Consider the following 56,704-nt stretch of genomic DNA (forward strand, 5'->3'; position numbering starts at 1 on the left):
GTCAGTGTATGGCAAAAAGCCACTATAATATTGTAAAGTAATCAGCCTCCAATTAAAATGAATAAAATTTTTTTTTAAGTGCTTGAACCTCTTAAGCACTAGCTGCCTGGATTCCTTGCTTGGTGCCCACAATAAGTGCTTCACCACAGACTGCTTTCAGTAGACTGGCTGTACTGCACGTGGGAAAGCACACCCAAGTTTGGTTTGGTAACAAAAGAACAGTTAAAAAAAAAACAACAAGAATGAACAACCAAAGCTTATTCATATTTTACTACAGAGGTATTTCCAATGTATTATTAGTTAATATGCAATTTGTAAACTGCTACATCATACCCTACACGTACAAAATGATTTTACAAAAATGCCCTAAAAACTAATAGATAAAATGTGTTCTCTGCTGAACTGGAGCTGGAAGGGGTACCTGGGCAGGGGACACCTGACGCACGGCCACAGCCACAGCTGCTCTCTGCTCTCTGCCTGATGTGGTCCTTCTGCCACCTCTTCAGCCCCAAGTTCATGGTATCTTGATTCTTCACCTTTCTCTCCTCTTCTTCAGCCTTCCTCTCACATGGGACCCACCTCTTCACAGACAACCCCACAGGATAAATGAGTAAGAGAAACTTGTCTTCAACCCTTTCCCCCTGGGACGAGAAGAATTCTGATTCTCTGGGACATTCGGCATCTTATTTCCCATGGCCTTTTTCATTCCAGAAAATATGTATCACTTCAAACAGAAATAAATCTTCTCTAATCAGAGTTCTCAAGTAGTCTTCATGGTATCTTTTGAGTGGTCCTTTCATACTTATTCCTTCAAGTTATCTACAGTACCATAGTTTACCTTCATGATCAAAACAACTAAGAAAGCTGTCTTCTACACTTGTTTTACATTCCACATCACCAGGAACTCTGCTAAGAAAATACCAAAGAGGGAAAATCAGCTCAAAGATCGGCCACAACAAGTTCTTAACGTGTGCTACTAGGGGAAGTCTCTAGATTACTGCAATCAAATATTCAGTCCCTCCAAATGTCACCAGAAGAGCCAGGGTCATGGATCAGACCAGAAATCCACTGTGATGTTGACATATAAAGGATTGTAATTCACAGAGAGTAATTTATAATCACAGCTGCTCAACCCATCTGTTCTCCAGACACGCGACACCTGATGTAAGAGATTCATCCTAAAGACAAAAAGAACAAACATGAATGATAAGAATTTAACATCTATTTTCATTGCTTTTTGCCTTGCCATAAAGTTTGGCAAAGGCATCTTTCTAAATTATTGCACCTGCTGGGCTTCCTACTGTAAAAGAAGTTAAATTTTCTCATTAAGGTAACAGACACCAACAACAGCCATGTGTTCCCATGGAAGACCTTGAGAACCAATGATGAGGACAGTCCTGCAAGTGGTGAGCCCCTGGTCTACAGGACAGAAGGATGTACAATGATACATGTTATCCACTGCTGACAGGCCCTTGGATAAGCTTCAGAGAATCTATGAATCCTCAGTCATAGCACCCAAAAGAACTGGTTTCTCTGTCAGGATTCCTTGGTGAAAGAGTTAATTCCTGGGGCAGAAACACAAGATGAACCTAAAACAGCTCATCACACCAGAGCAAAGGGACAGAAGCTTTCAAAACAACTAGAGCTATGTCAAAGGATTCAGGAACAGCTAGGAAAAGATAACGTTTGCCAAAGACAATCCAAGCATCAAAAAGAATATCAACTACATTCGGAAGGATGTAGGTAGCATACACTCATCATTTTGAAATGATAAACAAATGCCAATTTTTTCCCTTTATCCCACGATGTGAAAATTCCATCAAACAAATGACCTGGCTTGTTCAAATAACTTACAATGGGGAAAAAAGGAAGGGGGAACCTACAAATTAAAAGTAATTTCAGAGAGATCATTCAAATGTAATGTGCCGACTGTATCTAGAATCCTTACCTGAATAAACCAACTGTTTAAAAAAATTTTTAAGCATTTATGAGATAATCAGGGAAATCTGAACATTAATTGGACATCTGATAACAGTAAAGAAGTACTGCTAATTTTATTTTAGGTATGATAAAGGTGGCTTCCTAGGTGGCACAGTGGTAAAGAATCCGCCTACCATAGCAGGAGACATAGGTTCAATCCCTGGGTCAGGAAGATCTCTTGGAGTAGGAAATGGCAACCCAGTCCAGTGTTCTTGCCAGGAAAATCCCAAAGACAAAGGAGCCTGGCAGGCTGCAGTCCATGGGGTCACAAAGCTGCTGCTGCTGCTAAGTCACTGCAGTCATGTCCAACTCTGTGCGACCCCATAGACAGCAGCCCACCAGGCTCCCCCATCCCTGGGATTCTCCAGGCAAGAACACTGGAGTGGGTTGCCATTTCCTTCTCCAATGCATGAAAGTGAAAAGTGAAAGTGAAGTCGCTCAGTTGTGTCTGACTCTTAGCAACCCCATGGACTGCAGCCTACCAGGCTCCTCCATCCGTGGGATTTTCCAGGCAAGAGTACTGGAGTGGGGTGCTATTGCTTTCTCCAGGGGTCGCAAAGAGTCGGACACAACTGAGCATGCATGCACATGATAATGGTACTGCAATTCGTTTTTTTAGTTTTTTATTTTAAGGATACATGTTGAATTATTTACACATGAAATGCTGTGATATCTGATTTGCTTCTAAAGAATCCAGTGGGTGAGGAAAAGAAAGTGAGAGAAAAAAAGAAAGGCTATGAATTGATAACTATTGAAACTGGATATGGGGTACGTCTATGTGAGAATTCAATAGACTATTCCCTTTGCTTTTGGGTCTGTTTGAAAAATTACCTTAAGAAAAAGCTCTGAACAAAATAAACTGGTTTATCTGATCAAATCTGGCATACGACTATGGACTGAAGAGACTAAACAGGTAGCCTGTCAGGCACGTGACTCCAGGACTTACCGTTCTATATTCACTTCATTGCCTTGGTCTCTCTTGTGGAAGATCATAGTATATTTACCCACTTCAGGCAGTGGCCGGGTTATTTTCATTCTATGAAGTTCAACCCTGGAAAAATAACAGAGGTCTTTAAAGAAAAATTCTATTCCACTTATCCGCCACTAGGCACTTAAGAAAAAAATCACTTGCAAAAATTTATATACATGTGCCCATACATATATCTTGATTATTTTGGTATTTTAAAAAAAGAATTTTCTTACGTTGAACTCAGGCAATAAATCCATAAAAGAATCACACTTAACATTTACTAATGAGGTGCAAAGATGTATCAATATACAGTTTGTTGTTTTCCAAAAACAGCTGAGAAAATAGATCTTTAAAAGGCCAAGTCTCTCAGGATCCCTAATTTACTTAGTGTTTTCTTCTTTAAGGAAAGTACAACTGCTGAAGGTCACAAACCTAGATTAAAAACTAGACTTTATTATTTACAACCTTGGGGAAGTCAGTTCACTATTCCAGACCTGGGTTTCCTCAACTGTAAAATAGCAATGGTACACACAGTTGATCTGACAGGCTCAAACAAGACAATCCATGTGGAAGATCGTTTGCAAAATGTAATGTACTCTATAAGTATAAAGAGGGTGGTGCCTGTTGCCAGGTGAGTAAATAAGTAGTAAAGAAATTTCCACAAAATTTTTATGCTCAAATCAGTTGGTTTATTCATAGCATTAATCAAGAGCCACTCTGGAGGCTATGATGTTGAGAGCAAACTTGGGGGCTCCCTTTTACATTGAAGCCAAAGAGCAACAGGAAAAACAGAATGAAGATCCATCACCAATGTAAAATTCTACTAACCATCCCATCTGGGAAGTAAAGAGGAGCTGGGAAATATGATGGATACGTTGGCTGAGCCCTTGCTATTCCTGCCCTGCAATCTAGCAGGCATCTTCTGTCCACTTCATAAGCCACGGCCACAAAGGTTGCTGATGGGCTGGGCCATGAAGTATGCTGCCCATCACTACAGCCATTCCTAGGCAGCCTTTGGTCAGAGAGATCCGTTCCCTCCTGCCAAAAAACACTGCAGGAGTCTCAGCCTAGACTTGGAAACAAGACCAACCTGGAGCCATGGCTTCCTCATGCTGAAGCAATGGAAAAGCAAAGGAAAACTGCTGGAAGCCACACATCTATTAATTCAGAACCCCAGCTGAGAGGCTTTCTTTCTAAGAGGCAACAATAGGAGGATGGGGGCGAATCCTAACAGAAAGACTTTGTTAATAGAAGTCTGAATATACTGGCCCCAGACTCTTGATAAAAATTACTTAATTCTGGGAGTTAGGGATACCCATAACTATCTGGCCACGAAACCCAAGTTCAGGAAAAGGGGCTGAGAAAAGAGACCAGGCATATTCCCTGTGAATCCTCCAGGGTGGGAAAAAGTCCAAGAGAATCTGAGGTCATGCCAGCAGCTGCTCCCACAGAGCATGGGAGAGGGCATCGTGGTTTGCTCCAGGGTGTGCGACTGGCACTCCCTGCTGTGCACAACACTGGGAACTGCCAGTGTCACCTGGGGCCTGAGAGAAGGCAGAGGCTTAGAACAGACCTCTACTCACTTTCCTCAGATTGTAGCTTTACAGACACTCTAGTCTGGGACTTCCCATTCACTGGTGAGACCCTGTCTCAGTAGCTAAGACCTGCTGACAAGTCCACAGACACCTCCATCAACACTCCTGGACCCCAGACATCCATAAGCCACAACTGGACCATCCTCTGTCATTTCTGAACTGCCAGTGGCAAAGAGCAATTTGGGCCACCTTGTTCACCCCCCTCCCCACTCTCTGCCACCCTTCTAGGACAAGTTCAAGCTCATAACCTGCTGGCCTGGCATCCACAGGGACCACACGCAACTACAGCTAGCAGACCCCGTGAAGGGGACATGTCTCTGTTGTTCACCTGAGTCTGAGGTCATCGTCTTCGCCTCCCCATCCCCAGTAGTTGTTAGAGAATCCATTCACCTTGAAAAATTGCTCTCGACTTAGGGCAGTAACACCCCCAAAATATCCACTGTAACGTAACCTGAAAGAGAGGAGAGAGAAGGTGAGAAAGTTAGCACCAAGTTCTTTTGTTCTCAACAGCTGCTCCAGACTCTCAGACTGCAGGGCAGGCGTATTCTGAAGACTGTACTCTCTAACCTGTCCACTCCTGCTCCAGAGCCACCTCCCCACACTCCTGGCCTTCCAACCTCTGTCTAGATAGGCTCTCTAAGCAAGGTGCCACCCACCTTTGGTTGTTCATGGTTGTGTACAGAGGTCTACACAGGTACCTGTACATGTCCATCGTAACATCAGACCTGGATGACAGACTTCATCTCACGTGTAAATCCAGTAAATAGTTTTGTGCCAAACAGTTGTGGGTTAAGAAGAACTCTAAGGCTGGGTCCAGGTTAGGCATTAAATTTTGCGAAGGACAGGGAAGCCTGGTGTGCTATAGTCCATGGGGTTGCAAAGAGTCAAGACATGACCGAGCGACTGAACGAAGACCACGACATGACTGAACAACAACAGAATGGTTTTTCATTTTTACTTTTTTTAGGGAGTGGGGTGGAGGGCAGGAGACAGCTCCTGAACACACTTTGTATGCAAACCTCCACTTTTATGCAAATCTCCACCTCAGAGCCTGCCTCCTGGAGAACCCGACATACCTTAACAACCCTGAGGGCTCCAGCGTGGGCAACTAGGTAGATGACAACGCCTGTCACAGAAACAGGGTATACAAACCAGTAATTAGGTTTTGAGAAGGAGACAAATTATGATTTGGATAAGCTGAATTTGAGGTACTCATGGGATTTCTGCCAGTGGGAAAAAGGATACAGGGTCCAAGTTCAATACAGAAGAGTAGTTACAGAGATAGCTTTGGAAATAAGCTGTCAAGAGGTGGTACCTGAGGGCACAAGAGTAGCAAAAGTTGCCTGAAGACAATGCAATAAGTAAAGAGAGAAGAGTGTAGAGGGCAGAGCTGTGGGGATACCAACAAGGAAAGGGGGAAGAATAGAGGCACTGGCCAGAGAGCATGTCCCACTCATTTAGGACTAATGGACTATTGGCAGACAGACTAGCAAATCTGAGAAATAAAGACATCCCTTAGAACACGGCAACCATTTAGAAACGCAAATGAAGGCAGCTTAACAACTTGGATGTTACCGATTAAGAGAACATGAACATGTGGAGGACTTCTTACTTTAATTAATGTCAGTTCAAAGTATTCCAGGACCAATGAAATATTTCTGCTTTTCCACATAAGAAGGAAAACTAAAAGGAAAGATCAATCATCATGTTGACCAGCAGTTCCCAGTCTTTTTGGCACCAGGGACAAGTTTTGTGGAAGACAATTTTTCCATGGACAATGCAGGAGGTGAGAGGAGGATGGTTTGGGGGTGATTCAAGTGCATTACATTTACTGTGCACTTCATTACTAATTATTATTACATCAGGTGCACCTCAGATCATCAGGCATTAGATCCCAGCGGTTAGGGACCCCTGATGTTGACACTTGCCATCTAACAGATGAAGTCCCAAAAGTTAATTTGTAGCTCAGCTGTTTGTTTCTATGTTCTGAGTACAGATGGGATGGACCCTGCTTAACCCACAATGGAAACAGATTTACTTATATACCCCCAACCTAAAACAAACAAAAAGAACAAAGTGCTCAGAAGACAGGTGTTATTGACCAAGACATCAACTACAGTGACTTGTTGCCATGGTGACTGGGCACTGTTTGGCTGGGAAGGGATTCCTAAACTACCTTAAGACCAGCAGCTTCATCAGGACCCTGAGTAGAATCAGTGCTCAGGCATAACCTGCAGAGCACCAACAAGGGGTCACCAGGAGGGAACAGCACTGATGGCCTGGAGTCACCTATTAAGTAACTATTATCCACTGGGTGCAAAGCAGCTGGCTGGACACTGGAATAAGTGGGCCCAGCCTCACACGCGGTTGGCAGTCCAACAAGAGAGGTGACTCTTCTCGGGGTTCTGAGGAAGGAGACGACAACATCAGGGCAAGTGGGCCTGGAAGGATTCAGAGAGGTAGAAAAATGGGGGAAACTCCTGGTAATCAGGGGCTTCCCTGGTGGTTCAGATGGTAAAGAATCTGCCTGCGATGCGGGAGACCAGGTTCAATCCCTGAGTTGGGAAAAACCCCTGAAGAAGGGAAAGGCTACCCACTCCCATATTCCTGCCTGAAGAATTCCATGTACAGAAGAGCCTGGAGGGCTACAGTTCACAGGATCACAAAGAGCCAGACACGGGTGAGTGACTAACATCTGGTGACCCGAACTCCATCAGGAAAAGCAGAGAGGGAGGAAGGTACAGGCTGTCTGAGGAGAATCTGAGACCTGTTCAGCTGCAGTAGGAGGTGCAGCAGGAGACCAACGGGAAAGAAAGGTTCAAGAATTATCAGTTTCTCAGTTGCCTCTTAGGTGCCAAACATCTACATGTTTATTGTTCATTGCTCCTGGTTTTTCTTCTTACCTGCTACTGCTGCTAAGTCACTTCAGTCATGCCCAACTCTGTGCGACCCCATCCCTGGGATTCTCCAGGCAAGAACACTGGAGTGGGTTGCCATTTCCTTCTCCAATGCATAAAAGTGAAAAGTGAAAGTGAAGTCGCTCAGTCGTGTCCGATTCTCTGCGATCCCATGGACTGCAGCCTACCAGGCTCCTCCGTCCATGGGATTTTCCAGGCCAGAGTACTGGAGTGGGGTACCATTGCCTTCTCCGTTTCTTCTTACCTAGAAAAGCATAAAAGTTTGATTGGTCCAGAGACAGTTTTACTTATTTTTAAAGGCCCAAGGGTGGGGAAAATGCAGTCATAAAATAATAATAGAGTCCTTGTAGAAAGCAGGAAGGTATCAAAGGAATTCTTGGCAACAAAATGTCACACGGTCTAGAAGAGATCTTTATCACTGACATAATCACGGGGAGAAACAAGATTTATTTCTATCTTCACAGACACTGAGATAGTTGAGACAAGTTACTTAAACTTCTTCCCTCTGCATGTGTGTAAAGTGAAAACATTTCTTGCACTTCTCTTTGTACTCAACGGGCAGTTCTGAGAGTATTGTGCTGATTTAAGCTCTATGGTGCAGGGACAGACAGTTACCAGCAGGGGGCAGACACTTAGTTGCCCGCAACTGACTGCAACTGCCAGCAACTAGAGAGATTCTGCCCAAAAGAGGAAAGGCAAGAAGTAAATGAAGACAACTCCTGTATTACCTATGCAAGCCTCCCTGGACCACAGGAGATGAGGCCGTTTACATGATACATACAGCAAAACTGAAAAATATAAAGGACAAACCAGGACCAGAGGAAAACTTAAATCAGAAAATTAGAATAGGAAATACATTAGAACTCTGATCTGCAAATAAGACTCTTTCAGCTTCTACAAGAAGGTCATAGATTTGGCTCCCAGCTTCTTGCATCCAGATCAAAAGAGGAGACACATTCAACCACATGATTTACATTAGGAAAACTGTCAGTTATTCAAGGAAGACAAAGACTGCCAGATATCTAGTTATAAAAGAAACATATGGCCAAAAAACAGCAAGATTCATAAGGGGCTGTTTTTAGACCGTGTGGCATCTGATAAAACCCACAATCATCATACCAAAGTTATACTCCAGATTGGTTCCCAGCAGGAATGCCCAAGAGCTCATTTTCTTATAGTCCAGCTTAAAGCAGAGATAAAATCTAGAATCCCAACAAAAGGGCTGTCCTTGAAATAATCCAGTGTAGCCATACTCCAAAAACAAACAAAAGAACAATCCTGTGTGACTATAATTTCTCACCACAGTGTTTAGAAAGACTGGGCAATGGGAAGTTATCATCCATGTCAAGGGTCTGAAGTATATTGTAGAAAGTGACATCTCATTACCAGTAAGTGAGCAGATAATTGCCATGCTTCTGAAAATACCAAGGTACCTGGATATGATACACTGCTTTCTTCAACACAGAAGATACCCGGATATGATACACTGCTTTCTTCAACACAGAGGTGGCTCAGAGACCAGACACCAAAACCTCCAGAAAATGATCAAGTTTCCCGAAAGAAAAAATCCTGGGATTCTCTTCTGGACCTTCCCCTGCCCTCCTGCCCCACTGTCCCTGGAGCCTGGAGGCAGGAGTGGGCCTCTGCCCTCATCTTCTCCCCTCTTGCCTGGCTCCATCCCTCACCAAAGGCCAGCTGAATTGATCTTTCTCCTGTCATTCTCCGGTTCTAACCGTGTGTCAGCAGCACTCTGATGCCTTCCACAGGAACTCCAAATGCCTTACCAGACTGAATAAGGCCTGCCTAACCCGGCCCCTGCCCAGTCTCATCTCTAGCCTCTCCTCCTTCCACCCATCCCAGACATTCATTCTCCGGCACTAATGAGCTACCTGCCTTTCCTCCAAACCTGTGCCACAGTCTCTCTTGCTTCCATGTCCGGGAACTCTGCTGGGAAGCTCCCATTGATTCCACAAGATAAAGGTGCCATGTTTCCTGAACAACAGCTTTAAACCCTTCCCTAGGTGTTCCTTAAAAGTCAGTGTGCTCTCACCCACTGTAGTTTAGTCTAGGCGTTTATTTACATCCCATACTTTAAACAGGGACTGGATTTACAGTCTATCAGTTCAGTTCAGTCACTCAGTTGTGTCCCACTCTTTGAGACTCCATGGACTGTAGCACACCAGGCTTCCCTGTCCATGACCAACTCCCAGAGCTTACTCAAACTCATGTCCATCAAGTCAGTGATGCCGTCCAACTATCTCATCGTCTGTCTGTACAGTCTTACCTGAGGCAAAAATTCCCTGCAGTCAGTGTTACTCCTGGAAAACTCTTAAATAGTCCAAAGTGAGAAACCTACATACTAAGAACGTGGAAACCAAGACCAAGGGAGGCGTCAAGAGATTGTGCACACTTCCTGGAGTAGACCCTGGTGGAATTTCCCTTATTATTTTATAGCTGTCTCTTCCTCTGCCTCACCACTCCCATACTCTCCCCCTCATTAACAAGTGCTTCTAGTTGAATTTGCACAAGAGAAGTGCAAAGCGAACACAGCTCCACTCCACATGCCCATCTCCCCACACACACCAGGAAGCACTGTGAGGGCAGGCACTCTCCCGTCTTCAGACTGCTCTCCTGGCCCCAGCATAGTAAGCACCCCATATGTGAGCACATGTGACAGGAAGGGCTTGGGGAAGGCTAACAGGTAAGTGTGCACACATATAAGTGAACATGTAGTTTCACTTTTGGGAAAACTTCCTGCTCACTATTTCCTCTCAGTTGTTTTCAAAGAGGAACTTATTAATAAACTAAGACTGAAAAGCACCTATGCCTCTCCTGAGGGAAGGGGTGGGGTGGGGAATGGAAGCAGAAATGACGGTGCCTAGCTCTTCCCACAGTGGTTTTAAGAGAAAGGGACTTGTCCTGGGTGACCCAGCTCCCGGGCAGACCACTCGATGCACATGCCCCTCCCAGGCTCCCCCTGGACTCTAGAAAGACGCCACTGTCTGGAAAGAGACATCACAGTCTCACAAAAGAGGTCTAAAAGCTGACCTGGATGCTCCCTCTCTTTGCCTCCTAGAGACAGAAGTCAGGGACAGATAGATAAGTTACTGTAGTCCTACTCAGTGTGGGAGCGCTTAGCAAAGTTCTACCAGGCGGGCCCTGCAGGCAAGTCTGGCCACCATGTGCAATGTTTCTATTATTTTCCCTCTCCTGTTCTCTCCCCCTTTATCTTTGTGATCTTCTGCCAAAGCGTTTGTAGGACTTTTTCCTAATTAGAAAAAAAAATCTAATTTCTCTAATTCCTGTTTTAAACTTTGAAGGAGCTGTCATGAACCATTCTTCCTATTTCTCATTTTCTGCAGACACCCCCAGACACTATGTCTCCACAGCCTTGATGACAACAGGACAGGCATCCTGACCCCAGCCAGCCATGAGCAAAGCCACCTTACCTGTACCCCGTGCTGTTCCTGCCAACCACCAGATGCCTGGGCTGATCCTCACACCTGTAAAGGTTCAAATCGTTCTCTGGTACCAGGTCCACATCGTGGAATATGAAACAGTCCCAAATTTCATCTTTGAGAGCTTCTATATAGCCCACATTCAGGAGTTTGGCACGATTAAACTTCTTACTTCCAGCCTGTAGATATGGAAATTACAACTTGAAAAGTTTCTAAGACAAGATTTCACACTGTGTCCCTCTTCATTTCACATGCAGGAATAGGCATTATTCGCTAACGCACAAGAATATACACATGACATGAAAATCTGACACAGTAGATTGAATTAACAATAACAGACCCTTTGTGTTTTTCTTTATGCCTCATACATACTTATATTCCGTAACTAAAAGCACCTTAAAATGAAAGACTGTTGTTTAATGGGTTTAGAGTTTCAGTTTCACAGGAAAAATGATGAGCTGAGATCAGTTGCACAATAATATGAAAATACGAAACACTCCTGAACTGTACAATAAAAATGGTTAAGATGGTATATTTTATGTGTGTTTTATAACAATTTTTTTAAAAAAACATATTTTTTAAAAGTTTTTACTAATAAAGAAACTCAAAAAATCTTTAAACATACCTTTATTTATTCCATGTAAAACTGAAAACCTTTCTTATGTACTAGTCATGACAAGTAGTATCACTGCTTTACTGTTCAACTCTCAGCTAATCCCAATCATAGCCCATGTAACAAATCTACACTAAGCTCCCCCAAAATACAGCTGGCCAGAAAGGATAAAAAAATCTTAACCTAGGGACTTCTCTGCTGATCTGATGGTTATAACTCTGAACTTCCACTGCAGGGGGGCTGGGTTCAATCCCTGGTTAGGGAATTAAGATCCCACATGCCGCACGGTGAGGCCCACAAAAAAAAAGGAAAAGAAATCTTGATCTATAAATAGAGAGGTCTGCTGCTAATATTCCTAAGCTACTTAAAAGTCTCATGGAATCATTGTGAAAGAATCCTGTTTTAACAGTTAATGGCAGATGCTAATCCTCACAGTGGCCTGACAGAGGGGATTCATTACCAGGTAAGAAAAGAACATAAATCAACAGTAACATAATCAAAGCTATAGTATTAAAAAAAATTTACACTAGTAATTTTTTCATGGCTACTTGAATCAAATTCCTTAAGAATAGATTCCAGTTCAGTAAACAGTTTATCATAACAAAAATACAGGCAATTCTCAAAACTCACCACAGTACTTCCCTGAAAAGAATAACATAAAGCATACATATTTTTCTACTCATAAAAATATTATATGCTGGGGGCTGCTGATTTGAGTAAGAACTCTGAACAACTAACTGTTAAAAACAAAAATAATGACAAACCAGTATAACAGTTAATTTTTTTCAAATCCTCAGAAAATGGGCAGAGATGTTTTATATATGTACACATATATATATATATGTATATACATACAATTTCTAAGAGTCCCAGTTTATTACAATGTATATACTGCAGAATAACATCTTCTGATCTATCAAAAGTTTTCCTAAGACAAATGTTACCAGTTATAACTGATATTAGGCATGTAGTTAATTATTTTCCCTATATTCAATGGAGGAAGAAATGGTAACCCACTCCAGTATTCTTACCTGGAAAATTCCAGGGACAGAGGAGCCTGGTGGGCTACAGTCCATGGGGTCACAAAGAGTCAGACACAACTGAGCACTTGCCTTCATAGCATTTGTAAGGATTTGAGGGGGAATTATTTGGATGGCCCAGGATAATTTTGAAAAGATAGCCATAAAAGAGATATTTAAGTTGATGTCTTATTTTTCTTTCAATATATGTTAAAACCAAATAGAGGCATCTTAAATCACCTGCTCCATTTAGAGCAAAACTCTTCAAAAGCAGCCTACACTTATACTTACTGTGTTCCTACTAACTCATGCTTCTGGAGGTCACAAAACTGAATCAAAAAGTGAAAACTAAACATAATGTTTTATGTAATAGATAGTGGCAAAGTTAAAGGCAGAGAGGTAGACAGAGTTATAGAATTCCATGGTGATTAGCACAAAGCAGTCAACTCCTCTGTCTAGTTCCCCATCAAAGAGCCAAGCTCAATAATAAAGCATGGTTCCAACATCTCACCATGTAATGCAGAGCAAACGCAGAAGGCAATGTAAGGTCAAGACCAGGGGAATATCTCAGGGCAGTCATTGGCTAACATGGAAGGGCTCACAAAAGAAAACAGGCTTCCCCCAGATGTTCACTAAAGACCAAGTAAAATTTCTCAGCACTTATCCCATTATTCCAAAATCTAGGACAAGAAACTCCTTTACTCCTGTCAAGGATAAGTGAGTTAAGAGACCTCACTTTTAATGATGGTTAGACGCTCTTTTACCCAAGACAGACAAAGAGCCACAGAGAGGGGAGCCTGGAGGGCAGAGGCCTTGTCCAACCCCCCGACTCACCTGGTGGATGACGTAGATGCCATAGTCCAGCTGCTGCCTCTGCAAGAAGGGGTGAAGGTGCTCCAGCAGGTAGAGCAGGTGCTTCTCCCTGTGCCGGTGAGGGATGAGGATGGCAACCCGCTGCAGAGCCCTGCACTCCTCGGGGCGATGCCGGCCTCTGTGCACCGTGGGGTTCTCTGCCTGGACTTCCTCCAGAGTGAGATCTGGCTTGAACACGAGCTTGGTCTGGCCTTCTACAATAAACACAGGACACAGGAACTAACAGGAGCAAGCTTATCACGTGTTGATAGGCTTGCAGGAGCTAGTACATGCCACACACTTTGCACATTGCCTGGCACGCCATAAGCACTATTGTAAAGCCTCCTTTGGTCACGAAATATAAACCACAGAACCACAGAATCTATGACTCAGGTTATTGGCAAAAAAAAAGCAAATGACATACAAAAGCAGTCCCCTGTGGCAGAGTAACCAGTTCTGGTTCTCTGATTCATCTGTACGAGGAAATATACTCTGTCCTGATGACCCTGGTGAAGAGCAGAGATCAGGGGCAGACTAAATAACTTCAAATTTGCTCTAATCTCTTTTCCTTCTCAAAATTCCAAAGGTGGGGGGGGGAATAACAGGAAGCCTCACCCATGGAATGAATGAATACACGAATGAATAAATAAATCCAACTTTTTGGTTGTCTTTAAAAAAAGTTCCAAAGGAGGGTGAAGTCTCCTAAAAATCAAGGCATTCCAGGACTTCCCTGGTGGTCTGGTGGTTAAGAGTCCACTTGCTGATGCAGGGGTTCGATAACCAGATTGGGAAGATTCCACAGAGCCAACTAAGCCCGAAGGCTACAACTACTGAAGCCCATGCACCAAAGCCCATGCTCTGTGACAAGAGAAGCCACCACAATGAGAAGCCCTCACACCGCAACTAGAGAGGAGGTCCCCGCTTGCTGCAACTACAGAAAACCTGCATGCAGCAACAAAGACCCAACACGGCCAAAAATAATTTTTTAAAAATTAAAAGCATCCCATGGCATCAAGCTCATGGACAAGGACCTTTTCTGTAAAGTCCTTCCCTAAGCTCTTGAGAGCCATACTAACTCCTTGAAGGTAAAACAGTGAAAAGAAAGAGAAACTAGCCTCCCTCCCTAACTCAACAATAACAGGTATGTGCAACACCGTTAAGAACCCTCCCACTGTTTCACACAGCAGATATCCCCAATGGGGCATTCGCTCAGCAAGTCTGGGCACAGCCTGGCTGGATGAAACCCAAGACCATCCACGGTAACCAATCTCACACAAGGCTTTAAAGATACAGCTGAAGCCACTGACCCTCCCCTCAGATCTGAATGAACAGGAAATACTGACTGGTAAGGGAGGAGGCAGGGCTCTGGTTAGGGAACAGAGCCACACATTTTAAAACTCCTCATATTCTGGTCAGGCTATAAAATCTCAAGATGCTTGCAACTGCACTCTCCTCTTCTGAGCAAAGCAGTCGCCCGCTTTTCCCATGTATGTCACTGTGCCTTGCTTCATGTGACCATCCTCCACGCTGGCCACGGCCAAAAGACAATAGCACCAAGAGCAGGTAACTGCTTCCAGACACCTAGAGAAAATAACTGACCTCCAAGACCCTTTTCAGAAGGGTCTACACATGAGACAGGGTCAGCAGGCAATAATGCCCTAAAAACAAACAGTAAGAAAAGGAGTTATAAGGAAAAGCAAGCTACCAGAGCTGCTGGGAGATGATGCGATGGATGGCCGCTGCAATGTTTTCCTATGTAGCCTGTTCATAAATCCCATCATCTGGGCTAACTGGACCATGTCTCAGTTCCTGGCCCCTGAGAGAACACCAAGCAACAGGTTTGATGAAAAACAGTGTCCCTGCTCACTCTCTCATGGTCACAACTTTCAACGCACCTAATCTTGAGTACCTGGTTCCACTTGCTCTAGCATTCTCCCTTAGTGCCCCCATGATATTTTCTCAAGTTCTGTCCCTCCCTGGATCAGTAATGGTCTATCCTGATTGATTACTACTGCATCACCCTTTGGATCCATACGCACTATTGTGTCACTGCCCATCTGTTTCCATGAATGTATCTGTTGCTTAAGTATGTTGAGAGGATTTTGAACAAGGGGCATGATGCAGTCAGATCTGTGTTTCAATAACTCATTTTCCCATCTCAACTTGTGCAATTTGTGAGCAGAATGAGTTCCCTCAAACAATCAGGAAAAATTTTTGGCTTTTCTATGACTGAGTAAAGGGAAGCAGCATGCCAATATGAGCACAGTGTGAGTCTGAGAGTCACTCAAGAAAAGGGTCTACTGGTTTTGTGTAACTACGTGCAAGAAGCCTCTGAAGAGCACAAGACTGACCCCAGAGTGCTAAGTGGGTGTATGCAGAGAGCCACCTCTGAAAGACCACAGAGGAGTTCTGAACTTCACAGAGCTAGAAAGGATCACCCTGCTTCATCCTGCCTGCACACTGTCTCCTGGGAAAGAAAGTCAACCATGAGACAATATGCTGACCAACACAACAACAGAAACAAAGGCAGGCACACAGGGAGCCCCAGATTAACTCCGGGACAGTCCCAGAAAACTTTCTGGGAGAGAAGTGATCTAAACCACACCTCTGATGACGAAACATGAATCCGCTAGACCCACATGGGTTGAGGAAAGGCATTCTGGAAAGATACTCTGAGGATTATCTGGAGAACTACAAGGTCTTAGATGTTCTAGCGGGCTCTGATATAACCTTTGTGGGTTAGACAGAATGTTGCTGTGGAGTTTTTCCCAATTAATGTGCTTCCTAAGACCAACTTACTGTTCATTTAAAGTGAAAGGCAAGGCATTAGAGGAGAATCCACACATATAACATATTTAGGTAATAAACTAAGACAACACTGAAAAAGTACTATCCTGTCCCTTGACTCCATACCGAGGGCCAAGGGAGTGCTAACAGATGTAATACGAGTGGAGGCTTGGATGTGCTGGAATTTCTTCACCCTTGTTCTTTGGATGCCAGGAGAGTAAGTCCAGGTTAGCCTGCTGATCCAGGAGGGTGAGAAACACATGAAGCAGAGCCACCAGCCTAAGGCAACTGACCCCCAGCTCATCACACGTGCCTACTAACATGCCTGCTGAGATTTCTGTGGCTGGATGATCAAACTGGGGATATTCATATAATAAATATAATATGTCCACAATATGAATACAGCTCACAAACATAATGCTGAGCAACAGAAGCCAGACATAAAAGAGTACATAGCATATATATTTTATGGAGTACATACTATGTTTCCAATTACATACAGTTTCAAAAATAGGAAAAATCTAATGGCTGGTATTATAAACTTGGAGTAAGGGTAGTGACAAAAAGAAGCATGGGAGCTTCTGGGATTCTGGGAAGAGTCCATTTCTTAATTTATATCCTGGTTCCACGGGTATGCTCATTTTGTGTACACTTCTGTGTACACTTCTGCTTTTTGTACTTTTCTGTACATTTGTTATATTTAAATAAAAAGTGTATGTACTACTTGTAAAAAAGGAAAAACAAATACTTACTGAGATGTGGAGACACAGAAGGGCAGTTGTCAAGTTTTGCTTTTTCCACAAATGCTTCATCCGTCACAGTTCCTTTCTTCCCTAAAACGACACCCTTGCTCAAACTAGTCACGAGATCCTTTGCTTTAGGAATCTCTTGAATAGCACCCACAAAGTAGTTACTGGTGGCCCACCCAACCACTGTCAGGCATAAGGTAAAAAGCAACAGCAATCGGAATCTGTAGGAAAGGTGGAAAGTCACGTTGAAGTTCATGTCTTTGATTATGTGAGCAATAGGTATCTCTCGGCCTCCACTGCAGGCAGGAAGCTTCAAGTTCAGCTATTCCAATCTGCAAACTTGATGACAACTGATTGTGTGATGCCTGCTTTTGTTTGGGCGTTCTGCTCCAACAATCCCTGAAATGCAATCACAAAGACGTGCTGTTTCAGATAGAAATCTTAACCTGAAATAATACTCACCAGCACACACTGAGAACCTGTCCCCAACCGATCTTGATTGTAACAGTAAAGGGAGCTCTCCAGTGAGAGCTTAAAGATCAGAAAACCAGAGATTTTGGAGGTAGAAGGTTCCAGCCATCTATACATCACAGGAGTTCTCTCTCTAGGTTATCACCCCAGCTGTCATTCACTCCAGAAGAAAAGCCACTTCCAGATGTCACACAGGTGGAGAAGGCAAAGGAGAGCCGATCATTGCCTCCTCAGTTCTGAGCTGGCACAGCCCCAAGTTCAGCCCTAATGGTTCTCTCTTCCTTGGTTGTCCCTTCTTGGCACAGCTTTAAGAGAAGGTGAACTCTTGTTCCAGGGCATATTTTGACTCAAAGAGAAAATAAGGGAAAAGACAAAAGCTCTTCTCTGTGAAGAGCTGGAAAAACTTGTTTCTTGAAACAGAGATGAAAAAATCAAGTTTTTCAGTTATAAATGTTACAGCCATGATAAAGTACAAGGCACACCCCAACAGCTGGGGAAGAGGGCGGAGGACACAAAAGGATGCCAACACAGGAGGCAAGAATCTGCAAGAATAACAGACTACAGCACAGCATTTCAGATCTGAGGTTTGACTTTAGACAGAAAGTATGAAACCTCACACCCATCACTTCACTGGGCCTTGGTCTCCTTACCTGTAAAATGGGGATAAACACTGTACCTTCCTAGAGAGTTATTGAGGGACTGGATGACCTAACACATTAATACAAAAAGTGTCAGCCCACGTCCTGATGCACAGTGCATGCATACATGCTCAGTCGCTTCAGTCATGTCCAACTCTTTGCGACTTCATGGACTGCAGTCCGCCAGGCTCCTCTGTTCATTGGATTCTCCAGGCAAGAATACTGGAGTGGGTAGGCATGCCCTCCTCCAGAGTATCTTCCCAACTCAGGGATCATACCTGCATCTCTTACATCTCCTGCACTGGCAGGCGGGTTCTTCACCACTACGACCTGAAGACCCACTAAGTGGCGACTGTCACTGCTGTGTTACATTTACGTTAATGACTCTAGACTAGGGATGACCTGCAGGATGACCACTGGTGGCTGCCAGAATCACCACTCTGCTGTGCTGCATTTCTGTCAATATGAAATTGCCATTCTCATTTCATACTTCAATTGCATGTACTAGGATAGTATGAGAGATGGCTATGCTCTTCGTTACTAACAAAAATTCAGTTTCTGAGGCCACATAGTTGAGGGCCCTCCCTGGACCATGGTAACTACACTAAGGTGATGAAAGCTACTTGGCAAGGCCCCACATCTTCTCTGCATTACCGAAACCATGTCCCTTCTCAAATCCTAAGTGTGTCATCGTAAGAGTGTGGAAAATGCTAAAGCCAGGATGCTGATAATCTCCACAGCAAACATACCCTCAATTAAATGGAGAGGATAGAGACCAAACTATATTCCCTGCCAAAATAACACAAAAACATGTACAGTTAAATCTTAAGTAATAAAAAGAAAAGCAGAAAAAGTCTATCTGTGAATATGATTACCACTAAAATGACAGAAATAAGAAAACTCTAGAAAGAAACAGAACCAAAAGTTAGCAATGATTCTATTAGGAATATGGGATTAGCCAGGGGTGCTTTTTTTCCTTTTTTCTTTCATTGTTGGAAAAGTATAACACACTTTTGTCCTTTTGTAATGAAAAAAATTTTGATTTTTTAAATGAGATGTGGGGATGTGGTAATTTACTGTGAAAAACAAAACAACCCTAGCAACTTTCAAGACAGCCTCATACTTACTAAAGGATAGTATTCCAAAATTTTAGCCTAGATGAGTTTGAGGGAAACCTAGGAAGCATTCCTCTCTAGACACAATGTTATAAATGGTGGTTAGGTTCCTGGATCAAACCGCAAAAGAGATCTGACCCAGGAAGCAATTAAACAGTATGGCCTGTGCTTAGGGTCTTGTGAAGGCATCACAAGTAAATGCTGAAGGCAATAATAACTCATTAGAAGATTAATCATTAAAAAGAGGAGCGATTCACTTGTGCGTTTATTCTGTGCCATGTACTGGGAGTTCAATCACTTATATTAACTTACTTATTTCTCAACGTTGTGAGTTTAGAATTATTAGTCTCCTCATTTTAAAGAGGAGAAAACAAAGGTTTAGAGATTACGGAACTTGCCAGAGACCACACAACTATTAATAGCAAGTGGTGGAGCTGGGGTATGAGCCCACGTGTTCAGTTCCAAAGCCTGGGCTTCTGCCACATCCTTCACATGGATGTTGCTATCTCTCTCCTCCCCTCGGTACCTGGGTGTGCCCAGCACAAACCCTTGAAATATGCAGCCTTCTACCTCTCTCCTCCTGTCCCTTTGTTTGAGACTGTCTTTGAAATGGTTTCCTGGAGGTCTGTTTCCTTCCCTCCAGGTAACAGTAAGTCTGCAGGTTCCTGGAGCCACTCTCTCACAGACTTAACTGCAGAAGGCTTGAATGGCAGTCGTTAATGTTTTTGATAAAATCTCAGTCTTGGAAAACTTAGTCAGGGAACATTGTTTTTCTAAGAGCTGCTATGCCTATAGAGGAACAGTGTTTCAATAGAAATCTGCCCAGCCTGCTTATCAGCTAAGTGATCGAAGGCAAATACTCTTACCACATTTCCATTTCCTCAGCTACAAAACAATTATAAAAAATTAACTTATCTTACAACACTGCTGTAAAAATGAGATGATGCATCAGTCACACCTAGCACATTCTCACAGACATAATAAATAGTTATTGACTCTGATTACCAATGTGATTCACGCTCAAATTTTATCAGAATGCTAACCAAGATAATGTTATCTCTGGAATTACATATTGAAATACATATTGAATAATTTTATTTTCTATTTCTCTGTTATTTCCTATTTTCTTTCAATGAGTATAAACTACTTTTGTAATTTTTTTTAATGTTTTTTTAAAGAAAGTCCTTTTTAGGGCAAGTCATTTCTGGTTTGTGTTTGGGAAAATGTCATTAGATTGGAGTTACCTGTAAAAATATTTAAATAAAGGAGAGTCCCTGAACTCTCCCTAAGTTTTCTCTCTTAATTAAGGCTATCTTAAAGTGACAGGAGGACCATAGTTATAGAGTACAAATTCAGGTAATGTGAAAGAAGTTATTTTAGGGCAAGTCTCACCACCCTTTTCCTTCTTAGGTCTGCCCTAGAGTTAGCTCAAAATGATGATGTTCTCATAATTTTGTTCTTTCTCCTCTCAATTTAGCCAGTCTTTCCTGAGCACCCGCTATTTTCAGGCACAGTGCTAGGCACCAAAAGAATTAAGATATAGTCCTTGTACTCAGAGTTTATTTCCAACCTTTCTTTCAATTTTAATGTCTGCAATTCATTTTCAAATATGCCACCCCAACCCTGAAAACAGGGAAACAGATGAAAAAAGACTGGCAAAATATTGAAAAGTATTGAGTAAGGTGACAGGTGCCTGAGAGTTTCATTTTCTTTTTCACCCTACTTTTTTGAAGGCTTGGAATTTTCCATTAAAAAAAAAATCTAGCACAGAAGACAAGCTATGCTACTGCTGCTAAACCACTTCAGTCATGTCCAACTCTGTGCGGCCCTATCCCTGGGATTCTCCAGGCAAGAACACTGGAGTGGGTTGCCATTTCCTTCTCCAATGCATAAAAGTGAAAAGTGAAAGTGAAGTTGCTCAGTCATGTCTGACTCTTTGCGACCCCATGGGCTGCAGCCTACCAGGCTCCTCCGTCCATGGGAATTTCCAGGCAAGAGTACTAGAGTGGGGTGCCATTGCCTTCTCCAAAGACAAGCTACAACAAAGGTCAAATCAGCATAAATGCTAAGTATCATTATCATTCTTAGAGAATCTCTACATGCACACATTTTTATAGCACCATGGGAGACCAGGGGAAGACACCAAGCGTCACTCCATAAATACTCACTAAGCACTTATGCACCCAGGGAGAAGGGGTGTGGTTTTCATTCAGCAGCCAAGAACACTAAAATCGGCATTCCAGTGTCTCTAAATCCATCCGGTAATCCTGCACACACAGGATGTCTAGAGTGTGCAAAATGTGGCACCAGGCACATGGTCCTACTCCCTTGAGTTTCTCTGGGATAGCACCAATGGAAAGGCTAGTATTTTGCTGCTCCTTTTACTACTGCAGAGTTCCTCAGAGCAGACTACTTGCACACACATTGTCCTACTTTCCTCAGAATTAAAGCTCCTTTACCTGGCTTTTCGGTGATCATTGCCCAGACCCTAAACAAGCAATGGTTCTGTGAAAATTAATGAAGAGAAACCCAACTGAAGTGGAATTGGGAGGCCAGAAGGGGAGATACAGATCACATCAATACAGGCTTCTTGTGTCTCTGGCAGGAAGTGTTGCAACTACTACCACTAGCAGGAGGAGGAAGCTTTTCTCCTAGTCTGGTGACACCTCAGCCAATGAGAGACTGTCACAACTGAGCCATGAAAAGCCACCATACTTCAAACTCCCAGTTTCGTCCAATGGACTCTTTTTTCTTTTTTTTCAATAACAGCCCCTCCCAATTTCCCCCTCTCCTCTATAAAAGAGTTTCCTTTCCTTTGCTTTATCAGACTTGCATGTGGTTTGACACAGCTGTATGTTCCAAATAGCAATTCTTTACTTCTCCTGAATAAACCCATTTTGCTTGTAAAGTAACTGGCTGTTTTACTGGCAAGGGAAGGATAGAAATGATAACAGCCATTTACACGTACAGGTCATTTAAACTCAGACTGTGCTCCTAATGGCCCAAACTGGAAGCATCTGAGCAAGAAAATAATGATAGCACTGTATTTTAATTCACAGAATAAAATGAATATCCATTAGTCCATACTGATATAAACAAATAAATAAATGGGAAAGGGCAGCTCTTTCTTACAATAAACTTTCAATTAATAAAGAAGCAGGAAATGGGTGGGGGGGAATCACCATTAGGCAAACATCACTGTAAATAATTGTGGCAGACAAGATCCCCCAATTGGTGCTAAAATTAGTAGGTAAAAATTTGAGGATAAACAGTTTACATAGCCTCAAAGTATCTCCTCCCAAACAATATAGTCAAAGCTGTGGTTTTTCCAGTAGTCATTGACGGATGGAAGAGTTGGACTATAAACAAGGTTGAACACCAAAGAACTGATGCTTTCAAACTGCGATGCTAGAGAAGACACTTGAAAGTACGTTGGGTTGCAAGGAGACCAAACCAATCAGTCCTAAAGGAAATCAACCCTGAATATTCATTGGCAGGACTGATGCTGAAGTTCCAATACTTTAGCCACCTGATGGGAAGAGCCAACTCATTGGAAAAGACCCTGATGCTGAGAAAGATTAGGGGCAGGAGAAGGGGATGACAGAGGACGAGATGGTTGGGTGGCATCACCAACTCAATAGGCATGTGTTCGAGCAAGTTCCAAGGGATAGTTAAGGACAGGGAAGCCTGGCATGAGGCAGTCCATGGGATCGAAAAGAGTCAGACAAGACTGAGCAACTAAAAAACAAACAACAAAGGGAAAGAGTAACTTTACAGTGAAGAAACCTAGCAGATATCACCTTAACTAGCAATCAAGGTTAACATCATCAGTGATAAGACCTATCAACCTCATGCATCAGTGACGAACTGCACTCTACCAAATAACTAATCAGTACTTTTCTACAAAATATCTTCATTCTACAAAACAACTGGTACTCTTCAAAAGGGTCAAGATAATGAAGAATAAGGCAAAACTGAGGAATTACTTAGACTGAAGGAGACTAAGGGGAAATAACTAAATGCAAGGTAGGATCCTTGACAGCATATGGAAACATAAAAAAATTCATTGGCAGGAAAACTGATGAAATTCAAATAAAGTCTATCGTTAATAGTATTGATAACTGAACAATGGTTCTGTAAAGGATCAATATAAGGGAAGTTGAGTGAATTCTCTGTACAATATTTGCAACTTTTCTCTAAGTCTAAAATTAATTACAACTAAAGCTAAAAAGTTAAAAGCTGTGTATAATCCAAGTCAATCCTCACAGCAGTGAGGTTAACTTAATTCTCAAGGAGAATCACTATTTCTTTGTATTCCTAGTGCCTCACACTGACCTGACACATAATAGGTGCTAAATCTGGTAAAGATTGAATGACTTTCTAGGATACACTAGTTGAAATACATAAGAACATACAATAATCCCCAACTACTACTAAAATAAATGTGACATAGTATAAAAGGAAAAAAATAAAGATTAATAAAGAAGGGGAAAAATTAACTGGGCATAAAACTCCATTTACGGAAGATTTTTAAAACTGAAAAAGGCTCAACCCCATGCTAGCTTTCTTTGGTTTACTAACACCAATGCTTTTCTAAGGGTACAGGCCCTATCTCTAATAAATGACGCTTTCTCTTAGTCATGCCCACCACCTTTTGCTCCTCTACCACTGACTTTTCAAAAGCAGTACTTCTCTTTTCTGACTCTAGGAGGAGATGCTGTTTAGCCTGCCACTACCTCTCTGAACCCACGGGTCACACCAGAGCAGTATCCCTGCCTCCTGGGCAAGAAGGGCCTGATGGTATGGCATCACCTATTTTACAAGGCTTGGCATGAAACAGTCAGGAAACAGGAAATAAATTCAACTGGGAAAGGACTGAAATTGTTTAATTTAGTCTATGTTATGCAGCATGAAAGGATTCATAAGAATTTCCAATGGGGGATTTTAATGGAGGTTCATTGTGTATTTGTGCATCATTCTGAGTTATCCCAGAGAATGCTACAGTGGGGTCAGCTGAAGTTCCCTTTCTGCCATTATTAGAAGCACATCAATGAGAGGCTGGAGAAGGTCTGAGGTAATGGAAAAAACAAGGGTTTTGAAGCCACAAAAGCTAATTCAAATCTGGTTACCAGATGCATGAATGGTGCTGGGCAAGTGACCTAAAACTGAGTCTGTTTTGCCATTTATTTTAAAAACATTTTTCACAGTGTGATTTCAAGAGTGCCTATATCAAATGCAGAGGGAAATGTTAAGATTGCAGATTCCTGGGCCCTGCTCCAGAGCTAATGGATTAGAACACCTGGGCCTGGGACTCAGGAAGATGAATTTTTAACAAGCTCCCCAGGTGACTCTCATACGCATTAAAGTTTGAGAACTGATGAAATAAGAGATTGGACCTGTAATGCAATAGATCTTCAGAAACATTCCATTTTCCTTCTGGTGAGGCAAAGCAGTAAGAAGATATGTGAAAAGAAGATGTTTAAAATGCATTTGAATAGCTTTCGACTCCATCATTTAGAAAATTATTCTAAGAAATAATCAGACATGTAAACCATGATACTCAAACCAACATTACTTAAAACAACCAAAAATTCAAAAGAATCAAAATGCTAACAGTAGGGACAACAGACAGACAGATTTGCTCGGTAGTGTCCGATTCTTTGCAACCGCACAGACTGTCACCCATTAGGCTCTTCTGTCCATGGGATTCTCCAGACAAGAATACTAGAAAGTGAAAGTGAAGTCGCTCAGTTGTGTCTGACTCTGCAACCCCATGGACTATAGCCTACCAGGGTCCTTCGTCCATGGGATTTTCCAGGCAAGAATACTAAAGTGGGTTGTCATTTCCTTTTCCAGGGAATTTTATCAACCCAGGGATCAAACCTGGGTCTCCAGCATTGCAGGCAGATTCTTTACCATCTGAGCCACCAGAGAAGCTGATTGAATTAATTACAATACCTACATATGATGGCACACATGCTTTCCTTAAAATGCACTTAAAAATTTAACTACACAGGAAAATACTCAAGATAGCTAAGAGAAAAAAAAAAACAGAACATAAAAATGTATGTAGAATACAATACACATTATGCTACATATGTGTGGTGTACATGCCTTTTATATATAAAACGCCAGAAAGAATTACTGGTGACTGTCTCTTAATAATAGAGAAATATTATTTCTTCACAATCTATTTTTTAAAAAATAGGGTTATAATCAGAAATGAAGTTTTTTTTCTGATGACTATGTAGTTTTTCTTTAAAATATATTAAAATTTAGAGATGACACAATAGACAGGGATTATAATTTACCTAAGTTTATTAGCAATTTATTGACACAACTGGTAAGGAAACTTGTTTTAAAGAGGCCTCAATGAGCCCAAATCTTAAAAAACTTCAGAAGGGGTCAATAATCTCCCATGCCAGAGAACTCTGTGGTCTCTCTTTGAAATTCCTATTTCTAGGCTCCATCCCCAGGAGATCTTTATTTCCAAGGCCCAAGGTGGAGCCAGGTAATCAATATTTTGGGTTTGAGAAACCATTGTTTATCGATGGCTTTTCTTAAAAAAAAAGAGAGAGAGAAGAAAACCACCACTGACTTGCTTTGAATGTTTCCACTCTGAATTAAAGATCTTCAAAGAAACAGTTCTCAAGTCTTGCACGCATTTCTGGAAAAAACACACATTATTAATAGCTCAGTTTAAACTAGATACCAAAAGCATCTTCTATCAAGTGGCACCTAAAATATACTAAGAGTTTTATTGCCCCCTGCAACACTGTGTAGTCAAACAGTTCAGTACTGCTCTTTAACAGATGTTTTTAATCAGATTAAAAATGCACGCTGAAGGGAAGCAAGATATGACACACCAAAATAGGCCACTTTGACATACTGATTATTTTGAATTAAAGTTACTTAACAGCCTGTGTAAGGACACTTTACCCTTCTTTCTTCCCCTAAAAGCAGAAATAAATCCCATGTGAAAAGTGCCTTTTCTATAACAGGAGGGCACCAGGATCAGGCATCCTTATTATCAGAGATAAGAAGCAAGGTGGAGAGCTCAGTACAACAAACCTTAATACTTTTTCATTAATTTACTACCCCAAACCCAAACTTCTTTGTCTTACCAATTCTTCACATATGTGGTGTTTCTTTGTCTAAAAGATATAAAGTCTGCCTGCTTTGGTTACTTCTTTGAGCCTCATATTTTTAAGGGATCCCACTGGCATGAAATTAAATTTGGTTTTCTCCTGTTAATTTGTTATATATCAATCCAATTTAATTATTAGTCTAGCCAAAGAACCTAGAAGGGGTCAAGAAGAAAAGTTTTTCTCCCCTACAACACAAAGAGGCACGTGAAAATTTTGCACTTTCATAGGGTTTAAAGGCCAACCCAGCTCTAGAAGATAAAACTCCAAAAGGAAAACTATGGTCCTATTAAGCATTATCTCCAGAGTGATATTCCAGCACTCCAGCCCTCTTGTTCAGCCTGGGTGCCTAGGACAGCCCTCCACCCCTCTTTTGAAGCCCACTTTCTCAGCCTAGACCCTGAATCTTAGCCATCTCTATCCGAGATTCCTTGACTTTCTTGCATCCTCAATGTTATTTTTCTTTTTTAACAGAAAATTAGAAGTTAAACAAACAAACAACACCCCCAACCTTCAAAGGACTGTGTTCTTCCTGCTCCCTTTCATCACCCGACGGCTGTGCCCGGGCCGCCTCCGCGTCCTCATCGCTCACCCACTCTTGAACGCCGTGCAACCCGGCACAGGCCCACGCTATTGATAACTGCTCTCCCGAGGCCACCAACCCAAAGGCCCTTCCTCAGCCCCCATCCTCATGGGCTTTGGATCGACAGACAGTGGATGGACGCAGAGCCAGACTAAGAGTAGAGAGCTGATACACTTCACCATTCAGTCGATCCTCACCACTCGCCGGCCCCTCCCTGCAGGCCACAGGCTGGGATCAGCGGGTGGGTTTCCCAGCAGAAACCCCGGGGAAAGAGAGCTCCAAAGAGGAAGGGGCATCTTCACGCTGATGCTCCCCGCACGGACAGAGGTGCTGGTGGCGACCCCAGAACCGTGACGCGGGGCCTCAGGGGATGACCCCTGGATTCCTACCTGGCAGCATCTCGCTCGGCCATCCCTCCGGTAGCAGAGGGAGCGCCGCAGTGGTGCCCTCACCTAAGCGGGTGCCTCCCGCTGGGCTCGGCCTCCGCAGGCCCCCTGCCCGGCCCCGCCGCCCGGGAGGAGGCAGGACAGCCCTCCGAGGCCCGGCCCGCGCGCGCCTAGCCGCACCCCGGGGACCGACCCGCCCCTGCCGCCCGGCGATGCCCACACGGCGCCCGTCGCCCTCCGCGTGAAACCTTCCGTCCCGGGCACCGGCGGAGCGGAGGCCCCACGAACTCACCCCAGACGCCGCGGCGACGAGCACCGCCCGCAGAAAGCGGAGACGCGGAGCTACGGCTGTGGGGACCGCCCTCGCCGCCGGGAGGAGGCTCCACTCGCCTGCTCCGCCCCGGCTCGCGTCGGGAGTCGCTACGGCCAGGCCCCGGGCGGGTCTGAGCGGTCCTCCGCTGGGCGGGCCCGACGGATGCCAGCCCTCCACCCCCTACCCTCCGTCTCCTCCCCGCTCCGCTCCCCGCGGCGACCGAAGGGGAAGCGGGAGGGGAAAGGACCGCTTGTTCTTTGGGTTATCTTAATAAAGCCCTGTGCCAATACTGCGCGAGGGTCTGGGCACTTCCCAAATTACATCCTTGTAAATATTCATAAAGCTTTGGGAAGGAGATAGGAACTTGTCCATTTTCCGGAGTAGAAAACTGAGGTTCTAACAAGTTAATAAATTTACCTTACATCACCCTGTGTTAAGCCGCTGTAGTCGTGCCCGACTCTTTGCCACCCTATGGACTGTAGCCCTCTAGGCTCCTCTGCTCATGGGATTCTCCAGGCAAGAATACTGGAGTGGGTTGCCATTTCCTTCTCCAGGGGATCTTCCTGATCCAGGGATAAAACCCGTGTTTCTTTGCTCTCCTACATTGGCAGGTGTGTACTTTTAACACTAGCACCACCCCAGCTGCACAGTGTACCAAAGTAACTGACTTCCTCATTTCACAAGATTATTGAGAATATTAAAAACTTGTGAGAAATCCAAATTTCTTCGAAGATATCATTACAAAAAGCCAAGCAGAATCATATTTATACTAAAGATTAGAGTGGAAAATCATTAAAGTGGGTTCTGCTTAGGCAGGCAAGATAGCAGACTAGATTATCCAAGTCACCCTTCTACTGATGCGGAAGTAGATGTTTCCAAGAACCACCCCACCCCAAAAGGAACAAACCAGGAAGAAGCGGGCTTTCCAGGTGGCGCTGGTGGTGAAGGACTCAACTGCCAATGCAGCAGACAAAAGAGATGCCTGGGTCAGGAAAATCCCCTGGAATAGGGCATAGCAATCCACTCCAAGAGATGGGGAGACCATGGCAGACCACCTGACCTGCCTCTTGAGAAATCTGTATGAAGGTCAGGAAGCAACAGTTAGAACTGGACACGGAACAACAGACTGGTTCCAAATTGGAAAAGGAGTGTCAAGGCTGTATATTGTCACCCTGCTTATTTAACTTATATGAAGAGTACATCATGATAAACCCTGGGCTGGATGAAGCACAAACTGGAATCAAGATTGCCGGGAGAAATATCAATGACCTCAGATATGCAGATGACACCACCCTTATGGCAGAAAGTGAAGAAGAACTAAAGAGCCTCTTGATGAAAGTGAAAGAGGAGATTCGAAAAAGTTGGCTTAAAGTCAACATTCAGAAAACAAAGATCTTGGCATACGGTCCCATCACTTCATGGCAAATAGATGGAGAAACAGTGGAAACAGTGGCAGACTTTATTTTGGGGGGCTCCAAAATTACTACAGATGGTGACTGCAGCCATGAAATTAAAAGACACTTACTGCTTGGAAGAAAAGTTATGACCAACCTAGACAGCATATTAAAAGCATAGACGTCACTTTGCCAACAAAGGTCCATCTAGTCAAGGCTATGGTTTTTCCAGTAGTCACATATGAATGTGAGAGTTGGATTATAAAGAAAGCTGAGTGCTGAAGAATTGATGCTTTTGAACTGTGGTGTTGGAGAAGACTCTTGAGAGTCCCTTGGACTGCAAAGAGACCCAACCAGTCCATCCTAAAAGAAATCAGTCCTGAATATTCATTGGAAGGACTGATGCTGAAGCTGAAACTCCAATACTTTCGCCACCTGATGGGAAGAACTGACTCATTTGAAAAGACCCTGATGCTGGGAAAGATTGAAGGCGGGAGGAGAAGGGGACGACAGAGGATGAGATGGTTGGATGGCATCACCGACTCAATGGACATGAGTTTGGGTAAACCCTGGGAGTTGGTGATGGACAGGGAGGCCTAGGGTGCTGCAGTCCATGGGGTCACAAAGAGTCGGACACAACTGAGCGACTGAACTGACTGAACTGAACCTTGCCTGGAGAATCCCATGGAAAGAGGAGCCTGGTGGGCTACAATCCAAAGGCTGGCAAAGAGTCAGACACGACTGAAGCAAATAAAAGTCTCTGCTGACACTGATTTGGGATCCAAATGAGACGAGCCAAACCATGCCTTCCTTGTCAAGCCAAGGCTGCAGAAGAGCACTGAGTTCTTTGTGTGCTGAGCAATGGAAGCACACTTTAGAGGATGCATCCTCAATTTAGTCCTATAGGACTCAAATTCAAGTTCATAAATTTAAAAAAATCTTAAGCACTGGAAGCCACATATAAGAACAGTTAGCAGGAATACCCAAAAGATTTAGACCCGCCTGATCCCCCAAGGACATCAGATACTGGAATTGTCTGAAACAGGATACAGGAAAGCTCTTTTTTAAATTTTTAAAGAATAAACAATATCCCTAGAGGTTACTTACCAGTTACAAAGAAAAGATAGTACTCATTGGAGAAATCTGGCAGACACTACCTTAACCTAGTACACCAAATTAATTTCAGCAATAGTTCAAAGTGACATCACACATGAGGTGATGCTCTGAGGACATAAAATTACCATTATTGTATTCCTGCCAAAAATGCATCATTGGAATTTAATCATGAAGAAGCAGTCAGACAAGCCCAAATTAAAGGATGTGCTACAAAACAACTGACCTGTACACTTGAAAAAATGTCAATGTCATGAAAGACAAGGATAGATGAGGAATGTTAGATCTGACATCTAAATTCCTGGATTGGAAAATAATTTTTGTTACAAGGAATATTACTGAGACGGAGAAGGAAATGGCAACCCACTCCAGTGTTCTTGCCTGGAGAATCCCAGGGACGGGGGAGCCTGGTGGGCTGCCGTCTATGGGGTCGCACAGAGTCAGACATGACTGAAGCGACGTAGCAGCAGCAGCAACATATTACTTAGACAATTGGAAATGAGTATATTAAGCATGGTAGATTGAAAAAAAGGAAGTGAAGCTATGTCAATTCTGAGTCCAGCCTTTTAAAGGCAGTTTCTGCTTCCACTTTCACTCTCTCCTATGTGACAAAGCAGTTATAGGCCAGTCCAGATTTAAAGGCATGGTCAATATAGCCCCATTCCTCAGTAAGAGGACTGTCAAAGAATTTGAAGCTGTTTTTAATTTGTTATGCTGTATATACTCATTTCCTGTTGTCTCAATAATATACCTTGAAACAATTTTTTCCAATCTAAGACCACATATAAAGAACTCTCCTTAGCCTCTGTTATGGACAGCACTGAATCTCCTGAAATCAGATGTGGAAGCCCTGGCTCCCAGTATCTCAGAATGTGACTCTGTTTGGAAACTGGGCCTTTAAAGAGGTCATTAAGTTAACATTGGGTTTTTAGGGTAGGTAATAATCCAACATGACCCGTGTCTTTATAAAGAAGAAGAGATGAGGTCAGAGTCAGCATAGGTGGGGGATGACCATGTGAGAACACAAGTAGAAAGTGGCCACCTGCAAATCAAGGAGAGAGACTTCAGAAGAAACCAACCTGTTAACACCTTCATCTTGGACTCAAAACCTCCAGAATTGTGAGAAAACCCATTTCGGTTGTTTAATCCATACAGTCTGTGGTATTAATATTTATATTAGCAACTCAAGCTGACTAATACATTCTCCATTAATCTGAAATAGTTTCTCATCTGTCCTTGTCTTTCATGACCTTGACATTTTTGAAGTTTACAGGCCAGTTGTTTTATAGAATATTCTTTAATTTGGGTTTGTCTGATTGTTTCCTATGACTCAGTGGTAAAGAATTCGCCTGCCAATGCAGGACACACGGGTTCAGTCCCTGGTCTGAGAACTAAGATCCCACAGGCCGTGTAGCAACTAAGCCCATGAGTCACAACTACTTAAGCCCAAGTGCCCTAGAGCCCAAGCTCCACAACAAGAGCCACTATCAGAGAGTAGTCCCCGCTCACAGCAACTAGAGAAAGCCTGCACCCAGCAACAAAGAGGCCAAGCACCACAGTAAAGACCCAGTACAACCAAAAATAAATGAATGAATAATTTTTAAATGGCATTAAAAAATTGTTTCCACTATCAGGAGGAAGGGCACATGGGTATACCTATGGTTGATTCTTGTTGATGTATGATAGAAAACCACAAAATTCTGTAAGGCAATTACCCTTCAATTTAAAATTTTAAAACAAATTGTTTCCACTAAAAAGAAGTATGATTTAAAAAATGATATTATGTCCTCAAGCATCATCTTCTGTATGATACCAATTGTATTATTAGAGATCTCTCAGTCAGATCATTCGCTCAGTCGTGTCTGACTCTGCAACTCCATGGATTGCAGCATGCCAGCCTTCCCTGTCCATCACCAACTACTGGAGTTTACTCAAACTCATGTCCATCGAGTCTGTCCATGCCATCCAACCATCTCATCCTCTGTCGTCCCCTTCTCCTCCTGCCCCCAACCCCCCCCCCCCCAGCATCATGGTCTTTTCTAATGAGTCAGTTCTTCGCATGAGGTGGCCAAAGTATTGGAGTTTCAGCTTCAGCATCAGTCCTTCCAATGAATACTCAGGACTGATTTTCTTTAGGATGGACTGGTTTGATCTCCTTGCAGTCCGAGGGACTCTCAAGAATCTTCTCCAACACCACAATTCAAAAGCATCAATTTTTTGGCACTCAGCTTTCTTTATAGTCCAACTCTCACATCCATACATGACTACTAGAATCACTTTTTATTGGAACCCTGAACCACCATGGAAGTAGCCTGGCTACCCTGATGCTACCACGCTATGAAGAAGCCCACACTAGCCATGTGACTAAGCCACCAACCACTCAGGGTCACCTCCAGCTGAGGCTTAAGCCTTATAAAGCAAAAATGAGCCCTCCTCACTCTGCCATATCTGAATTCCTGACCCACAGAGTCATGAGATATAATAGTTAATACATTGTTATTTTCAGCTTCTAAGTTTTGGGATCATTTGTTACAAAACAATAGATAATCAGAGAAACCATATATTATATGATAATGTTCTATCAATGTTAGATTCCTTGCATTTGATCCTTGTATTGTGGTTACAGGCTTCCCAGGTGGCACATTTGGTAAAGAATCCACCTGCCATGTGGAGATGCGGGTTCGATCTCTGGGTCAGGGAGATTCCCCAGGAAGAGGAAAAGGTTATTGTGATTATATAAGAGAATGAGTTTATTCTTTTTAAAATTTATTTTATTGAAGTATAATTCATTTACAATATGTTAATTTCTGACAATCACTTTGCTGTACAGAAGAAATTAATACATTGTAAGTCAACTATACATATAAATATAATCCTTTTTCATACTCTTTTCTATTGTGGTTCATCACGGGATATTGAATATTATTCTCTGTGCTACACAGTAGGACCATATTATTTATCCATCCTGTATATAATAGTTTGCATCTTCCAATCCCAAACTCCCAAACTCTCCCTCCCCTACCTCCCTTCCCCTTGGCAACCGCAAATCGGTTCTCTATGTCTGTTCTGTTTCTGTTTCATAGATAAGTTCATTTGTGCCACATTTTAGATTCCACATATAAGTGATATCATATTGTGCTTGTCTGTTTCTTTCTGACTTACTTCACTTTAGTATGATAATATCTAGGTCCATCCATATTGCCGCAAGTGTATTATTTCATTCCTTTATATGGCTGAGCATTATTCCATTGTACATACATACCATATCTTCCTTATCTAATCATCTGTCAATGGACAGATGTTTCTATGTCTTAGCTATTATGAATAGTACTGCTCTGAGTATAGAGGTGCATATATCTTTTTTAATTATAGTTTTGACTGGATGTATGACCAGGAATGGGGTTGTTGAATCATATGGTAACTTTATTTTTCGTTTTTTGGGGAACCTCCATACTGTTGTCCATGGTGATTGCACTAACTTATGTTCCCACCAACAATGTAAGAGGAATCTCTTTTCTCCAGTACAGTGACTTTATTCTTAAAAATTATTTAATGATGAAGTATCATGATATCTGCAGTTTCTCTGAAATGACTCAGTTAAAATTTGTGTATGTGAGAGAGTGACAGAGAAAAGGGGGGCGGGCATAAGTGTGGCAAAATGTTAACAATTGATCAATCTAGACAAAGTGTGCACAGATGTTCCTTAAATAATTTTTACAGCTTTTCTAAGCCTTGAAAATTTTTTTAAGTTGAAATAAAATAGAAAAGATTAAATCTCAAAGTGGAAAAAGCAAGGACTAGACTTTCCCTTCTGGTCAACGAGAAGTAACAGGAACCAGATTTCTATACCACCTGAAGCATCCATTTAAAAAAAAATAAAATAAAAAGAGAGACAAAATACATAAGCCACAGTTTTTAAGATACTCTGTAAGAGGCAACAAAGGGCAGTCATCTCTGAGAGACAGGAAATGAACAAAATGAGCCCCACAATTGCCCCAGTTTACTACCTTGAGAGTGTCCAAGCATCACAGAAGGACAGAAAAGCTAAGAGAGAGCCTAGAAGACTCCCTGAGTTGAGGAGATAGACTGTAGAGTCCAGAAAAATCAAAGCAGTTTCATTTCACAGGACAGAAATCCAGAGAGAAACGAAGCACAGAAACAGAATCCTGGAGGTCTGCAAAGAATCCCCAAGTGTTCATGATCAGTGGGCTGATGTAGGAAAACTGTCCTAAGCCAGGGAAAGAACCATCTGTAACAATTAGCAGGAACAATTCTATTCACTCACACAGTGCCTGTGTCCACCAGCCAGGCTGGAAAAACTCATAATTCACAAGCTATTGGGTAGAGTACTCAGGAAAAGTTTTGCTCAGTAATAAAGAAGTAGTTCTATAATGAGCACTGCTCCAGACCTGCCTATTATATAGTAAAAACAAAATCAAAAGGACAAAACTCTATCCAAGTAATGCGTCTCTCCTAGAACAAGTTCAAGATTTATAGAGCTATAAAAATATCCAGTGCTGAATAAGGTAAAATTCACAATGCTTGGCATCCAAACAAAAATAGCCAGGTTTACAAAGACATGAAGATACACAACTGATGGAAGGCAGGATAATTAGTCAAAAGAAACTCAAAACTGACACAGGTGTTAGAATTAACACAGAAGAACATTAAGACAGTTATTATACTGTATTCCATATATTCAAAAAGTTAGAGAGATGGAAGATACAGAGAAAATTCTAAACTGAACTTGTAGAGATTAAAAGTAAAATAAATACATGACAACAATAGCATCTAGACCAGAAGGGGATAAATGAACTATATTTTTGTAAGATTCCTAGATTACACATGAAGTAGGATAATATTACTTTAAGGTAGACTTTAAGAGATCAATATGTATACTATAAACCCTTAGTGAAAGTGAAAGTCACTCAGTCATGTCTGACTCTTCACCACCCCATGGACTCTATGGTCCGTGGAATTCTCCAAGCCAAAGTACTGGAGTGGGTAGCCTTTCCCTTCTCCAGGGGATCTTCCCAACCCAGGGATCAAACCCAGGTCTACCTCATTGCAGGTGGATTCTTTACCAGCTGAGGCACAAGGGAAGCCTAAGAATACTGGAGTGGGTAGCCTTTCCCTTCTCCAACAGATCTTCCAACCCAGGAATTGAACTAGGGTCTCCTGCATTTCAGGCGATTCTCTACCAATTGAGCTATCAGGGAAGCCCATAAATACTTAAGTGACCACTAGAATAACAAAATAATTATAACTAATAAAGCAACAAAGGAGATTAAGTCAAACTTAAAAAGAAACTTAATTAGTCCAAAAGAAGGTAAAAACTATGAAAAGGGAAAATAATAACAGATGGGGTAAATAGCAATCTAGCTGCAATAATCTACATTAACAATCTAACATTAATAATCACATTAAATGTAAGTGGTGTAAACACCGTGATTAAAAAGTAGAAATGGTCAGGTTGGATTAAAAAAAAAAACAAGACTCTACTATAAGCTGTCTACAAACATAGGACAGCCTACAAATATACTTTAAATATAAACTGTAGGCAGTTTTATATATCTTTATATTTAAATATAGGTTTCCTAGGTGGTGCTAGTGGTAAAGAACCTGCCTGCCAATGCAAGAGAGGTAAGAGACCTGGGTTTGATCCCAGTCAGGAAGATCCCCTGAAGAAGGGCATGGCAACCCACTCCAGTATACTTGCTGGGAGAATCCCATGGACAGAGGAGCCTGGCAGGCTACAGTCCGTAGAGTTGCCAAGAGTTGGACACGACTGAAGTGATTTAGTATACATGCACATTTCTAAATATAAACCAATAAATAGGTTAAAATTAAAAGACAGAAAAAGATACACCAAGTTAACACTAGTCAAAAGAAAAGAAGAGTAGCTACTTTTGAATCAGACAAAATAAATTTCAGAGCAAAGAATGGTAACAGGGAAAAGAAGGCTATTTTATCATTATAAGGATAAAAGAGTTGGGACTTCCCTGATGGTCCAGTGGTAAAGATTCCAGGCTTCCAATGCAGGGGGCACAGGTTTGATTCCTGGCCAGGAAACTAAGATCCCACATGCTGTGCTGTGATGTGGTCAAAAAAAAAAAAAAGGATAAAGGGGGTCAATTCATCAAGAGGAAATAACAATCCTAAACATTTATCAACCTAATATAGTGCTTCAAAATACATTAAATAGAAAATGATAGAACTGTACAATTATAGCCAGAGATTTCAACACTCTTCTCTCAATATTTGCTAGACCAGTTCTGCAATAAATCAGTAAGAATATAGATGATTTGAACAACACTATTAACTACTTGACCTGATCGACATTTACAGAACACTCTACCCAACAACTGGAGAATACACATTTCTCTCAAGTACACAAAGCACTATTCTGGGCCCTAAAACCAGACAAGAAAATTCAATAGGATTCAAGTCACACAAAATATGTTCTCTGACCAAAGAGGAGTAAAACTAGAAAGCAATAATGAAGAGATCCTTGGAAGATCCCCAAGTATTTGAAAACTAAACAACACCCTTCTAAATAAGGCGGACATCAAAGAAGAAATCAAAGAAGAAATTGAAAAGTATTTTAAACTGAATGGAAATGATAATACAATATATAGGATCTGTAGATACCATTAATGCAGTCCTTTAGTGAAAACTTAAGACTAAACGTCTATATTAGAAATGAAGAAATGTCTCAGGTCAATAATCTCTGCTTCTACTTCACAAAACTAGAAAAGGAAGAGCAAATAAAGTATAGAGTAAGCAGGAGAAAAAATAATAAAGATCAAGGTAGAAATCAATGAAACAAAAAAGAAGAAAACAATACAGAGAACCTAAGCAAAGGCTGGTTATTTGAGATAAACAAAAGAGATTAAACTCTAGCTGGACTAGTCAGAAAAAAGACACAAAAATTCTCAGTATAAAGAATTAGAGATGTGACATCACTATGTATACTATAGGTATTAAAAGGATAAAAGTAAATTTTTATAAATAACTTTATGTCAATAAATTTCACAACTTAGGTAAAATAGACAAATGCCACAGAAGAAATAGATGACAAAAACAATTCTGTATCTATTAAAGAAATGGAAGTGAGAAAGTGAAAGTGTTAGTCACTCAGTTGTGTCTGACTCTTTGCTACCCTAATGACTGTAACTCATCAGGCTCCTCTGTCCATGGAATTCTCTAGGCAAGAATACTGGGGCGGGGGGGAGGGGGGGGGGAGAATGCTGGAGTGGGTAGCCTTTCCCTTCTCCATGGGTTCTTTGTAACTGAGGGATTGAACCCAAGTGTCCCTGCATTGCAGGTGAATTCTTTAATATCTGCGCCACCAGGGAAGCCCTTTAAAATATTGAAACAGTACTTAAAAGCCTTCCCATATAGAAAACCCAAGGGCCAGATTCACTAGTTAGAAGACATAATACTAATTCTGCACAGGATTAGAAATAATGCATCAGTCAGTTCAGTTCAAAGTCATGACCAACTCTTTACAGCCCATGGACTGCAGCACACCAGGCCTCCCTGTCCATCACCAACTCCCAGGGTTTACCCAAACTCATGTCCATTGAGTAGGTGATGCCATCCAACCATCTCATCTTCTGTCATCCCCTTCTCCTTCTGCCTTCAATCTTTCCCAGCAACAGGATCTTTTCAAATAAATTAGCTCTTCTCATTCAGGTGGCCAAAGTATTGGAGTTTCAGCTTCAACATCAGTCCTTCCAATGAACACCCAGGACTGATCTCCTTTAGGATGAACTGGTTGGAACTCCTTTCTGTCCAAGGGACTCTCAAGAGTATTCTCCAACATCACACTTCAAAAGCATCAATTCTTCTGTGCTCAGCTTTCTTTATACTCCAACTCTCACATCCATACATGACTACAGGCAAAACCATAGCCTTGACTAGATGGACCTTTGTCAGCAAAGTGACGTCTATGCTTTTTAATATGCTGTCTAGGTTGGTCATAGCTTTTCTTCCAAGGAGCAAGTGTCTTTTAATTTCATGGCTGCAGTCACTATGTGCAGTGATTTTGGAGCCCCCAAAAATAAAGTCAGTCACTGTTTCCACTGTTTCCCCATCTATTTGCCATGAAGTGATGGGACCAGATGCCATGATCTTAGTTTTCTGAATGTTGAGATTTAAGCCAACTTTTTCAGTCTCCTCTCTCACTTTCATCAAGAGGCTCTTTAGTTCTTCTTCACTTTCTGCCATAAGGGTGGTGTCATCTGCATATCTGAGGTCATTGATATTTCTCCCGGCAATCTTGATTCCAGCTTGTGCTTCATCCAGCCCAGCATTTCTCATGACGTACTCTACATATGAGTTAAATAAGCAGGGTGACAATATACAGCCTTGACATACTCCTTTTCCTATTTGGAACCAGTCTGTTGTTCTATGTCCAGTTCTAACAGTTGCTTCCTGACCTGCATACAGATTTCTCAGGTGGCAGGTCAGGTGGTCTGGTATTTCCATCTCTTTCAGAATTTTCCACAGTTTATTGTGATCCACACAGTCAAAGTCTTTGCCATAGTCAATAAAGCAGAAATAGATGTTTTTCTGAAACTCTCTTGCTTTTTCGATGATCCAGTGGATGCTGGCAATTTGATCTCTGGTTCCTCTGCCTTTTCTAAAACCAGCTTGAACATCTGGAAGTTCACGGTTCACAAACTGTTGAAGCCTGGCTTGGAGAATTTTGAGCATTAGTTTACTAGCGTGTGAGATGAGTGCAATTGTGTGGCAGTTTTAGCATTCTTTGGCATTGCCTTTCTTTGGGATTGGAATGAAAACTGACCTTTTCCAGTCCTGTGGCCACTGCTGAGTTTTCCAAATTTGCTGACATATTGAGTGCAGCACTTTCACAGCATCATCTTTCAGGATTTGAAATAGCTCAACTGGAATCCCATTACCTTCACTAGCTTTGTTTGAAGTGATGCTTCATAAGGCCCACTTGACTTCACATTTCAGGATGTCTGGCTCTAGCTGAGTGATCACACCATTGTGATTATCTGAGTCATGAAGATCTTTTTTGTACAGTTCTGTGTATTCTTGCCACTTCTTCTTAATATCTTCTGCTTCTGTTAGGTCCATACCATTTCTGTCCTTTATTGAGCCCATCTGTGCATGAAATGTTCCCTTGGTATCTCTAATTTTCTTGAAGAGACCTCAAGATATAATACATAAATTCTACATAAATTAGTATTCGTACTAATACCAATTTTACACTGGGAAGAAATAATACTAATTCTACACAAGATTTTCCAAAAACTTGAAGAGAGAATGCTTCCCAACTCATTCTATAAGGCCAACATTACCCTCATACAAAACCCAGACAAAAATATTACAACAAATGAAATAACAGGTGAATATCTGAAATATACATTAAAGCAAAAATTTTAAACAAAATTTTAGCATATTAAATTCAACCGTATAAAAAGAATAATGCAACATGACAAAGAGGGGTGAGTTTATTCTAAGAATGCAGGATTGCTTTATGTTATCAAATAAAATAGTAATTCACTATGTTAGCAAACCAAAGGAGAAAAAAACACACAATCACCTCAACAGATGCAAAAACTGCACTTGATATCAATATCCATTACTAATTAAAAAATATTCTTAGTAAACTAGGAATGTGAACACCCTCAATGTGATAAAAGACATTTATAAAAAATCTATAGCTAGCAACAAGTTCAATGATGAAAGATAATGCTTTCCCACTAAGATCAGGAACAAAACAAAGTTGTCTTCTGTCACCACTTATATTCAATATTGTATGTAGATACCAAAACTCAAAACATTTTAATGATCAAATTCAACTATATGTAGAAAGGATACTACATCATGACCAAATGGGATTCACCTCAGGGATTTAAAAAAAATCAATCACTATAATTCATTCAATCAATGTAACTTAAAAATCACCATAATTCATCATATTAGCAAAAAGAAAAATCAGATGAATTAATATTTCTAAAAAAGTAATAAAATTAATCCATATTGGAAAGAAAGGGGTAAAAAGCCTTTTCATAGATAATGGGATTGTTTCTGTAAAAATTCCAATGGAACACACAAATTGTTACAAAACCTAATGAGTTTTGAGAGTTTGCAATAATCTGATACATAGATGACACCACCCTTATGGCAGAAAATGAAGAAAAACTAAAGAGACTTTTGATGAAAGTGAAAGAGGAAAGCGAAAAAGCTGGCTTAAAACTCAACATTCAAAAAACGAAGATCATGGCATCCAGTCCCATCACTTCATGACAAATAGATGGGGAAACAAAGGAAACAGTGACAGACTTTATTTTCTTGGGCCGAAAATCACTGCAGATGGTGACTGAAGCCATGAAATTAAAAGACACTTGCTCCTTGGAAGAAAAGCTATGACCAACCTAGACAACATATTAAAAAGCATAGACATCACTTTGCCGACAAAGGTCCGTCTAGTCAAAGCTATGGTTTTTCCTTTAGTCATGTATGGATGTGAGAGTTGGAGTATAAAGAAAGCTGAGCACAGAAGAATTGATGCTTTTGAAGTGTGATGTTGGAGAATACTCTTGAGAGTCCTTTGGACTGCAAGGACATCAAACCAGTTCATCCTAAAGGAAATCAATCTGAATATTCACTGGAAGGAGTGACGTTGAAGTTGAAACTCCAATACTTCGGCCACCTAATGCAAAGAACTGACTCATTGGAAAAGACCCTGATGCTGGAAAAGATTGAAGGCAGGAGGTGAAGGGGATGACAGAGAATGAGATGGTTGGATGGCATCACCAACTCGATGGACATGAGTTTGAGCAAGCTCCGAGAATTGGTGATGAACAGGGAAGCTTGGTGCCCTGCAGTCCATGGGATAACAAAGAGTTGGACACGACTGAGTGACTGACTGAACTGAATAATAACGTCAGTATTCAGAAATGAATTCCTGTATATTAGCAATGAACAACTGGAACTTGAAATGTTAAAATACCACTTATAGTAGCATCAAAAAGATGAAAGTAGCATAAAAAAGCATCAAAAAGATGAAACGCTTTCATATTTTCACATTTTTTAGGGAGAAATGTGACAAAAGATGTGAAAGGTCTTACACTGAAAATAACAAAACATTGCTAAGAGAAATTCAAGAGACCTAAATGGATAAAGATACATACTTTGCTCATGGGTCAGAAGACTCAATATTTTCAAGATGTTCTTTCTCCCCAAATCGACCTGTTAGATTCAATGCATTTCCAATCAAAATCCCAGCAGATTGTTTTCCTTCAGCGTTGAAAAGCTAATTCTAGAAATCATCCAAAAATGCAACGGACCTAGGACTCTGAAAAATAATTTTGAAAAAGAACAATTACAAACACTAAGTAAAACCAAAAAAAGAAAGTTTTAAAAAAGGTAGCATGAAATATGATATGATTTGAACAAGTTACATAGTGTAAGAAAGAAGAATCCACTTGGTCTTGATGCTTGTTTCATTCTTTTTTTAATTGCTCAGATTTAGAGATATTGATTGTTAATCTTCACTCAAAATTCTTTGGCAAATTATATTTGCATAAGCATAAACTGTAAGTCACAAAGTAATTTATTGATTTCAATTTTTAGAATTGATGGACAAATAAAATACAGAAATATTAATTATATTTACAGAACAAAATGCAAATGTTATAAGCCCTAATGTTGTAAATGCAAAGATAAAAAAGATCAAAATTGAGAAGTACAGATTGAGGTTGGATGGAAGTCAGGGGATGGGGAGGGGTAAAGAGTAGTGTGAGGGTGTTATTTCTCTCTTAATGTCTAGTAGAGAATCAAGAGTTACTGCCTACATTTATGCAGCAAGAATTCAAAGGTTAAGGATGGCATTTAAATTTATAATGATAACCAAAAGATAAATGGGAAATAATATCATTAACAGAGCACATGAAGGGGAAAGAAATGGAGAGATAGTTTCAATGAATGAGGTTTATTATCGTTCACAGCTTGAGGTTAACAGACCATGGATAAAGTATATACATTAAGAAACAGTGGTTTTTCTTTTAATTGAAATTGATTTACAATACTGTGTTAGGTTCAGATGTACAGCAAAGTGATTCAGTTATACACATATATGTATATATCTATATGAGTATAGGTGGGAATTCCCATGTGACTCAGACGGTAAAGCGTCTGTCTGCAATGCAGGAGACCCCGGTTCGATCTCTGGGTCGGGAAGATCCCCTGGAGAAGGAAATGGCAGCCCACTCCAGTGTTCTTGCCTGGAAAATCCCATGGACCGAGGAGACTGGTGGGCTACAGTCCATGGGGTCACAAAGAGTCGGACATGACTGAGCAGCTTCACTTTACTTCACTTCATATGAGTATGGGTAGTTTGAAATAACCTACATGTGAAGCTATTATTCCCCTCTGTCTGTGCAGGCACACATATCATAAAACATTCTCATATCCTTGATACATAGAAACTAAGATACTTTACAAATAGCCATATGTCCAAAATACCATTTAACCTTTAAGTATTGAGGGTAAGGGAGAAAGATTAAGAACCGCTGATGGACGCTGTGTGTGTATGTGTGCTGTATGTTGTTGTTCAGTCGATAATTCAGCTGTATGTTGTTGTTCAGTCGATAATTCACGTCCAACTCTTTGTCACCCATGGACTACAGCATGCCAGCCTCATCTGTCCTCCACTATCTCCTGGAGGTTGCTCAAATTCATGTCCATTGAGTCAGAAGTGCTTATCTAACCCTCTCATCCTCTGTCTCCCCCTTCTTTTCCTTCAATCTTTAATGCATACACACTCACAAATGCCCACTAGATGGCAAACCTACATCTCAGACATTAACAGTTACTAGGATGCCCCTTCTGGGCATCTTAATAATTCAAGCTAAATTCCTCTAAGGCCACAATACAATATATGGGTTAAAGAGCATGCAAATTAACTTTGTGATGATGTTCTTACAAACAATTCCCAGGGATAGAGGCTAAACTTATAGATCCTCAGTTTCTAGAATCTACTGTGACTTATTTTTCATGCAAGATGTTCTATTAATGCAGATAAATTAAATTCCCTTACTAGACCATCTGGTTTCACATTTAGGTTCAGGGCGAACTAACTGTGGGACTAAAGCAAGTGATGAGGCCAGGATCTGACCCCATGTGGTTTAACTGCAGAAACTAGGTATTAACCAGAATGCATCTCCACCTAGCTGTAGGGTGAACGAGTAGGCAGGGAAGAAAGTTTTGGTGTCCCTCCCGCTAGTCTGCCGCCCACCTCTGTCCCTGTCTTGACCCCCACATCTCTGCCAGGCTTGGCTGATAGTGCCTTGCTCCAAGTTTTTTAGTGACTTCCCACAGCAGAATCAATTCCGGACTAGCACAGCTCTCTCCCACACCCCACCATGTGATGCTTTCCACTCGCTGCACAAGTCCTGGTCTCATACAAGTCTGTGTCTCTGGAAATGCTATCCTGTGATCCTGAAAATTCCTCTCCCCTTCTATCTGCAGGAGCAATAGTCACTCTTCAAGCCTCCACCAGAATCCTTTAAGATAGTCCGGGCACTCTGACTTCAGGGCTCCCATAGCGACATCTGTCGCATGGTATTGCAGTTGCCAGTGTGCCTGGCTCTCTTGACACTAGGTGAGTGCTCCGTGAAGGCGTGCATGGAGTCTTTTCAACTTTGTGTCCTCAGCATCAAACGCAGTATCTGGCATGGAGAGAGCACTCAGCAAATTTGACTGGCTGAATAATGAGTAAAAGTTGAGTGTAAACAGACTTCTCAGACTCTTAAAACTTCCAGCCTTCAGGAAGGCAATTCCATCCCAGATCCCTGGTTGAGGTATGGGAAGGGATGGAAGAGTGAAGGGCCAGAGCAGCCCACTCATGAGGCCACAGCACCATCACAGTAACCCCACAGTCACAGTGGCCTCACAGAGCTGCCTTTCTCTGGTACCCCATCAACATGCTTCACAACAGTGAAGTATGCAAAAAGGAGCCTCCCTCCCCATCTCCCATATCCCACCCATCCTCTACAATCTGGTGTAATCTTGTCTACTTTTGTAACTATTCTTCTTAACCTCCATTGGAACTCCTCAGTTAAAGTGAGCATTCATTGTATAAAAGTGCTGGACTCAGTGATAAAGAATCTGCCTGCAGTGCAGGAGATCTGGGTTTGACCCCTGGGTGAGGAAGATCCCCTGGAGAAGGAAATGGCAACCCACTCCAGTATTGCTGCCTGGAGAATTCCATGGACAGAGGAGCCTGGTGGGTTAAAGTCCATGTGGTCGCAAAACAGTTGGACATGACTTAGCAACTAAACACACACAATGTTGGTGCCAGCTAAATATACAGATATTTTCACCAAGAGACTTCTGAGTTCGCTTAGACTCTTACCACTCTGATCATTACAGTCAGTTTCCAATGCAGGACTGCCTAGCTCTGCCTCTTTACTATATTGGCTATATTAGTTTTCTAAGGCAGTTGTAACAAAGTACTACAAATTGGGTGGCTTAAACACCAGAAATGTATTACCTCACAGTCCTGGAGGCTAAAAGTCAAGATCAAGGTGTTGACCTGGTTGGTTTCTTCTAAGGCCTGTGAGGAAGAATTTGTTTCATGCCTCTCCCAGACTTCCTGGTCATTTCTGGCCAACACTTGGTGTTCCTTGGTATATAGGAGCATCACTCCAATCTCTGCCTTTCTCTTCTCATGGCATTAGTTCTGTGTGCATGTCTGTGTTCAGATTTTCCCCTTGTCTACGGATATCTTTCATCTTGGATGAAGGACCGATTCTACTCCAGTTTGATCACATCTTAATTCATTGCATCACAACCACTCTGCTTCCAAAGGAAGTTCAAGTTCTGAGATACTGGAGTTAGAACTTCAACATATGAATTTGGGGGGACACAATTCAACTTATAACACTGGCTGTAGATTCTAAAGCAAAGATCAGTACACATCCTTTGACATGGTGTTTGACAAAGGGGCAGAATGTTTGAAATCGGGACTGTCTGGGAAATGCAGGTGTTTAGGGAGGATATTTTAAGACTAAATCCAGGTATGTGCAGGATAGTCTGAAAGGTTTTAAGACCCCACAAAATAAATATTCAATTTTAAATGTTTGAAATACACAGAATTAAGAGCAGAAATCTGCAGCTGCTTTAAATAATCAGGTCCCACAAAATCTGAAAGGACTTGCCATGAAATTAACTTAATGGGAGATAAACAGATAGATACACACACATACAATCTTACTTTGAAAAATAGTACACGATTAAATGAGATTTGTGTGCATTTGACTAGGAGAATTAAATAACTGTGTATTGAGGATTGAGAAAAGCAGAATGTTCCCTGAAATATATACAATATTTTTCAAATGTAATTCTTATTACAAATTGGTACCATTTCCTCACCACCACCAACCTTCACAATCTTGGAAACATTTCCAAAAGGTATAATAAAAAACAATAAAAATATATTGTCCAACTTAAAAATGTTTACAATTTGAGGGATACAATTATATGTTGAGGTAATTTGTATCTGTAACCTATGATAATTCCTGTCCTCAAACTAATTTCTGCATATTTACTTTCAAGATAGGAGGAAAAACAGCTCTGGGGACACTGGAAATGTAAGAAAAGTGTGAACCACAATCAAAACTGCTTTCCCAATTCCCCACTAAGGGCAATATATCTTCAGTATTAGAAAGCTATTTAATGAGAGGCTATCCTACTTTTTCTGAAAATGTTTACAGGTTCTAAACATTTAAACGTAAAGTAAATCATCTCAAACCATGTGGGAACTCAAACCAATGGGTAAGATATTAAATGAATATATGAAAATGAATAAACTTGTTGTTGTTCAGTTGCCCGGTCATGTCCGACTCTGCAACCCCACGGGGTGCAGCCAGGCCTCCCCGTCCCTCACCATCTCCTGAAGTTCATGTCCATTTGCCCAAGTTCATGTCCATTGCATCAGTGATGCCATCCAGCCATCTCATCCTCTGCACCCTCTTCTCCTTCTGCCCTCAATCTTTCCCAGCATCAGGGACTTTTCCAATTAGTCGGCAGTTCTCATCAGATGACCAAAACACTGGAGCTTCAGCTTCAGCATCAGTCTTTCCAGTGAATATTCAGGGTTGATCTCCCTTAAGATTCATTGGTTTGATCTCCTTGCTGTCCAAGGGACTTGCAGGAGTCTTCTCTAGCACCACAGTTCAAAGGCATCAATGCTTTGGTGTTCTACCTTCTTTACGGTCCAGCTCTCACAACTGTACGTGACAACTGGGAAGACCATAGTCTTAACTATACAGACCTTTGTTGGCAGAGTAATGTCTCTGCTTTTCAACACACTGTCTAGGTTTGTGATAGCTTTCCCACCGAGAAACAAACGTCTTCTGATTTCATGGCTGCAGTCACCATCCGCGGTGATTTTAGAGCCCAAGAAGACGAAATCTGTCACTCTTTCACCTTTTCCCTTTCCATTTGCCATGAAGTAATGGGGCCAGATGCCACGATCTTAGTTTTTTTTTTTAATTTAGTTTTAAGCCAGCTCTTTCACTCTCCTTCACTCACATCAAGAGGCTCTTTAGCTCCTCTTTGCTTCCTGCCATTAGAGTGGTATCATCCACATATCTGAGGTTGTTGATATTTCTCCTGCCTATCTTGATTCCAGCTTGTAACTCATCCAGCCTGGCATTTCTCATGATGTGCTCAGCATATAGGTTAAACAAACAGGGTGACAGCAGACAGCCCTGTTGTATTCCTTTCTCAATCCTAAGCCAATCAATTGCTCCATACAGGGTTCTGACTGGCTTGTTGACCCTCCTACAGGTTTCTCAGGATAATTGTGTTTTACATGGGACAAGGGGACAGGAAATTTAGAAAACTCAGCAGTGGTCACAGGACTGGAAAAAGTCAGTTTTCATTCCAATCCCAAAGAAAGGCAATGCCAAAGAATATTCAAACTACCTCACAATTGCACTCATTTCACACACTAGCAAAGTAATGCTCAAAATTCTCCATGCTAGGCTTCAACAGTACGTGAACCAAGAACTTCCAGATGTTCAAGCTGGATTTAGAAGTGGCAGAGGAACCAGAGATCAAATTGCCAACAGCTGTTGGATCATAGAACAAGCAAGAGAATTCTAGAAAAACATCCACTTTTTCTTCATCGATTACACTAAAGCCTTTGACTGGGTGGATCACAACAAACTGTGGAAAATTCTTCAAAATATGGGAATACCAGACCACCTTACCTGTGTCCTGAGAAACATGTATGCAGATGAAGAAGTAATAGTTAGAACTGGATATGGAACAACAGACTGGTTCCAAATTGGGAAAGGAGTACATCAAGGCTGTATATTGTCACCCTGTTTATTTAATTTATATGCAGAGTACATGGTGGGAAATGCCCAGCTGGATGAAGCACAAGCTGGAATCAAGATTTCTGGGAGAAATACCAATAAGCTCAGATACCCAGATGACACCACCCTTATGGCAGAAAGTGAAGAAGAACTAAAGAGCCTCTTGATGAAAGTGAAAGAGGAGAGTGAAAAAGCTGGCTTAAAACCCAGCATTCAAAAAATAAAGATCATGGCATCCAGTCCCATCACTTCATGGCAAATAGATGGGGAAACAATGGAAACAGTGACAGACCTTATTTTCTTGGGCTCCAAAATCACTGCAGATGGTGACTGCAGACATGAAATTAAAAGATGTTTGCTCCTTGGAAGAAAAGCTATGACCAACCTAGACAGCATATTCAAAGCAAAGACATCTGCCAACTAAGGTCCATTTAGTCAAAGCTATGGTTTTTCCAGTAGTCATGTATGGATGTTAGAGTTGCACCGTAAAGAAGGCTGAGCACCAAAGGATAGATGCTTTTGAATTGTGGTGTTGGAGAAGACTCCTGCAAGTCCCTTGGACTGCAAGGAGATCAAACCAATGAATTTTAAGGGAGATCAACCCTGAAAATCACTGGAGGGACTGATGCTGAAGCTGAAGCTCCAGTATTTTGGTCATCTGATGTGAACAGCTGACTGATTGGAAAAGTCCCTGATACTGGGAAATATTGAGGGCAGAAGGAGAAGAAGGTACAGAGAATAAGGTGTAATGGACATGAACTTGGGCAAACTTCGGGAGATGGTGAGGGACAGCGAGGCCTGGCATGCTGCAGTACATTGGGTTGCAAAGAGTTGGACACAACTGAGTAACTGAACAACAACAGCAAAAGGCAATTGAGGAAAAATCCCAAGAAACTGTGTAATAATGGAGGAAACTGAAATATTGCTCAATGAGAAGATAATAAAAATCATTCTCAACAATGGAATATTAGTCATACAAAAGAATGAAATGATGCCATTTGCAGCAACATAGATGGACAACATAGAGATTGTCATACTAAGTGATGTAAACCAGACAAAGATCACATGATACTGCTTATATGTGGAGTCTTAAAAAAGCTACAAATGAACTTATTTACAACAGAAAGGAGATTCAAAGACATAGAAAACAAACTTATGGCTACCAAAGAGGAAAGAGGAAGGAGCGATGAATTAGGAGTTTGGGAATAACATAAACACACTACTATATATAAAATAGATAACCAAGAGGAACCTACTGTATAACACAGGGAACTATACTCAATATTTTGTAATAATCTGTTAGGGAAAAAAAATCTGAAAAAGATTCAGTATATATATATAGACGTGTACATGTATGTGTGTGCATATACGGGCTTCCCTGTTTGCCCAGTGGTAAAGAATCTGCCTGCAATGCAGGAGTTGCAGAAGACACAGATTGGAGCGCAGCAACTCACTCTAGTATTCTTGCCCGGACAAGCCCATGAACAGAGGAGCCTAGTGGGCTACAGTCCATAGGGTCGCAGAGTAGGACACAACTGAAGCGACTTAGCACGCATGCACCCACATGAATATACATGTACACCTGAAATAACACAATATTGTAAATCAACTATACCTCAATTTTTAAAAAAATAAATCACTCTCTTTTGTGTATTGTGCACCACCCTAGACAAAGGCCAAGTTCTAGGCTATTTCCTTATCTTACTTAATCCTCACAACCCTGCAAGGTAATTATCCCCTTGATTTAACAGGTGGAGGAACTGAGGCTCAGAGAGGTGAAGCCATTTGTCCAGTCCAGGTCAGCCCCAGCCCACAGCCCAGGCTGTAGAGCTGGTGCGGGGCCTGTGGGGGACCTGAAGCTGCTCTCCTGTGCCTCTGGCGCATGCTCATCCAGAGCGGACCGAGTAGGAGCACCGGGCGTGTTGAGGAAGGCTGGAACGGACAGGGAGGAGAGCGCGGAGGCAGATCACGGGGCGTCGGGGCCTGACAACAACTGTGGATGGGGAAAACAATTTTGTTCAACAAGGCTATTTATAGGGATGTTTTTCCTCAGTACTCCCTTCCCCCATCTCCTCCCTTTTGTGTTAAAAGGCTCCTGGCAGATTGGTAAAGGCTTACAGGCAATGCACAGGAAACTCTGGAACACAATGCGCGGGCGGAGACAGATCCCCACCCACCTAAGAAAATCGCTTGTTTCAGTAGTCAGAGACCCCAGGGGAGACGGATGGAGCTGGAGCCACATCTTTGCTCCTTTTACTGAAAGAAGGCAGTGTTCCCAAAGGGTGCGGAACAGAGCAAAGCCGGAAGCAGAGGCAGCAAAACCAAACAAGACACCAAGACACATGAAATCAGCCAGATAGCCAAGTCATCACCTCTTCCGAGGGCTCCCGAATTCTATGAGTCTAGTTTTTCCTTCCCAAAGTCTCTCTGTTCAGCCTGTGGAGGAACTCCCAAGGTACAGAGCAGAGAGTGAGAAAAGTGACCCCAAACCCAGTCGCTATGAGGGATCGCAGAACCTACTGCTATGTTCTCAGAGCAAACCCAGCCAGGCCTCCAGAGGCGGCCGCTTCCAGCAACGCCTCCCAACCCAGACATCTGTCCCTCTGGGACACTAAACAGACACCTCCATCCAAATGGAGTCAAATTCAGACTTAGAAACGAAGGCCACTACTCTATATGAAATAATCAACAAGGACCTACTCTATAGCATGGGGAACTCTACTCAATATTCTGTAATAACCCAAATGGGAAAATAATTTGAAAAAGAATAGATATATGTATAACTGAATCACTTTGCTTTACACCTGAGACTAACACTACATTGTAAATCAACTCTACTTCAATATAAAATAACTTCAAAAAAGAGAGCGAGCAAGAAACGAAGGCCAGGCCCTGCAGAAAGTTTGAAGTCAGTATAATGGTGATTCAGTCCGGGGCACTTGGCCCTCCCTCTGGCCTTGTGAAGTCTTTTCTCTGCTTGGTGACTCTAGGAAGGAAGTCTCCCGCTGCTGTTTGGCAGCGTCCAGTGCCCGTGTGGAGCGGGACAAGAGGGTCTTGTGCGGCCTGGTTTGTTCATCTTTCTGAAACACTGAAGATTCATTTAGTGCCACACTGCATTATGGGTCAAATACAGTTTCTAAAACACTGCGCAGGACACAAAAGATCTCCAAACCTCTTGTTTTTGAATGACATTCATTGCAAAGAAATTAGAATGTAATAAAATATTGGAGGAGGAAAACATTTCTCAAATAATTTCAAATACTGTGTGCAAATATCTCATCTAATCTCTAGTTTTAACTTCTACCCAGTCCTGCATTTTACACCATCAAAGGGCTTTTCCTCCTGAAAGCTCCGACATGGCCCTTGGCAATTACGTTTCATCTTTCACTGAAAAACAGCCTTTACCCTTACCAGCCCCCAATCTGATAAACTTGGAGTCATCTTGGACTCTGTCTTCTCCTGCAGCTAATCTTTTAAATAAAAGTCTGAGGTTCTGAATTAGCAGGTAGGGGCACTGATCAATGTCATTTTATTTTTTTTAAAAAGTAAGACTTTAAAAAAAAAAAGTAAGACTTTCTTTTTTATAACTGAGGCTTTGCCGGTGGAGCCCATACATCAGTTCGGGGTGGGGCAGCACAGTTTGGGATCAGGACTTTGGGAGAAACCCTCAAGTCATTCCTGTGTAAGATCTTGAGTGAGACTGGGAAGGGGGGGTTAGGACTGAGACAAGATGGGAGGGCCCCTTGGCCAGGAACGGAGCCTATCTCGGTTTGTGCCTGTTGTGACATTGTTTCTCCTCCCATCCTGGGCTCTGGATGGAGCTGGAGGAGACAGAATGGTTATAAAAGAGAAAGTCTTACTTTTTAAAAAAATTAAATTGCATTGATCAGTGCCCCTACCTGCTAATTCAGAACCTCAGACTTTTATTAAAAAGACTAGCTGTAGGAGAAGGTAGAGGCCAAGATGACTCCAAGTTTATCAGATTGGGGGCTGGTAAGGGTAAAGTCTATTTCTTTTTCATTATCCCCTCACCTTCTGGCAGCACGCCAACCTTTTCGGCATCAGGGACCCATTTCATGAAAGACTATTTCCCCACAGACCAGGGAGCAGGGGTAGGGGGTGGTTTTGGGGATGATTCAGGCACAATACATTTATTGTGCATTTTATTTCTGTAATTATTGCATCGGCTCCTCCTCAGATCATCAGGCATTAGATCCTGGAGGCCAGGGTCCCCTGCCTTCTGCCCTTTCTACTCCAAAATGTCTAGTTGATGGAGAAGCAACTGAATCACACTCTCAGCTGGGAAGTGACTGTGAAGCTGTGCTCCCCAGTGCTTTCTTATTTATATATATATATATTTTTTTTTTTTCCCTGAGCAATACAGTTCAGCAACTTTAGGAATTGAAAGGGAACTAAAATATCCAATACTTCAGAGAGGAAGAGAGAATATCATTTATAATAATAACTATATCTGTCTTTCAACTTTTAAGCTGGGAGTGGGACTGTTTAAAACCTTCTTCCTCCCTTCATATCACCTCATCTGCTTGTTCTTAGAAGCCCATTTCGAAGCAAAACTGGCTTTTATGGTTGCAGAGGTGGTGGACCTATGGGAGGTCAGCGGCCATGTTTCAGGATGCACCACTTGCATGCTAAAGGTTATTCCTACTTCTAGGCTGGGAAGACTTATTCTAGTTCTCATTCCTTCTCTCCTCCACTCTGTCCTGTTTGATTATTGTTGCTGTTGTTTAGTTGCTAAGTCATGCCTGACTCTTTTGTGACCCCATGGACTGTAGCCCACCAAGTTCCTCTGCCCATGGGATTTCCCAGGCAAGAATACTGGGAGTGGGTTGCCATTTTCTTCTCCCACCCAGGGATCGAACCCGAGTTTCCTGCATTGCAGGTGGATTCTTTACTGCTAAGCCACCAGGGAAGCCCCCTTGTTTTAATAGAGATTGGTAATGTGGCTCTCCCTCAACCCCACCAAAGATGTATATCCCATCTCATTTGGACAATTAGAAGCAACAATTTGCATTATAACTTACATCTGGGAATACATCCCCCTAGCACTTGGGGGTGCAATAACAGAGCTTGGGATACAAAACTTTCTAGAAGTCCTTTTGCTCTGGCCATCCTCATCCTCTATTGGCTTCAGATGCTCAGGGGTGGTTGGGCTCAGACCTCTTGCATGGAAGAAACTCACTGAACATTATATATCAGTCTGCTAGGGCTGTCATATCAAAATACCATACAGAAGGTGGCTTAAATAACAGAAATTTAGTTTCTCACAGTTCTGGAGGCTGGAAGTCCAAGATCAAGGTGTTAGTAGGTTTGATTTCTCCTGAGGCCTTTCTCCCTGCCTTGCAGAAGACCACCTTCTCAGTGTTTCCTCACATGGTCTTTTCTTTGTGGTACACATTCCTGATCTCAGTGTCCTAATCTCTTCTCACAAGGAAGCCACTCAAATTGGATCATGGCCAAATCAAATAGCCTCATTTTAACTTAAGTGAATGTGAAGTCGCTCAGTAGTGTCCAAATCTTTGCGACCACATGGACTGTAGCCTACCAGGCTCCTCTGTCCATCTATGGGATTTTCCAGGCAAGAATATTGGAGTGGGTTGCCATTTCCTTCTCCTGGGGGATCTTCCTGACCCAGGGATCGAACCCGGGTCTCCAACATTATAGGCAGACGCTTTTACTGTCTGAGCCACCAGGGAAGTCCCATTTTAACTTAACCACATCTTTAAAGGCCCTATCTCCAAATACAGTCAGATTCTGAGGGACTAGGGATTGGGGCTTCAACATATGGACATGGAGGGGGGCATAATTTAGCCCACCACACCCAACAGTCATGACAACACTAGCATCTTCATTTTTTATTATTTCTTTTTGGCTGTGCTGCATGGCATGCAGGACCTTAGTTCTGTGACCAGGGGTGGAACCTGTGCCCCTTGAACTGGAAGCAAGGACTGCCAATGTACTGCCAGGCAAGTCCCAATCCTTAACCTGGAAAGGGGGAGAAGAAAGTGGGAGAGAAAATGTACCTAGCAGAAGGATGAGCTAACACTTGTACCCTAGAACAAAGAATTCAGAGCGTTATTAACCAGAGCCCATGAACAAGGAATTATAAGAGTATTTAATTGGTTGAGCATGAGGATAGGAGGGAGAGCTCTAAAATTGTTGATTTCTAACTCTTAGTTTTTTTTTCTCCCTGCAGAAGGAAATGCCAACCCACTCTAGTATTCTTGCCTGGAAAATCCTACAAACAGAGGAGCCTGGTGGGCTACAGTCCATGGGCTTGCAAGGAGTTGGACACGACTGAGTAACTGAGTATACAACTCTAGTTTTATGGACCACCTGGGTAAAAGAAAGGCTAAATCACAGGTGACATTAAAATCTCCCAGTACTGGGTGGGATGGGGGAGGGATGGAGTGGGAGTTTGGGATTAGCAGATGCAAACTATTATATAAATAATGAAAAGCTACAAGATCCTACTGTGCAGCACAGGGAACTATATTCAATATCCTGTGATATACCATAATGGAAAAGAATCTTAAAAAAGAATGTGTATATGGATAACTGAATTACTCTGCTGTACAGCTGAAATTAAGACAACACTGTAAATCAACTAGACTTCAATTTTTAAAAATCTTCTAATATTCATTCTCAGTGAGTATTAATACTCACTCACTTCTAATACTCACTCTCACTCTCATCTATTTATATACAGCAGAGAAGATTGCTTCCAAGCTTGGTGAGTCAAAGAAGCAGATGGCACAGTTTGATAAGCATCAGTCTTAACCAACCACAGATAAGAAATAACAAGTGCTCAGTCACTCAGTTGTGTCCAACTCTTTGCAACCCCGTGGACTGTAACCCAGGGATCAAATCCATGTCTTTTGCATCTCTTGCGTTGGCAGGTGGATTCTTTACCACTGTGCCACGTGGGAAACCCAAGCTAAATCACAGAAAAGGACAGAACTCTTCCTTGGGAGTTATATGTGAGTAAAGTGCTTTTTACATCATGATAATCTGCTAAAAGCATAATTTGTATTATCACCAAATAGCTTAATTAGGCCTCCTGTTAACATTCCTACACTGTCTCCTTGTAACTTTCTGGGAAATCCTTAGTCCAGTGGAAAAACCCATTGGAACCCAAATCTGACTTCCTTCCACAGATCCAGAAAAAGCTACATATCTTAGAGTAAGGAAGAGGGAAAAGAACAATGGGAAGAGAAAGAAACATAGTGAATGTCCAGAACAAGGGCTAGATGTAAATTCAGCACTTATCATAGGGCTTACTCACCACTAGGGAGAGAGCAAATGGGGAGAGGATGACTTTCTAGCTCCCTGGGTCAGCCTGGCACCATGTAGCTTCATTATCCAACTTGATAAATTGTGAGTGCTTCCCACCATGAGGCGTAGACAGTTAAGAGCTATCAGAGACAGAGAATCACCATGTACACATTTCAAATAAGGTTTTGTTCAGTTGGTCCAGACATAATGGATGCCTTGTCCAGTGCTCAGTATTACCTTGACCCTGAATCCTAAACAATCCACAAACCCAGCTTATCATGAAGCAGGCGTGGAAAGGTCTCAGGCTGTTCCAAAAGGAAAATTCTGTGCTTGTGGAGTCTCTTTGGGGAGTCCTCAGTAAAGCACAGAAGAATCTTTGGGCTGAGTCAGTCATTAGCTTTATAATTCATCTAGGAAAACTTATTTTGTGACAACCTACACCTGCTGGGTTTGATGGTGCTTAATGGGATCTGGTACATAGCTAATATTATCATGGGAAGTGTTTTAGAATTATTTGTAAATTACTCTTTATTTAACTGGTGAACTTTACTGTCAGAAAGATCATATTTAATAAAAATATTATACAATTAAAAATCAATTGATATTGATTAAGGTCTGCTGATTAGTCAATATTACTGTATCAATATAAATTTCCTAACTTTATACTCTGATTGTATGACACTAATATTTAGGAAAGCTGAATGAAGGTATACAGGAATTCTTTGACTATTTTTTGTAAAATTTTTTATAATCTGAAATTATTTCAACGTAAAAAATTAAAAAAGAGTATTTTTAAAACTTTAGAAAGATAATTCACAGGACTTGACAATTTATTCCAAAACTTAAGTTTAGGGGCTGGACTCAGGAAAAGAACAACACTTCAGCATCTCTCCTTTGCTGCCAAGATGATAAAATGCACTGTAGGTCAGATATGGAGGTCTTTGATACAGTAAACTCCTAAATAAATATTAATAGTAATAATTATAGTCTCATGTGGAGATGCTTCTCTATAAATAAAGGAACAAGTCATTATACTAAATACCCTACCAAATATTCTCCAAGTAGCTTACAAGAAGCTTAGAAACTGCTGTCCTAGAAAAAGAAAACAGGGAGTCATTGACAAATTTTGAACAAAGCAGGCAAACTACAACAGCAACAGTTCAGGAAGATTCAACAGGCCTTTAGTGCACAGGATGAAGTGGAAAGAGACCGCACTCAGCAAACCCCACTAGGAGTTATTCTAACAATTTTGGAGTGAATGGTCCTCACCAAATCGGCCTGGAAGGAAAAAGCCCAGAGGACAGGCATTTTGAAGGACTCATCAGTCTGGGAGGGATTAGACTGGAGGTGGGGGCGGAAAGAGAGAAATGAGTCAGTGGTTACTTGAAGATGTCTCACCAAGATGACTGGCACAATGCTGGTGTCACTGAGAGACTAGTGGAAAATGGAAGGAAAGATCACACACAGAGCTTGGGGCGCAAACTCCAGTGGTTCCAGAGGCCAGGCAGGTGCAAAGTGGGGATGACAGGCCGTGGTGGCTTTGAAACTGGACAACTGATCTCTCTCAACAGGGTGGTGGTCCATGGGGGTTGATACAGCTTGGCATCAGAGGTCCTTGCTATGTGGGAATGCACTTCTGATGTTACCAGATCTTCAATTTCTTCAGGGGAAGCCAGAAATCCAGATCTCATATGTGAAAAATATTAACTCTTTAATGTTGGCAATTAATTTTTTAAATCTTTAAAACATGGCATGTGCTAAACCAAACACATCTGTGGGCCAGATTTGGCAGGCAGGTTATCTATCAACTGTAAGCTCTGACAAAGAGAGAAGGTCAAGGGTCAAAGTTCATAAACTATCTTGGTGATACATAGGAAGATAAGAGACTGTAAAGGGATCCAGTAACTAAAATACTATACCTAAAGTTTTTCCAGCCTTCTGAGCTG

The 56,704-nt window shown here is 41.8% G+C and overlaps 1 protein-coding gene across 2 annotated transcripts; it reads right to left on the reverse strand.

Moving 5' to 3' along the window:
* Nucleotides 1–255: 255 nt before the first annotated feature.
* On the reverse strand, nt 256–27,679 carry B4GALT4 (beta-1,4-galactosyltransferase 4). 2 transcript variants are annotated; one of them, XM_020891751.2, is made up of 8 exons: nt 27,572–27,658; nt 25,764–25,832; nt 16,945–17,340; nt 13,388–13,620; nt 10,913–11,100; nt 4,874–4,996; nt 2,927–3,031; nt 256–1,178 (listed from the first exon to the last, which is right to left on the reverse strand). In XM_020891751.2, exons 3-8 carry the CDS (start codon nt 17,195–17,197, stop codon nt 1,046–1,048), a joined length of 1,035 nt encoding a protein of 344 aa, XP_020747410.1. In that variant the 5' UTR covers nt 17,198–17,340; nt 25,764–25,832; nt 27,572–27,658; the 3' UTR covers nt 256–1,045. The 2 variants fall into 2 exon arrangements, with proteins under 2 accessions (XP_020747410.1, XP_020747411.1); XM_020891752.2 differs by lacking the exon at nt 25,764–25,832 and having other exon boundaries at nt 27,572–27,679.
* Between the last annotated feature and the right edge of the window lie 29,025 nt (nt 27,680–56,704).

The sequence above is a fragment of the Odocoileus virginianus genome, chromosome 4 (assembly GCF_023699985.2).
Source record: "Odocoileus virginianus isolate 20LAN1187 ecotype Illinois chromosome 4, Ovbor_1.2, whole genome shotgun sequence".
Taxonomy (NCBI): Eukaryota; Metazoa; Chordata; class Mammalia; order Artiodactyla; family Cervidae; genus Odocoileus; species Odocoileus virginianus.

Excerpts from the sequence above, each read along its gene's own strand:
- B4GALT4 (XM_020891752.2), bottom strand. The coding sequence starts at position 17,197 with ATGAACTTCAACGTGACTTTCCACCTTTCCTACAGATTCCGATTGCTG. Across the intron at positions 4,997-10,912 it reads AGGAACAGCACGGGGTACAG|GTTACGTTACAGTGGATATT; the intron begins GTAAGGTGGCTT and ends CCTCTCTTTCAG. Across the intron at positions 1,179-2,926 it reads AATGAAGTGAATATAGAACG|GATGAATCTCTTACATCAGG; the intron begins GTAAGTCCTGGA and ends TTTTGTCTTTAG.